A 72,089-nucleotide genomic window follows, 5' to 3' on the forward strand; every position below is an offset into this window, starting at 1 on the left:
ACAAAAATTGGTTCTTGTAGTAGTATTAAGTTGTCAGGGATTATGAATTGTAATTAGGTTGTCATCACTGGACAATAATAATATTGGACTTGTTGTTGGTGGATGTAACCCAGGGATTGGGTGAACCACGTTAAATCTTGGTGTCCTGTGTTCTCTTATATGTGATCTACTATTTTCTGGTATTGGTTATATTTGCAAGTAACTATTATATCTATCTGAGGTTAATCCTAACAGTGTATAGGCTCCTATTGTGCCTTATGCAGAAGTTGCACAAGGGATTATCATCCTAGGAAGTAGACAAAGGTGGAAGCATCTATTACATAGAGAAAGTCTAAGAGATTGGTAAGGTTTAAGCAAGAATTTGCACCATCAGCTAAGAAAAGGGTTAAGCACACCACTATTGGACTAGGAAAAAGGAGAAAGCCAATGAAAGTAAGTAGTTTATAAAGCTCAGAGGATGAAGTTGAAGATCACATCAATAAATAAATTGTGTAATGTTGACTCCAAGGAAAACTCAGATAGAATTTTGAAGGGTATTGAGCCCTTGCTGAGGAAAAAAAGAAGAGAAATTCTTCTGATGGGAGAAAATTATGAGGATGTAAGGAGGCAATTTTAAAATATATGACTGCAGTGCCTAAGGTGAGTGCATAGTCAAATCCTAACATCCCAGTATATGTGAAAGTACACACACCTTCTAGGCAAGATGAAGAAGTAGAGGAGACACATTAGGCATCCTCACCACCTCACATTGTTATGGGTACTGAATCCATACAAGTGGATAGTACACACACAACTATGGATACTAAGGAGAATCCTTTTGTAGCATTTTTCTTATCCATTGTTGGCAATATCACTACCTACACTAGCTCTGATGATGCAGAAGAAGTAAAAAAGAAAAGAAAAGTAGAAGAGGAAAATAAAAAGGGAGAAGAAGAAAGGAGGAAAAGAGAAGAGGAAGAATAGAAAAAGAGAGGAGAAGAAAAAATAAGAAGAAAGAAGAAGAAGATACAATAAAAGAAGATGGAGATAAGGAGGCTGAGGAAAAGAAGAAGAGCATAGAACTAAAAGTAGTTCCACTCTTTCCTATGGCATCTCCAGTGACAATAGTAGTAGCAGTAGTAGCATCTGATGATGATGATCAGACTAGTCTGATGAGCACCTTAAGTAAGCTTTTCAAGAAGAACAAATTTGTGAAGTCTTTGGAGAAGACTCTAGCTAAAGTCTTGGATCATATGCAGAAGATAGTTACCAAAAATATAGTCAATCTAGACTTACAAACCAATGCCAAAGAGTTGGTTAAGACCTCTGATGGGGAATTCACAACTCTAGTAGAAGTAGCTTCAACACAAGCACATGTGAAGCATGATGCATCACTATTTCATAAAGTATGCACAAATGTTAGAAATGATTTAATAACATTAGATGTTTGCATCAAAGATTTGAGGAGAAGCACAGATGAAGGTAATAAGTTGTATGGACAATGGACAACGTCATACAGTTACCTATTAGATTTCAATAACAAGATCAAAGGATAGATGAGTGAACTTCATACACTCACTACCATATTGCAGCAACTAGAGGCTAGAATTAAAGATTTCAAAGTTGAGACAAAAAAGATTCACAATGCTATTAGAAGCATTTAATTTGACAAGGGAAATGTATTAAGAATGTGCTCTATTCTCATAGAACAATTATCATCCAAAGTTGTCATTTTGCAGAGGCAGTTGGAGGAGTGTCTTACAACTAAGACATCCTATGAAAAGTTTTACAATACTGATTTGAGCATAGTTGACATGGCATCTTATAAACTTTTCACACTCATTAGTATATTTGATATAGTCAAAGTGAACTGGAGGAAGGACTTTGACAAGCTAAAACATGATTTTTTAGGTTGCATTTCCAGGATGACTAGATGATCAATAGAAAGCAACAAGTTTTTGTCGATATAGTTTTTGACAACTTTTCCATTGATGTCAAAAGGGGAGTACTGTGTAGAAGCAAAATTTTATAGATGTAAATGTATATCTAACAAGAAGCTTATGTATATATCAATGTAAATGAGTTACAAGGAATGTAATGATCCATCATAACATGAATAAAATTGTTATGTTTTGAAGGTAATTGTGTGTAGTTATTTTATTTGTTTTTGTTATGTATGACATCATTTTGGGACTTAGGCAATTTTCTCAAATATTTTCATCAGTGCCAAAGGGGGAGATTGTTGGAAATATAGTCAGATAGATGTCTTCATGGTTTTCATTTATAGCAACATACATTTAGCATTTCATTTATGCATTTAGAGTTAGGAAATTGTTGAAGTGTGTGACAGTTTATAGTAGCATAGAGAACATATGTTAAGTGTACGAATGACTCATTGAGAGTTAGATCATGCATAGTTGAGGAAATTTTTATCACAAAATCATGATGATGTTTCCAATGCGTAGATGTGTACAAACAATATGATGTGAGTTATGATTAAAATACCACTACATGTATTTATCAGTGCAAAATAGAGCATAGCAAAGAATTGGACTATATGATCTTAGAAATTATTTTGGTTACAAAATAATTACTAAGTTATGATAAGCCAATTATGTGGATATTATTCCATAAGATATTTTATATTATGTCAAGTGTGTGAATAGATTAAGGTCGATTGAGAAGAGTTTTGCAATTATGCAAGGTATAAGTAAAGATGTTATCTTGCACAGATAAGTGTGCTATCTATGATAGACGAGAAAGTGTTATATGATGCAAACTATTGTATAGAGAGCTTGAAAGATATGTGAGGCTTATGTGATGTGAATTCTAATGTATGACTAGAACAAGTGTGAAGTGCATCAGACAAGTATTGTATGTATATCTATTCTTGTGAAGAACTAAATTGTATAATTGCATGTTAGGGCAATGATGCAAGAGCATCTAGTGGTGTAAGAATAATTCTATAACCAAAAAAAAAAAATTAGTTTCTATTTAATGTGTCTTTATTTTTGGATACCCATTTGGCTCAAATAGAGATTCCAACTCTCATCATTCCACTATTAGTTTTCTGGGTTAGAGTTTTTGAGCAACTTGGGTACATGCCAATGTAGAAAATAGGTTACTTTGTAATTGAGCCATAATTATGATAAGTTAGAGGGTGTAATTTGGAGGGATGATTGTTGGTGTAAATATGTATTCACTATTTACACTTACTTAAGTTTACCTAGGTTAATGCATTATTTTATTATATTGCATTATTTTATTATATTGCATTATTTTATTATTTTATTTTGTGAGACACTTAGGAGTTTGTGTACCTTTTTGAGTTGTCATGTTGACAACACAAAAGTACACAACTCTATTTCAGCACATGGTGTCTCCAACAATGGAGTTTGCATCATTCATTGAGTTGTCATATAGACAACATAGTTATCTACACTACCTTTTTAGCACATGTCTACAACACTAAGTTGTGTGTTACACCCTTGTAGGCTTATCCTCTCATCATTGCACTTACTTTCATGTTTAATGGAGGATAACTCATATCTGGTGGACATGTGCCTAGTTGTATGACTTATCATTAGCTGATTTTGAGGCATTCTAGATGTATCTCAGAGGCCTTTATATATAGGTACTCCTAGTGTACTCTTAAGACATATTGAATGAATATATCATCATTTTGATCATACTCTCTCTTTTTGGTCTACAATTGTGCTTCTGTTTGAGTTCTCAGTTCCTAGGTGAATTTTTTCCTAAGAAAAATTCTTACAGTGATTATACATAGGATTTAAAGCACTCTAAAAAAAGAATTAGGTCAAAAGGCTTTATGGTTTGAAAGTTATTATAGTTTTAAGTTGCCTAGAGACCCCCTAAGAGCACTTCAAAGTCAGATTTGAGACACTAAATAGCCTCATATAGGCCCAAAAAATGGGGAACAGGGAAAAATCATCTATAGGGCTATAGATAGCTCGATGAGCTTTTAAAAAATGTAAATGGTTCATCAATCAGAGTTCCATATCAAAAATTATGCCTCTCAAAAGTTGGACCACCATTTCTAGATTCTTCTAATTTTACACCAATTTCTAGTGTGATTTCTAGAACTTTTTGTTTTGGTGGTAGATGCCAAATGGCATATTCTAAACTTTATTCCTAACCCCAAACTTCATTTAGGTTACATAAGGTCATTTATGGCATTGTAAATGTAGTTTTTGTGGAGTTTGGGAGAAGGTACTATGAGGAGGGTTTTCTCTAGAATTAGACAACATTATAAGCCCCTAGGATAAGTCATTGAGTTTTTTTTCATTGTACTAAATGTAACAGCATATAACTTTTGATAATAATATTTCCCTTTTCCTATTGTGTTCATTTTGTCTTGGGTTGTGCACTCACCAAGTGGTATCAAAGCCAAGTTTTTCTGAGTGTGTAGACAAAGCATCGACTATGTGGTTGTGGTTTTGATATAGCAAGAAGATGCCTCCATGAAGGGAGTGTAGTGGAATGGTCAAATTTGTTCCTCTTGACGTTAGAGCCCTCTAGTGACAAGTTCAAGAATTACAAGAAGAGATCCGTAGAGGGATAAACATTGTCATAGGAAATGAAAGTGAGGAAGAAAATGAAGAAGAAGGAAATATTGTGTGGGAAGGGGAAGGAGATGGAGAAGTCCTAAAGCAAGCAGAGGGTAATCTTTTTAGGGCCATTTTCAGAATAGAAAAAAGACCTAAAATTGATGTCAACATGTTTTTGGGAAATCTAAACCTAGATGAGTTAATCAACTAGATCAATGAGCTAGAGGAATATTTTGAGTATGAGGATATTGGAGACCCTGATAGGGTTAACTTTGTGAAGGCCAAAATGAAAGTTCGTGCCAAAATCTAGTGGCAAGAGACTCAATTGGAAAGAAACAGAAGAGGGAAGGAGAAAATCACAAGATGTAAATGTATGGTGGACAAACTAAAAAAGCAATTCATTCCTACTGATTATGAGCTTGATTGGTTAAAGAAGATGCAAGGGTTAAGGCAAGCTAGTAAATTTTTCCTAGAATACATAGAGGAGTTTTATCAAGTCCTTATTAGGGTAGCACATGTAGAAGCAAATCAGGAGAAGGTTTCTCATTACCTTAATGGGTTAAGACCTAGCATTCAGGAGGAGTTAATTCTGGTTAGAATGACTAGTATCAAAGAGGCATACCAACCTACCTTGTGAGTTGAGGAGAAGCTAAACAAAAAGTTTGATGGAAGGTAAAGAGGGCATAGTCAAGGAGGAACAAGTGGTGGTAGGTCATTTGGAGGCTGAAATGAGAACTAGAGGAAAAATAATGATGTGGGTTCTAGTTGAAACTAGAGGAATGAGGGTTTTAACCACTCCCATGATCAAAACTTTGGAGATCAAAGAGGAAGAGGTAGAGGACATGGACAAGGTTCAAGAAGAGGATGCTTCCATGGTACCTATTTTCATTACAATGAAGAAGGTCATCATGCCTACGAATGCCCTCAATGCTAAGGAAGGACAGATAGGAGAGATGATGGTTAAGCAAGGGTTGCTCATGTGGATGATGATGCACAATCATCACATTCAGAGGATGCAAAAAGAGGTGAGGTTCTGGTTAGTGAAAGGGTCTTGTTGAGATTTGAGACTGAACCTGGACAAATAATGAATTTATTTTGTACCAGGTTCAAGTGTGAGGGTAAATTTTGTGATGTGATTGTTGATGGTGGGAGCACTAACAACTTGGTTTCAGAGGAGATGGTCTCAAAGCTAAATCTCAAGAGGGAGAGATGCCCACATCCCTATTAGATTGCTTGGGTGTAGGATGATCATAAGGTCCTAGTTAGTGAGTAATGTTTGGTATAGTTCAAGATTTGGGTTTACCATGATGAGGCTCTCTGTGACATCATCCCAATGGATGTTTACCATTTATTGTTGGGAAGGTAGTGGTAGTTTGATAGGCATGCTATACATTATGGCCATGCAAATACATACTTTTTGAAAAAGGATGGAATTCACCACAAATTGAAGCCCTTAATAAAGAAGGGTGAAAAGGTATGCAGTAGTGCTAGGGTATGTTATTTTGATGAAAGAAAATTTGTGTATGGTATGAAACATTAGTATATGTATTATGCTTGAATTCCTAGAAAGGATATGGAAGAACATAGTAGTGAAGTTCCACTTGAAGTTTTGGGTCTATTAAGTGAGTATGGAGATGTCATCTCTAATAATATTCTAGAAGGGTTGCCACCAATAAGGCAAAGGTTTCTCACAAGATGACTCCTACTAAGACTAGCGAACTAAACAGACAAGTTCAAGAGCTATTGAGGAAAGGTTTAATTCAAGAGAGCCCAAGTCCATGTATAGTACCTATAATTTTTGCACCAAAGAAGGATGGAGAGTGGAGAATGTGTATAGACTCTCATGCTATAAATAAAAAAACCATCAAGTATCGATTTCCATTTCCAAGGATGAATGATCTTATAAACTACTTGAGTGGAGCTTAATACTTCACAAAGATAGATCTCATGAGTAGCTATCACTAGATATGGATACAAGAGGGAGATGAGTCAAAGACTGCATTCAAGACCAAGGAGGTTCTATATGAGTGGTTAGTCATGCCCTTTGGAATGACCAATGTGCCAAGCACCTTCATTAGCTTATGAATGAGCTACTAAAGAATTTTTTGGGAAAATTTGTTATTGTCTATCTAGATGATATTCTCTGTACTTGGACCTTTCTTAATATTTCTATTTCAAATATGTTGTAAAAGATTTTGGATTTTAGGATCCTTGTAAAACCTATTTTACTTAATCAAAAACACTATCACTTGTAGAAGAGTAAACCAATATGCACACATATCCTATGCTACCACTAGAAGATAAGTGCAGGGGATATTTTTTCATTGATCCATCAAGAGGTGATTCACCATAGATGTTACAAGGTAAGGGATCGGTTAGATTGGATGTGACAAAAGAAAAGAGAAAAGTGTCACAAATAAGAAATGATAGAGCTGACACATATTCATACTAAAGGACTCGAAGGGATACTACTTTAGATCCTAGGATTAGGGGTTTCTATAAATGGGTTAGACATGGAATTCAAAATCAAGTGGAATTCTTGTAATGGGTAACTATTCCTTGACATCACATAGTGGATAAAGGAACTTAGACTTATTTTTGAATGAAGTTGGAGAGTAAAGAGAGACCATTGCTAACATGGTTGTTAAGAGTAGTGATTATCATAAGAGTAAGAGAAGAGATTTGTTCAAAGTGAAAGATAGAAATGAAAGAAGTTGTAGAGTGGAATAATATAGTGATAGGTTGTTCCAAAGAACTAAGGTTAGAGTAAGAATAAAGTGCTCACAAAGTTAACATGGAGATCAGAGCATCTTTGACGATATGTAATGGTGATTTATGATGCAAGATAATGTTATCTTGATATCATAAATTACATTTATTTATTACCATTGCATCTAGTTGTAGCTCTTGACAAGGAATCCTCTAACAAGGTATCTCTTAGAAGGAGATTTAATCCTCTAACTAGGTAGCCTTCATAGGCTTGTCTAACTATAACAAGTTATATACATTCTTAACCATATGTATTTTCAAAAAAAAAAATTGTAGCTCTTGAATGGGAAATGCTTTACATGCATTATAAGAACTAGTGGGTATGTTACTCCTACTATGGTTTTTGCCCTCTCATTAAGGTTTTCCACATCTAAATTTGTGTTTCACTTGATGAATGATTTTGTATATAAATTTGCATTCTTTTATTTTATTGAATTTATCATTACTTTAACTATTAAGTGGTTATTGTATAGTCTTTGTTAGAATGATAGTTCAAAAAACCTAAATGGTGTGTTCCTATTGACTCAATCCCCCAGCCCCTCTCAGTACAATGTCTCACTACCAAAATATATCATGTTTGATTACCTAGATACCCCTTGACATGGTACTCTCAATTTTTCTTCACGTGGAGGGTTGGGGGGGAGGGGGAGGGGAGGGGGGTGGTTGTGAATCATATTATCAGATATTTAGAAATCTCCTTCTCTATTTTCCCAAACCTTGGAGAAATATGGAGTTGGGTTAGAAATAAACTTGACAAGAAATTTAGTCAATGGAATAGTAAGTACCTCTCCATAGCATGGAAAGTTAAAATATGCCAAAAGATTCTCTCCTCTTACATAATTTATTATGCATCTGCATGGATGCTTATCCATAACCATATCAATTACTTTTAAAGACTAATAAGGGACTTGTTGATATAATATTTTTTTGAAGTGAAGAACCTGTAATAGAATAATCATTATTTTTTCAATGATGTCAAACCTATTACCTACTAGTGAGACAATTGCTTTTTCGTCTGAAAGCTAGCATTTAGTTGATTGATGAAGAGGATTTGAAAAGAGGAGATAACAATAATGCCTCAAGAAAGGTTGAGTTATTTAGTATGTAAAAGAAGCACTAATACCAAGTAAGACTTTGATACTATAGTGTACTGTTTATGTACTTAAAGTCTAAAATGAAAGATTACTCAAGTTAAGAATGGAAGAAGATCAAGTAAGAAAGTGTCTACCAAACCTTGTCAAGAAATTAGTGCAAGCTAAGTGGAAATTAATAGAAGACAATGAAAATTAAGAGGTGTTGAGAAAAGATGAAAAATAGTGCAAGCCGAGTGACTGTTAGTATATGTTGAGTAAAGTTTAGTTTGTACCGAGCATCAGTAAACTTTAGTATTTGACAAATGAACTAGTGTTGGCTGAGTGACAAAATAGATAGATGTCGACTGACAACAAACAATGTTAAATCGAATATTTGACAAATCTAAGCTAACTTTTTTTTTTTTGAATTATGTGAAGCATGTGGAAGATAACTATGATGAGATCGTTGCACAAAATTCAAGGTAAAACATTTTGTGGTGAATACAAGGAAGATTGTAGAGAAAGTTTCTAGAGGAACCAAATGGAAAAGTAGGTAGATTTAGTGAATCCTACCTAATGCTACCTAACACTAAAATGGATGATTATGGTTAAGTGGAAAAAGATCTAAATTCTCTATTTATAGAGATAGTTGGTTAGAAGCGAAGGTTGTCATGTGCAAGAACCTAAGAAAGATAAGGAGTCTAGGGTATCTCTTCATTTGGTGGCTGAGTAGAGGTAACTACGATTGACATGTAGATCAAGAAGGCTTAAGAGTATGAATGTCAAGAAGAATGGAGGACTAAAACAAAGATTAGTAATCTGCAAATGAGTTGTGATTTGTTATTAGATCAAGCCTTATTATTACTTTCTAATCATTGTATCAGTCTAGGGTAAATTATTTGGATTAAGGTTGACCTAATAGTAATTTGTAAAATTCTTTAACTAGGTAACATTATAATGGAATGGTCTAAAGTCCTTGTCGACACAAAAGTTTGTACCTTTGATTAAGGTATGACCCTTAAGAAACCTTGTATACCATGGAAACAATATCAAAGCTGTGGGACTTGAACTATGAGATTGAGTCTCCAAAGAAGGTTAGCTTCCTTACTATCAGGGTACACCTAACTATTTCTTGAGAGGAAAAGGGAGAAGGAGATGCATGAAAATTAAACTACCTTTTCTAATCTAGAGGAAGGGGGGCTAAAATGGTCAACATTTCTTGCAACTCAGAGGAGATTCTTTCCTGCTAAGCATGGATTAGTGGCCTTAAGCAATTATTGATTTTGAATCATTTCTCCTTAACCTTTCTAGATACTACATGAATTATATTTACATCATACTAGATCAGCCATATCAGCAAGTCAATTGAAGTCAATCATTCCATCTACCATGTGGTGCTATATCCTTGAAACCTTTCACCACTTCTCTAGTAGTCTAATTGTCTTGCTAACCTGTGCCTACCTTGTTTTTAGCTTCAAAACTTTTTATCTTCACTAACTTCTTAGTATAACTAGAAAACTACATACTGTACAACTATCAAAATTTGAAAATTGTTATTTCATAGGAAAATAGCCTATGCCCTTGCACTTCTTGAAAAAACCAGAAAACACATACTCTACTATGTACAAAAATTTACAAACATGGAAGGTCAAAAAAATGCATTAACTAGTTTATTTATGTACCTGCTCTTCTTTACTAGTTGATTTCGTGTTCCATGCATGAGGGCAGCTGAAAATGGCAACAAGAATGACAAACATACTCTTTCATAGAAAATCTTCCTCCAAATGCTGAAAAAATAAAGCTTTCTAGAACTGGGGAATTTCCTTGTGGAGTAAAAAATACTTGCTCCTCCTTATGATCCTCATCCTCATGCTCAAGTGTAAGTAGGACCTGGGCCAACTTGCTGATTTGTTACATAGCTAGATGTCTGATGGGAAATTCTCTTGATAATTTCAAATATAGGAAATCAGCCTTGACCTTGTTGTTGTGCTCTACAATGATGGTATCCTACAAGATTGGAAGTGGCTCCTCCTATTGTGAAGAAATAATCTCCACCTGATCTTCTTCATGCTTCTCATGAACCACCTCCTTGGGAGCTACTAGTATGGTGTGAATCTCCACTTGTTATTGTTGTAACTCATGATTATCTAATGAAGGAGAAGATTGTTTCATGTCCAAGGATGAATAAAACATCTCCATCTCATTCCAAAAAGTTGCATCATCAGAATCATCTTTCTCTACTACAACAATATGCATAGGTTGAGGGATGCCCTTATGCATATCAACATGTTCCTCATCAAGGATAGAGATATCCTTGGGATCCTCTTTTCCATCCTCCACATCATTGAGGACTGAATGCTACAATAAAATATCTTCTTTCTCAGCTAATTTCCTCAGATCCTCATCTACTTTTAAAGCTTCAAAAACCATGATTTGTTCCTCAAGAGAAGGAACAACCTTTTATTCTTCTTTTTTTCTCAACAAAAGAGGGAAGCTCTTTAAATGAGAGGATTGGATCCTCTTCCTTGTTCTCACTAACTACCTTTTTGTTCTCATTAGTAGGATATAATTCCTCTAATGATAGATTTGTAGCCTCTGCTACACTCTCCCAAAATTCCATAGTTGGACCATCAGGAGTCCATACAATCGGTCTACCCTTAAAGAGTGAAATGGTAATAGGTGTGGAAGGCTCATGAGGCCACATTTTTGCATAGGGAGTAGAGAAGTTATAATAGTAGGCTCTTTTAATGAAGGAGGCTTCTTGAAGCTTAGGATGACATATATTGGAGAAGGGGTTGCCTCTGCTTCATTAGTCTTAAAATGAGCTAACTACAGCCTCATTTCCTCCTCTCTTGTTGTAGCAACTTGCCTTACAATATTCTCCTCTAAATTTCTTTGGTTTTGCCTCTCTTCTTCTTCTTGTTGGAGATAGTCTTGGTATGCCATCTCCTCCTGCTATATTTCTATCTCTTGTTGCCTCCTAATCTCTTCAAGTTGCTTATCCTAGGCTAGCAACTACTCATTCCATTCTTGAAGCTTTAAATCCACCCACCTGCTTTGTTCCATTTTTTGCACTTGGAGTTCCAACAACTTATCATGTATCTTAACCACAATAGCTTCAATGGTCTTCATTTCACCATTTGGAGGTGTTGGGTTTAAGGGGACATGGGTAGGAGGGTAGATATATTTTTTAGCATAATAGCTATAACCAGCTTGGAGCTAAGATTGAAATTGATAATATGAAGGCTGAGGAGTAGAATTGTTGTGATATGGAGGGGAATAGTATTTGCTTTTATGAAATGGGTCCATGGTTAGAGTTTCATAAAAACTTGAAAATCATAAAAAGATCAAGAATGATCTTTACATACTAGCATTGTTTTAACTTGAAACTAGTAAATATGCACTAGAGTGTTCATGATGTTTGATGGAATGCCTCTAAATTCTAATGACACTAATAATAACACTCAAATTCTCAATGCATAAGATTAGATTGGCTTCCAATGGACTTGTGTAGGTGAAAATGATTCTCCCACCAGGAATGCCAAAAATTATTGACACAAAAGTCTCCACCTTTGCTTAAGGTATGACCCTTAAGTGACCTTGTGTAACATAGAAACAATCTCCAAGTTGTGCAACTTGAACTATGAGATTGAGTCTCCAAAGAAGGTTGACTTCCTTACTATCGAGTGCACCTAACTATTTCTTGAGAGGAAAAGGGAGAAAGAGATGCATGAAAATTAAACTACCTATCCTAATCTAGAGGGGGTGATACACCAAATAGTATTTCATTTACTTCCTTCTGATAACTGCACTAAGATTCAATAGGCCTCACAAGGCATACCACTATCTATATTCGTATAATCTTATCACTGTAGGAAAGCCAAGAAGATAACATAACCATATAAGGAATATAATAGATTAGTTAATTGAAATTAACATAATCATATGGTATTGAAATTTCCAATATACATCCAGAAAGATGAGGTATAACTAGATGACACAAATCTTGGATGTAAGAACAATGATTTCTATTGAATAAGAGGCAAGAGCATTTACAAAAAATTAGCATAAGACCAGAAAAGAGAGATCCTTTGGAAGAGAACAAAACTTGCCTTTATAGGGTGTAGACATAACCCAAATACAACCTTGAGTTTGAACTCATGCATCCATAGATTGGATTACAAATGAGATCTATAACTATGAATTAGATGAAAATCTAATCATGAAGTGCAATTTCTCCTAGACATGATAGAAAGAATAAGGGGAAGAGTGCACTCAACCACAAGAAATCAAATTGACACAAAATTGATCATGATATGCACTTAAGAAGCATGGAGTGTGATGACATTGAGGACATAAAAAAATGGTTGTAGATGTTGAATCATTTCTCCTTAACCTTTCAAGCTACTACATGAATTGTATTTACATCATGCTAGATCAGGCATATCAGCATGTCAATTGAAGTTAATCATTCCATCTACCATGTGGTGCTATATCCTTGAAACCTTTCACCACTTCTCCAATAGTCTAATTGTCTTGCTAACCTATGCCTACCTTGTTTGTAGCTTCAAAACTTTTTATCTTCACTAACTTCTTAGTCTTGTGAAACTGAGACCTTCTTTTTTAATGTCTTATCATTGCTTCATAGCTCTTTATCACTTTAGCACTTCGAATATTACAACCTTGTGACCAACCTAAAATGGGCTATCTTGAAGCTTTTCACTATTAAATGGTAGTTAGGCCCAAACCATAGTAAGGATGCAAGAAGGATAATTTTAGGTTGTTCATAGGGTCGCAACATTCAAAGGGATAAAGTGATAAAGAGTTGTGAAGCAGCGGTAAGACATTAAATAGGAAGGTCACAATTTCATAAGACTAAATAGTTAGCAAAGATAACAAGTTATGAATCCACAAACAAGGAAGGTGCAGGTCAATGAGATGATTATACTATTGGTGAGGTGGCAAAAGGTTTCAAGGATATAGTGCTATGTGGCAGATGGAATGATTGACTTCATTTGACTTGCTGATATGGCTGATCCCAAATGATGTAAATATAAATCATGTAGCAGTAGGAATGGTTAAGAAGAATGATTTGACATCTATAACCATTTTTTGATGTTCTCAATTTTTTCACACTCCATGCTTCTTAAATTCATATCATGGTCGATTCTATGTCAATTTGATCTCTTTTGGTTGAGTACATTCTTCCCCTTGTTCTTTTTATCATCTCTAGGAGCAATTCCACTTCATGATCAAATTTTCTTTTGCTTCTCAATTATTTCTCTGATCTATAATCCAATCTATGGATGCATGAGTTCAAACTAAAGGTTGTATTTGGGTTATGCCTGCACCCCATAAAGGAATTTTTTTTTGTCTTCCAAAGGATCTCTCTTTTTTCTAGTATTATGCAGATTTTTTCTATAAATGTTCTTGCCTCTTATTCAATAGAAATAATTATTGTTACATTCATTCTCAACCAATTATATTTTTTTCGTCTAGTTATACCTCATCTTTTGGATGTATTCTAGAAATTTCAATACCATATGATTATGTTCATTTTAGTTAACTAATTTGTTAAGTGAATCTATTGTACTCCTTGTATGGTTACATTATCTTCTTGGCTTTCCTATGGTGATAATATTAAAGGAATATATATAGTGTTATGTCTTGTGAGGCCTATTGGATCTTAGTGTAGTTACTAGAAGGAAGTAGATCAAATACTATTTGGTGCATCATCCCCTCTAGATTAGAATTAGTAGTTTGATTTTCATGCATCACCTTCTCCCTTTTTCTCTGAAGAAATAGTTAGGTGCATCCTGATAGTAATAAATTTAGCCTTCTTTGGAGAAACAATCTCATAGTTCAAGTCCCATAACTTTGAGATTGTTTCCATCTTACACAAGGTCACTTAAGGGTCATACCTTAAGAAAGGGTGCAGACCTTTATGTCAACAATCCTCTAACAAGGCTCACTCTTAATAGGGTAATTGAAATCCTTTAATTGGGTCACATTTAATAGTGTGTAGCATAACTTTTAATAGGTTTGGCCTTTCACAGGGCATCACTTTAGAAGAGTGAGAATTAGTAGCATGTTACTAGTGGTTTTTGTCAAATTGGGTTTCCACATAAAATCCTCATGTGAAATTGTGTGAATGTTCTTATGTTGTTTCATATTTACTTTTTTGCAAAGTTGTTTTGACCTAGGACAATAACCTACAAAGTTTAAGTATTGCATGATCTCGTGGATGCATGCATATTGAAGTTTTATGGATATGGGTCTACTGAGCATTGAAAATTTTTATCTATACATCTAGACCTTGGATAACAAATTCACCCTCCTCTCAATTATTCTAAATAATTCCAACAATTGGTATCAAATCCATAGTGCTTGAGAAGATCAAAGATGTCTAAAAGGGAGGTATCCAAGCATAACAAAGAAAACTTTCCTAAATGGCAAAGTCTAATGAAGGTACACCTAGGAGATCTTGGAGACCATGCACAATCTACCATCAACACTGAGAATGTTGATCATGTTGGAGCCCTAACTATTGATGATCTTAAAAATAAGAAAGAACACAATTAGGAAATGTTGGAGATTGCCTCTTCCCTAAGTTACTCTGATTTTGATGACATCAAGAATTGTGGCAATGAAAAGTATATATGGGATACTTTACACATAATTTATGGAGGAGATAAAAAATTTTGAGAGCCAAATCTGAAATTTTAAGAGGTAAGTTTGATGACATGAGAATGAAAGAAGGTGGTAACATACTTCAATATTTCTCTAGAATAAAAAAATGTTGTTAATACTATTAGAGGAGCTAATGGTATCATTGATGATGATATTATATTGAGAAAGGTACTAAGAGAACTTCTTCTGATCTATTCTATTAGAGTTTCTACCATACAAGAACTAAGATGTATACTAAGTACTAATCTATCCCTTGAAGGTTTGGTATGTAGGCTCACTGCCTTTGAACTGTCTAATTTTGATAATTTCAAAGCAGGGAATGTTGAATCTACTTTCAAAGCTAAAATGTCTTTAAAGTAATCTAAAGAGAAAAAGAAAAAGGTAAAATGTGTTTCTAGTGTCAATGATACAAATGAGGAGGATGTACAACAACTTGAAGCATTGTTGGCAAGGAGATTTCATAGAGGTAAAGGGAAATTTAGAGGTATGTTTCCTATCATGTTCTTTAATTTTAATGAGGTTGGTCATATTGTTGCTAGATGTACAGAGAAGAAGAAGAATTAAAGTGGACACAGATATAGAAGAAAGAGATGAGGACAAAAAAGATTACAAAGATAAGGAAAGAAGTCTTGCTACATTGTTGAGGAGGAAACCAAAGATGGATCTGACTAGAGATAAAAGTATATCCATTACCCTTGATTATAATGATGGAAATAGTGTAAGGTTTGGTAATGATGCACCCTGTCTAATAAAAGTAAAAGGATCAATCAAACTTACATAAAAGATTATGTGTGACAATGCTTATTATGTAGAAGGACTTAACTATAACTTGTTGAGTGTATCACAACTAAATAGTTTAGGTTGCAAAGTTGAGTTTGAGAAGAAGATATCAAGGATCTATGACACTGATGGGAAACTACTTCAAAAAGGTGGTCAGACTAGAGGTAATCTATTTTATCTTGATATGAATGATGCTACTTGTCTTATTGTAGAATTTGATGATGTGTGGCTATGGCACAAGAGGTTATTTCATGTTAACTTTGATAACTTAGTCACTATTGGTAACATAAAAAGAGTAAGAGGTTTTCCTAAATTGAAGAAACCTGATAATATGATTTGCAAATAATGTTAGTAGGGCAAGATGAAAAAATATAGTTTTAAAAGACTCACACCTCTAAAGAAATTTTAGAGTTAGTTCATACTTATTTGTGTGTACTAACTGATGTGCAAAGCTACAAAGGTGACAAGTATATTATCCTATTTGTTGATGATTATTCCAGGATGACAATAGTTATATTTCTAAAATAGAAATATGATTCTTTCCAAATGTATAAGTGGCACTTATCTAGAGTTCAAAGGAGACAAGAAAAAGTTTGAAATGTCTGAGATCTTACAGAGGTGGAGAATTTACATCAAATGAGTTTGAGATGTTTTGTAATGATAGAGTAATCAAGAGACAAACTTTTGCACCTAGAACCCCTCCACAAAATGGGATTGCTAAAAGGAGGAATATGGATATAATGAAATGTGTTAGAACACTCATGATGGAGGAGAACTATTCTCTAAAATACTAGAGAGAATTTGTAAGTATAGCTATCTATACCTTAAACTATATACAAGTCAAGAAAGGAATAATGGTATGGATACTCACCCAATGTAAAATATTTTAAGGTATTTGGAAACAAGGTATATTCCTTGGCTATTCCACAAGAAGTAAAGCTTATAAGTATTTGAATACTAACACTAAGAAAAGTTGTGGAAAGTGAAAATGTGACATTTGATGAAATACAGAGGTACATGAAGCCAAACCTATGAAGGAACCTGAAGAGCAAAAATATTTTCTATACTTTTATGAAGTTATGCCTACTAATGAATATGTTGTAAACCAATTTGGAAATAAAAAACAAGTTTTAGTGACTGTGGAGTCACATACAATGAATGTCAAGTTGCATTCAAGAACCAAGTTATAATCAGGAACTGAGTTGCATACAGAAGTTGAGATACATTCTGATTCTGAGATAAGTGTGCATGAAAGGGATGATAATCTACCTGATAGAGAAGTACATAGTGATTTTGAAGTTGATAAACCTATTGAAGAAAGAAGATAAGAACCAAGGTTGTTAAAGTAAGTCAAAAGACGTCACCCTGTTGCACAAGTTATTGGAGATAAAGAAGCTAGACCAATGAAAAGGAATAGACTAAGAAATGATACATATTTTTTGACAATTTGTGAGCCTAAGTTAGTGAAAGATGCCTTAGATAATGAGGACCAGATTAAATCCATAAAATAAGAGATTGATCAGATTGAGAAGAACAAAACATGGACTCTATTTCCTAGACCAGACAATAAGAATGTGATTAGAACTAAGTGGGTGTATAGAAACAAGTTAGATGAAAATGGTGAAGTCACAAGAAATAAGGTAAGAATATTTTTCAAGGGGTATGCACAAGAAGAAGGAATAGACTGATGAGAAACATTTTCCGTAGTTGCAAGATTGGAAGGATTAAGAACTCTACTTGCTTACTTTCTATACAAAGGTTTCAAAGTTTATCAAATGGATGTGAAGTCAACATTTCTAAATGGTATATAAGAGAAAGAAGTTTACATAGAAAAAATTGAAGGATTTGTTGATCCAAAAAACAAAAACATGGTATGTAGACTACACAAGTCTTTATATCATTTAAAGAAATCCCCAAGACCATGGTATGAAAGGCTTCACAATTATCTTGTGAAGATTAGTTTTGAGAAGAGTAGACAATAGCAATCTATACTTGAAGGAAAGAGGAGGTAAAGGTATTTTAGTAGCTGAAATTTTTGTCAATGATATCATATTTGGAGGTCAAGGTGCATTATGCAAGGCATTTGCAAATGAAATAAAGAAAAAATTTGAGATGTCTCTGTTTGGAGAGATAAAGTTATTTGTTGGTTTGCAAGTATATTAGATGAAATACGGTATATACATCACACAATCTAAATATGTGAAGGAAATATTGAAAACTTTTGGATTGGAGGTTTCAAAACTAGTTAGCACACCTATGGTGACAAGACACAAACTATCAAAAATGATGATTCTGCTGATGTGAATCAAATATTGTGTATGCCTATGATTGAGAAGTTACAATATGTAGTACATAGAAAACCTGACATTGTATTAGTTGTTGGGATTGTTGTAATATTTTCTACAAATTCTAAGGAGAATAATTTGATGGTTGTTAAGAGAATTATAAGATATCTAAAAGGAACTTAAGACTATGGTCTATACTATAAGAAAAATGAAAATTTTGAGTTAAGAGCCTATACAAATGTTGATTGGGTTGGAAAAATTGATGACAAAAAGAGCACAAGTAGTGGAGCATCTTTCTTAGGAAATATATTGATCACCTAGACTAGCAAGAAATAGAGTTTCATATCTCAATCTACTACTAAAGTTAAATATGTGGTTGTTGTAGTAAATTGTACAAATGTGCTATGAATCAAACAACTACTCAAAGGTATGAAGGAGGAAATCACTAAACTTATGGTACTTTATAAACATATCAAAGAACTATGTGATGTACACAAAGACTAAGCACATTGCAATTAAGTATCATTACTTGAGAGAGTTGGTTCAAGAAAAATAAGTGAGGATGGAATATGTGAATACAAATGATCAGATAGCTGATGTATTCATAAAAATATTTACCTAAGGATGCACATGAATATCTTAGAGGTAAACAAGGGATGATACACCTATCCAAAGTTATTTAAGAAGCATGAGTAGTGCCCTTCATAAAATGAGCTAAATGTTGTATCGTAAAACTTGGTGTAGTGGATATTACTTAAGGGGCTGCCTAAAGTAATAAGGAGTTGAATTAGAAGACTTGTAGTCACATGCAAGGTGACAGAGGGAGACCTTGTGATTGATTATATATATATATATATATAGAGAGAGAGAGAGAGAGATGACAAGCATTTGGCATTTTTGTCAAAGAGGGAGATATAGGTACAGAGGGATATAAGTACTGATAGAAATAAGTTGAGATAAGTACTTGAATATTAGAAAGAGTGAGAGATACTTCATAGAGGGATATAGAGAAAGAGAAGAATAATCTGATAACGGAGATATAAGGGAGATACATTGAAGGAGATTAAAAGTTTACATTACCCTATATAGAGGAAGGATGTATACTGATAGAGGGAGAAATTTCAAACATATTATTTTCTTTTTGTTATTATTATTGGTATTGGTTTGCCATCAATGCCAAAGAGGAAGATTGTGAATAGAGGTAAATATGATTAGAAAGAAAATAATGGTGTATGTAGAATGGGATAAAATATTATTTGAGGTGGAATATAGGACCTATCCTTAACCCAAATTCCTAAAAGTAATGATCCAAATTGATTAACCACAAAGAAGTGATCAATGCACAATTGAATCAAACAATGGGGAATATAAAGAAAGGAAGAAATCTTGTAATCTACTATAGAAATCATGCACTTGATATCTTGAATGAATAGAAGATAAATACTAACCTCAAAGTAGGGAAAATTTGGAAAATGATGATTTCTGATGTATGTATACAATTTCAAGAGATTCCATAACCTGCTCCTGTACACTCGAAAGTGTCCCACTCTAAACCCTTCTATCCAAACGATTCCATGAGTTGGAATGCTTAGATGCCGGCTTAGAGCTCCCTATCCATGGAGTGCAAAAGAGTATATTTCAAGAATAAAAAGGCTCTCAGATGAGCCTTAGAGATACTCTTCTTGCTAGTAAACCATGCAATGGGAGGTTCCAAAGACAAGATGCAAGAATGCAAATGTCCCAAGGAGTTCCTCAAGGATGCAATGCAAATGAAGATTAAGCTAGAATGAGAATGTCAAATGCAGCTATGCTAGAATATGAATGAGAGTGTTACAACCCAAATATTAAGCTATGTGAGAGATTATTGCAAAATAAAAGCTAAACTAACATGCAACATGAATCTAAGCTAAAATGCCATGGATGAGAGAATGTAGACAAGGAAGAGAAGTTCTCCACAAAGCTCCAAAGAAAACCTGTTAGAAAACCTGCAGCATAACAATGTTCAAAAGATGGATGGATTGAGGGGGAAAGCTCTCTCCCTTTTAAAGATGTATGGACAGTGGAGATCAAGATGAAGATGGTGGATGATCAACGGTGGAATTCGAAAATAGGAGTGATCCATGTGCACACACAAATCAACCAATAGAATATAAGTTGACTTGTCATATAAGACAAAAGTCACAAAGCCTTTTCTTTTAATTGCAAAATAGAAAAAGGACTTTATGTGTGCACTTTAAGTGAGTTAGAAGAATGGGGTCTTTTATTTAATTAAAAGGGGACATGTTCTTTTAATCAAATAATGAACTTAGGATAGCATAGTCAAACTATAGGTTATAATCAAATAAATTGATTATTAGCAATTTGGCTTAGGTAAGTGATTAAATTAATTTAGCCAAAATGTTGAAAAGGGGGCTAATAGTCTAGATGACCATTTTTAGGTGATTACATTTGCCCCTCTTTGACTAATGCGTGATCGATCTGGGAACACATTATGTCAAAGAAAATCGAAGCCAAGTAGGTGATGATAGATATAGATGTCTAATTCTGAAGAGTGAAATGCAGAAATAGATAGCAAGTCCTAAATGCACAGCCTGATAGCAGTTGTACTGAACACTAGGAAGAGATGATGTTAGAATTCAAGAAGAATACTAACACTTAGAAAAGCAGATAGAGTGAGAGCAAGTGAGAAGATTAAAATGCTCCTAAGCAGTGATAGAGTATTTCTGCCCCCTCGGGATCGAAATTGAAATGAGGTAAGGGGATGCAAAAATTGGCTAGAAATGAGAAAATTAGAATATAGCAATGTCCAAGATGACAGATAGATGATTAGAACCCAAGAATGACTATATAAAAAAATTGATAAAATGCCCCAGTTTGACTAGAGTTGACCTTGAAGGATATAGCATAAAAATAAGGTCGAAATGAGTAGAAAGGTGATTTTAGACATGAAATAGTGAATTTAAGTAGATATGAAGTATAGAAATGATGAAGACATGAAGAAATGAAGATGCCCGAGTGATGATTCAGAGATTAGACCTCAAAAGGTGAGCTAACTGCTTAGAAGAAAGTAGAATTTTAAAAGACAATTTTGACCATCAAGATGAACTCGAATTTGGATTTTGATCCCGAAAATGAATCTAGGATGTCAAAATTATTTAAGAGGTCAAAACTTTATCTAATGTGATGATAAGATAGAAAAGAGATGAAGTGAAAGATTAAGAAGGTGAAAAGACATGAACAAGAAGAAAGTAAAGAAATATATGAAAGGAGTTAGCTGATATGTCCACAAAAAGATGAAGAGAGAGCTCTCCCCATATGCAAGAATGCAAGACTAAGCTAGAAAATGAACCTAAAATGCAAGCTAACATGCAAAGTGGTTTACCAGCAAGAAGTGCATAACATTTAGACTCTTAATTTCATCATTGAGCATTTATTAGGGACATCATGAGATCATACAACCATCACTAGTATAACTATGAGGATATGAATATGATCGATATTAGATAGGTATGTGGAAATCCAATCTAAGCATCAGAGACATGTAAGTCAAGATAACTACACGATTAGATTCCCTAAGTTTAATTTAGCAAGATTACACCTGTATCAAGGCATAAGCGCCAGGATAAACCCTGAGTGCAGTCTTGCAAAACAGTCAAGGATGATACATTTGTAAGTCAACGTGTTGAATAGGACCAGCATAAATGCTTACAACACTATAGACAAACAAAGTATACCCACAAGCAGAAATCAAGAAGACATGCCCCATGCCCCCAGTCTTCTAGTCAATGACATCCTCGAAAGACTATTAGGGAGGTAACACATGGCAAAGAAATCATCATAAACAGCACAGAAAGTAGATAAAGATAAGCATAGCTCAGTTTTTTAAGTGTTAAAGTGTGTGTGTGCAAGTCACTTGGCCATTTCTTCCAGACTTGATTCTGATAGTGAGATATCGCGACATCGGAGACCGTAGGTAAACTATTTGTAAAGTGTTAAAAAACACTTGATGTCAAAGTGGGGGAAGTGTTGAGAAACACTATTTTGTGAGTTGTCAAAGAAACCCTAATCCACAAGAATACCTCAATAGGCTAAGTAGCTATGCCCCCAAGATGAGGACAAGAAACAATTCCAAGCTAGGAGATGTGTAGCAAAGTGGATGATTGAGATTGATAGACATAGGTGCAAGGGTTTCAAGTAGCGCATGTTTCTAAGTTTTCACCACTTTGACAGATTTTTTTCAGGACTTTTTCCAATTTTTTTGTATTTTTTTCAGGATCATATATGATTTTTTTTTGGAATTTTTTAGAAGGTTTTAGAGATCACTAGTTCTCAAGCAAGATCACATCATTTTCTCCTAATGTCTAGCAAGGTATAGGACATGATGGAGAAACAAGCCAGTGGATAAGCAGTAATGCATAAGAAAGGAATGTGAAGCAAGTGAAAGTGATCCTCAAGAACTGACTCCTCAAGAGTACCCAAGCTAGGGAAAGAGGTGAAATAGTCATATGAAGCATATTTTGGATAAGCAATGGAAGTAATGAGAAAGATAACATGTAGGATAAGCAATGAAGCCAACAAGTGAGATAGCATGAAGATAAGAAATGGAAGCCAATGGGTAAGATAGCATGTAGGATAAGCAATGAAGCCAACAAGTGAGATAGCATGAAGTGTGTAGTCCAAAAGAGTAGCCATGTCAAGAGACCTATGAGAACCATTTTTCATTTATTATGATCAAGACCAAGGGGTCAACTAGATAGGATAGCAATGGGATAGAGCAATAAAAATAAAGCTCAAGACGGATGCTATGAGTGAATGGGAGAGCACAATAGAAAATCTCATGGATAAGATAGCCAATATGCAAAGATAGCTCAACATTGTCAAGATCAAAGAGAGAAGACGGGATAAATGGATGATGGAAGAATTATGCATGATGCCTGTTTGCCAGGTTTTCATCATGGTACTTATCCAAGGTACCACAAGATGTAGTTTTCACCATAGGATGCATTTATTTCTCTTTACTTTTGCTACCAAGGTGCCACAAAAAGTGGTTTTCACCAAGGCACATTTTCATTTTTTTTTATTTTTTTTGAATTTTTAGAAAGAGCTCAAGCTGTTTGAATTTAGATAGTGCTCCTATAGGAAAGATAAGCCATGATAAGCCAAGACCATAGAAAGGTATGCTCAAAGATGTTGATAGGGTGATGAAAGGGAAATGGTAGTAGGAAGAATATATGGAGGATAAGAGTGCATATATAGAAAGTAAGTGTAAGTTTTAGAGGATTTCATGAGGGTAGCTAAAATATTGGACAAGATCAACATTGACACACACCTTGAAGGGTATTGGAATGATGGAGGAATCATGGATGAAGTAGCTTGAGGTTTAGATGTATGAGGTGGTAGAAGAGATTTGGAAAAAGTTGGAGTGGAAGGCTTTGGAATATTTTTAGGAAGATTTTTGGAAGAAGATGGAATGGAAGCCTTTGGAAGTTTGAATGTCAACTTTGAAGTATTTTCAATATTCAAGTCTTTTAGAAGAGACTTGGGAATCCATATAAATTTAGATTTTCCTTTGGATACTTCAAAACACATTTCTTCAATAATGGGTTTAGGAACCCATATTTTCTTTGATTTAGCTTTTTGAATAGTGGACCTTTGCGATCTCTTTTGTGCATTCTCCTTCTTAGCATTCACATGTCGATTAGATGGAACATAGTGATCTTTCTTTTTCAATGGATTCTTATGTTTATTCTCACTTCCAAAGGACTTGGGATTTGTGGATGAATAAGGCTGATATGACTGGTTTACATGGATAGATGGGTGAAAAGTCATCAAGGATGATTGTCTTTGTTGATCTTGAGGTATGATGGGAGAGCTAGGGAATGAGCTAGGAGTGAATGCAGGAGATGGAGGAACATAAGGCCCCAAAATGGATGGAAGATTTGAATGCTTTAGCTTAGATGGATAAGGACCAAGGATAGATTTAGAAGATGCAAAGGGATAGTGGGAAGGGATATCAACATCTTTAGAATGAGTAACATGGTCAAAGCCATCAATAGAGTCATAAGTACCTTTGATAGGAACAACATTTTTAATAGAAGCACTTGAAGCTTGAGCACAATTTTGAAGTGGATGTGGAGAAGTAGAACATGATGGGATGCTTTGATCTTGACAAGTAGCTTTGGATAGCATATGAAGAGAACTTTTCTCATAATTTTCAGTAAGCTCAAGGGAGATAATGGAAGTGGTATCTTCATCATACTTGGGAGGTGGGCAAGATATATGATATGGAGGGGAAAAATCTTGAAAGAGATGAAAGGGTGCTTGATCTTGATCTTTCTTAACATTTATAGATTTTTCTTTTTGAGAGTCCTCTTGACATGGAGCCACTTCTAAGGACAAGAGAGAATGAAGAGTGAATGGAGTAGTGTTTGGATTAGGCATAGTAATGTATGAAGGTTGAGGATGTTTATGATTAGTAGCATGGAAAAGGTTTGCAGCCAAGTGAAGGTTAGCTTGAGTTTCTTTTAGAGGTAGCCCTTGAGGATACACGTAGTCAATGTGGAAAGCAATAGGTTCTTTATTTGATGGAGGCATGTTGGAAATCTTTGAAGTGTTGGGAGATGCACGAGTGTTGGAAGAAGTGAAAGATGTAATGGAGCCACTACTAGACATAGGTTCATTAATGTAATCTTGCTCAAGAAAAGTATCCTCATCGCATGAATCATTAGAGGTTCCAATAATTCCATTATCAATAAGATCTTGGATTTTATGTTTTAGCTCAATGCAATCTGAAGTACTATGCTCATTATGTTGATGATAAGCACAATAGATATCCAAGAATGGGTTTCCATATGAGCTAGACTTTGGTAACATGATGATCTTATTGCTAAGAAGTTTTTGCAAAGTGTCATCATAAGAATCTTCCAAGGGAGCAAAATTTCTCTCAAAAGTATGTCTACAGTCCTTTGGTTGCTTCTCAAGTAAATGGTATGTATCCATGTATTCATCATTATCTTGGTCAAAGATAGGTCCATCATGAAATTTTAGCATAGGCTCAAAGGAGGTATCACTTGCTTGTTCTCTAAAGAGATCTTTACATCTAGAAGATGAAGACATTTGATGTCTTGAAGTAGAGCATGTAGACCTAGAAGAAGAGGATGACCTCAAAGAAGGTGACTCACATGCATGTAAAGACCTTAAGGAAGATTCATGTAATGATGCAATCTTCTCCTCTAACCTTTTCTCAAGTTTAGACTTCATTTCTATCATGCGCTTAGAGAGATGAAGGTAAGAAAGATCATTTGTCTCTTCTAGTTCTTTGTATTGTGCATATAGATCTTGAAACTCTTTAGTGACATGGAGGATATCACGATCATCTAGATTTGGTTGAATTTTGGTAGCATAAGGTTTAGATCCCATAGTTTTAGACGCAAAGCCAAGCATAAAATAGTCTAGAAGATAACTTGATGTTGAAACTATAGGAGGTAGAGTGTTCACTTGCCAAGATATTAGAGAGAGATTAAAGTGACTTGTCAAACAATATGTCCAAGAAACTTACAACATGAATGACTCAAGTCAATAGCTAGGCAAGATGCCCAAATAGCCAAATAGATAGAGCAAGCGGGGTGACAAGTGAACAACTCTCCAACCCAAGAGTATAGTCAAGAAATCAAGGTAACCATTTTAGCAAAAGGATAACTAGCAAGCAAACATAGACCATGAAGATAGGAAGACCATGAGCACTAAGACCAAAGATTCACTTTAAGCATGTTCAAGCACTATAGACATATAAAAGAAAAGTCAAATGATGAGACTCCTCTTAGCAAGCAACACAAGAAAATGTTTGCATTTGATGTTTTGACTTGGTTGATAAAGTTTGACAATAGTTGATAGCATAGAAAGTTTGATGTTCAAAAGCAATTTCTTTCCAAGCACGATAGTGACACATGGAGTAGTCTTCAAACAATCAAGCAAGGGACAAAGCAACCTTGCATGATACAAGCATATGTGACGTCTCAAAAGAATTTTCTAGAATTATCGTCATGTGTATGTTCAAAAATTTTTCATAGGTCTAGCACATTCGAAAATACATCAAGCAATATCTACCTAGAAGTCATGGTTCATTACTCAACAACTTGGCCCACGCTTGATGCTCCTTTGCCTCACACCAAGTGGTTGCCCACAAGAGATATTGGCTTTGTCATGGAAATGCCATAAGCACAACCAAAGGAACACATATGGTGAGTGTAAAATCTTGGGGTGATCCGGGTAGTCCACTAGGATCGATCCTTGCACCAAGAAGTTGAGCGGCTAAAAAGGGTAGTTACTAACTTAGAGTTTTTAGATCGGGCTTCCGTTCATAGTGTTCCTCTTGCTCCCAATTACGGGACACCTCACCTTGCGATGAGTAACCGATCTCGCGATCACAAGAGTACCTTAAGCATTCTTGCCTAGTGATCTCCCTATGGTCGAAATCCCATAAGCGATCACACTAGACGAAGATAAACACTACGTCTACCAAGGTTTTGTGTCCTTGATAGCCTTGAGTTTATAGTGGGTTGGAAGAGCCAGGTAATCGGCTTGTTCCCACTTGGGTCGTTCCTCTCAGGTTGTCCGAGAGCAGGCCCTCTAAAGGATTCTAACTACACAAAGTGGATCAAATTTTGGAAGTCAAGATTTCTGGTTCACCACAAGGGTGAAGAGCATACTCTCCTATTCCAATCATTTTCTCCCAAACACGCCAAGAAGATTTAGTTACCCCTTGCTTTTGAAACCAAATGGCAAGTCAAGATTTCTGATTCACCACAAGGGTGAAGAGCATACTCTCCTATTACCAAAAGACTCCAATCACAAGTTTTATGTGCCTATGAAAAATGAACAATTATTCAATGCCACACATGAAAATAAAAAAGCAAGAAATTTTGGGTTTTTATGCATTGGGCAGCCCTGCAAACAATCGTTAGTAGCCCTTGTGCATTTGAAGCTTTGACATGCGTTCTTTTTATGCAATGTTTCAATTTTTTTCACAAGGATGGCAACCTGCAATCACAACTTGTTAGCAACAAAAGTTAGTGTGAAATAACATAAAAATCTGCAATAAAAAGTGGTGAGTTGCTTCAAAAATCTAATTTATCCTCCAACCAAATACATGCAAAGAAAGTGCAAGTTAATCACAAATGCTTTCATTTTTACTCTTTGGTTTTGACCTAGTCAACAAGATTGGACTTTTTTGCTATGATTTCGTATCCAAAAATGAAAATGAAAAAAAGAGACCCCTATTAAAAATCAGAGAGCTTTCCAAAAATGCAAGAAATTTTAAAAAATCTCTTCATTTGCTCCCTAGAGATTGATTTTGTCAAAACAGGCCAAATTTATCAAATCGAATTTTTTATCCTTAATACAATCTCAAAATTCAAAACACAAAGAAAGAACCCCCATTAGAATTCAAAAACCTTTCTGAAAATGTAAGTTTTTTTAAAAAAATCGCTGATTTGCGATCAGAAACGACTTTTTATGAAAAACAAAGAAAAACTCATAACTCCTGAAAATCACGTCAAAATGCTCTGTAAATCGGACTGAAACATTTTGAGCATATATCCAACCTGTAAAAAAAATTTCAGAACCAAACTCCAAGCGATTTAAAAGATATGATCAAATCTTTAAACCAACTAAGTTTTTGGCCTTCAAACCAATTTACTTATGGCTTGGCCTTAAAACCAAAGTGATAATTCTACAAAAGCATTTGATTAGACCCAATATGCTGCTGTAAAAAATCAGAGATAAGAAATGAAAGCAAATGGAGCTAAAAATTTGATTCAAGCCCCACGGTGGGCGCCAAAAATGTACACTCGAAAGTGTCACACTCTAAACCATTCTATCCAAACGGTTCCATGAGTTGGAATGTTTGAATGCCGGCTTAGAGCTCCCTATCCACGGAGTGCAAGAGAGTATATTTTAAGAATAAGAAAGCTCTCAGATGAGCCTTAGAGATACTCTTCTTGCTAGTAAACCATGCAATGGGAGGTTCCAAAGACAAGATGCAAGAATGCAAATGTCCCAAGGAGTTCCTCAAGAATGCAATGCAAATGAAGATTAAGCTAGAATGAATATGAAAAATGCAGCTATTCTAAGCATGGATGAGAGTGTTACAATCCAAATATTAAGCTATGTGAGATTAAGCTACATGTAAAAATAAAATCTAAGCTAAGATGCTATGGTATGAGAGAATGTAGACAAGAAATAGAAGTTCTCCACAAAGCTCCAAAGAAACCTGTTAGAAAACCTGCAGCATAACAATGTTCAAAAGATGAGGATTGAGGGGGAAAGCTCTCTCCCTTTTAAAGATGTATGGACGGTAGAGATCAAGATGAAGATGGTGGATGATCAATGGTGGAATTTGAAAAGAGGAGTGATCCATGTGCACACACAAATCAACCAATAGAATATAAGTTGACTTGTCATATAAGACAAAAGTCACAAAGCCTTTTCTTTTAATTGCAAAATAGAAAAAGGACTTTATGTGTGCACTTTAAGTGAGTTAGAAGAATGGGGTCTTTTATTTAATTAAAAGGGGACATGTTCTTTTAATCAAATAATGAACTTAGGATAGCATAGTCAAACTATAGGTTATAATCAAATAAATTGATTATTAGCAATTTGGCTTAGGTAAGTGATTAAATTAATTTAGCCAAAATGTTGAAAAGGGGGCTAATAGTCTAGATGACCATTTTTAGGTGATTACAGCTCCAGACTGGAAATTTCAAGACAAAGAAAACCCAAAATCAATTTGTCCTCCCAAGGGTAGGTCAACCTTGATGTAGATAGCGAGGCACAATCTTACCTTGGGGCACAATCTTACCCCAAAAAGTTGACCTTGACCTGCACTGCTCTAACGAAAATTATCTTCATGGATCTTAGAAGTTTTTCAAAAAGGGTATCCAAATGGTTTTTTTTGGATGGGGGATTTGTCTTGGTCAAACCCTAGTTTGGAATCAAGCTTAAAATGTAATTGAAATTATAATATATATAAATAAATTAACTGGAACTATTCACCTTTCTTATATTGCAATCCTCGTTGAGGATTCAAATCCTTGAATCCATAAGTACGAATTCTCCAAATGTGTGTAGAAATGTAGGGTGTCTCAAATCAATGGCATTAGATCTTCAACAACAATCTTGAATGGATTGTTTCATAGGAAAAGGATGGAATAAATATGGATGGAGAAATATTCAACAAGAGGGCTCCATAGAGTTTGAATCCTTCAATGGCTAACAATGGATCTTCTTGATGAATTGGATCTTGAATACTTTAATTCTTGAATGCTTGATAATGGATAATGTGATAATATATTTTCATGCATTAGATAGTATATCTTCACTTCATAGAATAATGGATGCGCGAGATAATGGTTCATAGAAAGTGTGTATCAAAATGAGGGAAGAAGACTTCCTTATATAGAGATCTAGGGCACAAACTTCTAGAGAAGGCCAACATTCGAGAATTAAATCCCAATTAACCTTAACCCCTATAAATGGACCTAGATTAAATGAAATTTAAGAGTTTACCATTCCAAAATTCAAAATAGCCAACTTGGAAGCGAGAAAATGAAACTTTCCAAAGCTCAATATCCCAAAACCTCTGGAACTTGAAAATTGGACCTAGGGTTAGGGATTAGGTCAAACCTACCCTAGGTTAGGGTCAAGGTCATTCTTCACCTAGGTCGAGTTGAGGTTGACCTTGACCATTCAAGTTATCCTTTGACCTAGAGAGTCAAAGTCCTCAGTTTCATGGAGAAAATTGTTAGGAAAGGCTAGAAATAGAGAGAGAGAGAGAGAGAGAGAGAGAGAGAGAGAGAGAGAGAGAGAGAGAGAGAGAGAGAGAGAGAAAAATAACAGGGAGAAAATAACCACATCCATGAAAATCCTATTCAAGGTGCTTGACATGACTCTAGACCACTTATTTGGAGGGATAAATTCTCTTAACATGGAAGTGCTTCCATTTTAAGATGATACATTAACCCCCCACTTTAGCAAGAGTATTTACTCGATGCAAACTCTTAGTAAAGTAGATCATAATGAAAAGATAATCTTATTAAAATCAAAGTGACAAAGAGATCCTCAAGCCCCCAAAGACTCAAGTCTTCATTAAATTCATGATCACAATAAGAGAAAAAACTCTAAAAAAGGAGAAAGTGTGAAAGAGTGTGATTATCTCACCCAATGAAAACTTATGTCCCATTGTGAACCACACAGGGAAACAATGCAACTAGAAAGATTGAACTAAACTTCCTAGTGAATGTGGCTACTCACTAGTCAACCCATCAAGGACTCACCCTCAAGAATATTCTATTACAAACTTAAGGACATCTTAAACCTTAAGGGATCAAAAATTTTGAAACCAGAAGGATCAAGAGATCCTAAAATATAAATCAATGCTTTAGGGATTAGTCACTAATCCAAAAAGGGAGAAAAGGTATCTTGGAAATAATATATATGTATTGAAAAGTGTTTGTGCAATAGATGAGTAGAGTGCATGCCCCCACGTTAAATTCATTGCTAACACTTTAACAGGACCAATGGCTTTAACAAAAATATAAACAACTCCATTGATTACATTTCCACTATGAGATGCCCCTAGATGAAGACAAATCAAGGGAGAGAACACAGAAGGGGTCTACCTATTGTGGGATTAGTATCATCATAAGATTTTATATATACATATATCATTGCAAATGAATTGACATCATTCCCCAAAGAAATTAGAACTAAAATCACAAAGTAGGAAAGATCACATATGAGATAAGAAGAAGAATCTTTTGAAACCATGACCTGGACACCAAAAAGAATCAGTGCTACCAAGTCACATATCTAAGCATATTACACAAGGAAACATGTATGAACAATAGAACAAGTACAACATAACATGAAACAACATATGGAAGAATAAAGATACATATAGAGGAATAGTACAACAAGTTCAATTCTTTTATCACCAATAGATGAGGTCATTTTATTAGTAGTCAAATGGTTAGCCAAAATGAAAACATGGGAAAAGTTGTGGATAGTCTTATTCAAACACAATATCACTAGGGGGAATTTAGTTAAGGATTTATATTGGAAAGGTTTTAATATCAATGATCTCCTTTTTGGTTAGTTTATTGTTAAATTAGGGGGATCTAATATTTTTAAAGCTATCTTGAAGAGATAGAAAATGGTCAGAATGCATGTCACCATTATTAATAATGATCCAATTGGTATGGACAATTTGATTTGTGGGAGAAACTCATTTCTCTCTAATAGCCCTTATTTTCACTATCCTAAAAAATTTATTCTCATTATGAAAATGATTTGAAATTATTTTGCATTGTTAGGATTTCATGTCTCCTTTATTTTAAGTTCAAAAGAACCCTAGCCAAATCATTTTACCTTAGTTCAAAAAATGAAAATCTTGCCTTAGGCGGTTATTTTGCTATCCTAAGGTTGTCTTTTTATGTTTCCATTTAATTTTATTTTTTTTAAGATTAGGACCTTTTTTTCTTTATCCTAAGTATTTTCAAGCGAGATATTGTATATCTTTCAAATCATAGAGCTCCAATCTTATGACTATGGTTTTTGCATCTAGTCAGGAGCTCACATTTTCTTTCTCCCAATGTTATGACATAAGGGTTAGAAAACATCATAGAGTGGTTTTTTAAGTTCCCCAATAATAAGATATGTATGTTCATAATATCATAAGTGAAGAAACTAAAGGTGTCAATCCTACGATAAAGGTGTAATCGAGGCATCATAATAGTTTATGTAATGTCTTTCGATGTTACACTAAGGCCCTAGTTGTAAGATCAGGGAGGAATAATTTTAAGCTCACAATTCTATAGGGATGATGATCATAAGGTTGTAAGGTAATAGATGATAGAGCAAGCTGGCAATTTAGTATCAAAAAAATGACATGTGTTATATCCTGATTGGTCAGAACTACATCACATAAAAGGTGGATACCACGTCGGGCTCATGGGGCCAAAAATATCTTTGCATAAGTTATGGAAATATAAAAGATCCCATTCTTTGATCTTATAACAAAAAATGTTTCGAAAGATCTTAAGGGTAGTGAAAAGGTGTTATGATGCTACGACAAGTAGTGTATTGGGAGATCATAAAACTGAAAGTAGATGTCGGCAATGCTACAATACTGAATAATTTTTGTTTCTCATAACATCATAAGGGTGAGAAATATGATTTCCAAAGTCATGAAATAGTTAGCTAAACCATGATTGTAGTATTTTAAGCCAAAAGAAAATGAGATAAGATGCTCTGCTAGTGAGTGTAAGTTGCCTATCATAAGATCGTAAGGTATTTAAAGGAAAGCTCCAATGTCATGGTAACTATTGTATCATGAGATCATAGAGACTTTGTTTAGGGTTTATGATAGTGTGATAAGGGATTTGATTTCATGAGATCATACGATCAAAAACCCTAAGTTGACATAAAAATATGTTTTCCATTTTTAGGCTAGAAACGACAAAGGGCTCTTGACTAATGAGATTCAAAAAAATATAGAAAGTGTAACTTTGGATAGTAATGATGAAACTCTCCTAAGGTGACAAAATAAGCTAAGTTTTAATGTTCAAGCATACTAAAAATCAACGCAAATAGACATTATGGTGTAAACTAAGTTATAAAGACATTGTATTAATTAGTTACACTTTACCATTCACAAAGAGAAGAAAATCTAAAATAGTTGCAAAGTTTCTAGTGCATTCAAATTACTACTTTTAGTGCCTAGATATACCTTTTCCCAATGTTTTCAAGCTATTTTAGAGTGTTTGATAATGAAGTGGAAGAGATTCAAGAAGTGAACATGGCAATTGGAGAGACCTCCACTTCTAAGGGAAGGAAAACAAGATAGAAAAAATTTGATAGATTTGTTGAGGAATGGATTAAGCTTTTCCCAGGATCCTCAAATGCTAATGCTATGAATGACCATGCTTTCATGGACCCAGATGCCCTATGCAGAGATGCTACATTCCCTAGAGTCATAGGTTCTGATATTTCCAGTTATTTTTACCATAATAGAGAGAAGAAGATCTTGGTGTGTAATCCATGGAAGAAGAAATTGGCAAAATTAATTTTTCTAGAGGTTTTTGTTGATGTTGATTTGGTAAAAAGAAATAATCAAGTCATACAATTCAGGTACCAAATCATTCCATAGGGGAGATGGAACCATTCTTTGTACATTGGATCATGCTTTATTCAATGAAACCTTGGGATTGGATGATGCCATGGGGCATCTTGTAGACTTGAAGGACATACATAGGAAATTTGAGAGAAATACAAAATTTTATACAGGGAAGTCTATGCTACAACATATTCCCATGGACTTAAAGAGTGTGGGTGATTACACTAAGAAAGTGGATAAAATGATGCCTTTGGAAAAATTTAAGAATTATTTTGTGAAAACAATATAAGGTGTCCACAAGGTGGTTGGAAAGGATGGAACAAATATGGTGTATGGAGTAGAATTTATCATAGCTAGAGATGTGCAAGATTCATACCATGGAGGGGAATATGATTATGTTGAATATATCATGGAGGTGATGAAGGAAAATATTACACTAGCTCAGAGTGGAGAAATGAAAGATTTCAAGTTTCATCACTACACATTGATGATGCACTTGATCTTATACAAGAATGTGGTGTACATAATGTTAGGAACCTGTGTGTTCCTTCTGTTTATTTTGTTAGAGTAGTGTTGTTGGACGCATATGCTTTGTAAGTCATCCCGTGAGTATATTTTATTATCCCACATGCATAGGTAGTATTACTTTTCTAGATCGTACCCAGTATATAAGAATAGGTTGAGGCCCTTGATGGGCACGGACGAATTTATTGTATTGAGCTTGCTCAAAGGAGGTTACCCCCTCGAAGTGGCCTGCGATTAGTAGATTCATTCTGAGTTTTGCTATCACTTTGTATTCTATTATTTCGAGCATTCTCACGATATTGCTATAAGGAGGTTCTTCACATCTGGTATCAGAGCACTCTCTTGGGCTCGCTGGGTGGAAATTACATCAAATTTTTTTCTGTCGTGGCCTTCAGGTTCCTCTCACTTCTAATATCTCTTGTTATTGCAATAACTCTTTTCAGTTGTTCTGTCTGTGAGTGAATTTTTCTAAGTCGACTGTTCAAAAAAAAAAAAAAAAAAAAGTAAAAATTTTTCTGTTTTTTAGTCGTAGCTTCCTTGTTTGCTTTCTGTTTCTGCTCATACTTCCACAGAACGTCTGCAATATCATTTCGCATACTTCCTTCCTTGGCGACCCAACCCCAAATTTTACATATCAAAGCCCTAAATCCCTCATTTATCTAATTTTAGGGTTTGCCCTATCTTTTTCACCTCTCATCCAATCGCCACCAAACTGAGCCACAAGATTCAATTCCTCATTTTGCTCCCTTATCCCTCTTGGACTGTTCGCCTCATTTCGCCTCCCTACCCTTGAAACCCTCATTTTTCTTTTTCCCTTGTCCCCAGATAGTCTCCCATCACCCGTCGAACACCCATTTCCTATATGAGTTTTACCCAAATCCAAGTTTGCCGTAACTAAAAAAGTTTTTGTTTCTCATCTTCTACCCATTCCAAAAAAAAAAAAAAAAAAAAAAAAACCCTTGTTTTATGGTTGTTACGCGTACAGGAGCAAAAATCATGGAAGAGGAAATTGCATCCCTCAAAACCAAACTTCAAGATCTGGATGACAAAATTCTGGGTCTTAACTTTTAGCAATCAGCCATGAGCCGAAACCATTCAGGAGATACTGGGTCCTCTTCTGGCAATTTTCGTGGACCAAAGCTTGATTTTCCACGCTTCGATGGTTCTGATCCGACTGGATGGATCTATAGGGCAGAGCAGTATTTCAGCTTGCATAATACTTTGGATAACCATAAAGTCCCCCTTGCATCTTTTCATTTGGAACATGAAGCTCTTCAATGGTTCCGTTGGTACATCAAGGCTAATGTAGACCCAACGTGGAGAGAATTGTGCACCCTCATTTTGGAGCGCTTTTGGAGCGCTTTGGCCCTAGTTCCTTTGATGATTTCACAGGAGCACTAACTAAACTGCATCAAACAGGCACTGTAAGAGAATACCAGACAGAGTTTGAAAAATTAGCTAATCACACAGAGGGCTTGTCTGATGAATTCTTCCGTAGTTGTTTTGTCAGTGGTCTGAAGGATGCACTTCGCTCAGAAGTCAAAATGTTTCGACCTACTACAATGATGGAAGCCCTTGGGTTGGCTAAGTTAGCGGAAGACAAGATTAGTGCTCTACAACGCTCCAGATCTAATTTTGTTCCATTCAGAAATACAGGTTCTCACAACCCTTCAGTCATTCCAGCTCCCAGAACTACTCTGATCAAGCACTTGTCTGAAACAGAGATGCGAGTCAGGCGAGACAAAGGGCTTTGTTATAATTGTGATGAGAAATGGTCTCGGGGCCATAGATGTGTTCAGCAAAAGCTCTATCTCTTGGATGTGGATTCTCCACCGGAACTGGAAGAATATGTAGATGCTCAGGAAACAGTGGATGATGAGGTTGAGCCTCACCAACCTGAACCTCCTTCACCAGAAGCTCCACCAGAGATATCTGTCCATGCTTTGGCAGGAGTCACTACTCCACAAACCATGCGGGTCCAGGGTTTCTTCAAGAAGATCCCTCTTACTATACTCATTGATTCTGGTAGCACTCATAACTTCATTGATCCATGAATAGCCAAACAGGCTGATTGCTTTATCCATCCCTGCTCTAGCTTTGAAGTCATGATTGCCAATGGGGGCACTTTACCTTGTAAAGGGAAATGTCGCAATGTGCGTCTCTCTATTGGAGATTATAACATGCACTCTGACATGTTTGCCTTACCCTTAGGTGGCTGTGATGTGGTTTTGGGTGCCCAATGGTTACGCACTCTTGGCCCCATTCTCTGGGATTTTGCTGAACTTTGGATGCAGTTTTCAGCCGAGGGGCACCAACACACTTTGAAAGGCTTACAACCAGGGTCTCTCAGCATCATCAGTTCACACCGTATGGAAAAACTTCTTAAGAAGAATTCACATGGTGTCATCACTCAGCTCCATTCCATTCAGATGCAGCCATCAGCAGTCTCTAGCACTCCTGCCGATCTCCAACACATTTTGGACAAGTATTCTGGTATATTTGCTGAACCTGTGGGATTACCTCCTTCTCATCCAGAGGACCACCGTATTCAGCTCCTTCCTGGCAGTGTTCCGCCCAACATCAGGCCCTACCGCTACCCATTTCATCAGAAGACCGAAATCGAGATACTTGTCCGTGACTTACTGAAGCAAGGAATTATTCGCCCTAGTACCAGTTCCTTTTCTTCTCCAGTTCTGCTTGTTCACAAAAAAGATGGGTCATGGCGACTCTGCATTGATTTTCGAGCACTTAATCATCTCACTATAAAGGACAAGTTTCCCATTCCAGTTGTTGATGAACTTCTTGATGAACTTCATGGGGCTCATTTTTTCTCCAAGTTAGATCTTCGTTCTGGGTATCATCAAATTCGGGTTAATGAGGAGGATATACCTAAAACTGCCTTCCGCACACATGATGGTCACTATGAATTTTTAGTCATGCCCTTTGGCCTCACGAATGCTCCTTCAACATTTCAGGCAGTGATGAATAACATATTTCGACCATACCTCCGGAAATTCATTCTGGTCTTCTTTGATGATATCCTCATATATAGCAAAACTTGGGCTGAGCATCTCCATCATCTGGAGCTTGTCTTGCAACTTCTCTTTGATAGTGTGTTTGGCCAGGAGGAAGTGGAGTATCTCGGGCATATTGTTGCACACCATGGAGTGCAGGTGGATCCTACAAAAATAGATGCCATGAAAACTTGGCCGCATCCTAAAACTCTCAAGAGCCTTCGGGGTTTTTTGGGGTTGACTGGCTACTACCGCAAGTTTGTCAAAGATTACGAGAAAATTGCAGCACCATTGACAGCTCTGTTAAAAAAGGATGCCTTCTCCTGGACCCCTGTTGCTGAGACTGCATTTGAACAACTGAAACAGGCTATGTGCAGTACACCTGTTCTCGCGATGCCAGATTTTTCCAAACCCTTCACTATTGAGAGTGATGCTTGTGGCAATGGATTGGGTGTTGTTCTCCTGCAAGATGACCATCCTATTGCGTTCACTAGCAAAGCCCTCTCTGGTAAGAATCTAGCCCTCTCTACTTATGAAAAAGAAATGATGGCTATTTTGCATGCTGTACAGAAGTGGCGACCATACCTCTTAGGGAGTCATTTTTGCATCAGAACCGATCACCAAAGTCTGAAATACTTCCTGGAACAACGGGTATCCTCTCCTACACAACAGAAATGGGTCAGCAAACTCATGGGGTATGATTATGAGATCACCTACAAGAAGGGTAAGGAGAATATTGTGGCAGATGCTCTTTCTCGCACATTTGATAATCAAGCTTCCCTTTCCGCTATTTCTATGCCCATTCCCAATTGGTTAGCGTCTGTTCAGCAGGGCTATGACAGTGACTCTTCTTTATCTCAAATCATTCACCAGCTAGCCCATAATCCTTCTGCTATACCACATTACTCTTGGGATGGTGCTTCTCTTCGATACAAGGGTCGGCTAGTGCTTCCTCAGAACCCAGCTCTACATCAGGCTATTTTTTATGAACTCCATGCATCTCCTTCAGCAGCGCACTCAGGCTTCCTCAAAACTTATGAGCGAGCAAGGAGAAACTTCTTTTGGAAAGGGATGAAACAGACGATTCAACAGATGGTGGCTGAATGTGATACTTGCCAACGCCACAAGGGTGAAACGACCCTCCTTCCTGGCTTGCTCGAACCATTGCCCATCCCTACACGGATTTGGACTGATATTTCTATGGATTTCATTGAAGGGCTTCCTAAATCCGGTGGCAAGACAGTGATCTTGGTTGTGGTTGATCGTCTCTCGAAATATAGTCATTTTTGTGCCCTCAGCCACCCCTATACTGCCTCCTCTGTTGCACAAATCTTCATGGACCAGATATTTCGTCTTCATGGACTCCCTTCTTCCATTGTCTCTGATCGTGATGCAACTTTTACCAGTCATTTTTGGACTGAACTGTTTCAAAAAACTGGCACCAAACTGAAGATGAGTTCGGGCTATCACCCACAAACTGATGGTCAAACTGAAATTGTCAATAAATGCTTGGAAACTTATCTTCGTTGCTTCACTTCCGAACAGCAACATCAGTGGGCCAAGTGGCTCCCTTTAGCTGAATGGTGGTACAATACCTCTTACCAAACTGCCTCTAAAATGACTCCATATGAAGCAGTCTATGGTCAGGCACCTCCAGTGCTCCTTCCCTACACTCCCAACAGCTCACCAGTCCAGGTAGTTGACATAGTTCTCCGCAGCAGGGATCAGATTCTTCGTACCTTACAGGATAATCTTCACATGGCCTGTAATCGGATGAAACAGCAAGCAGATCAACACCGTTCTGAGCGCTCATTTCAAGTTGGGGATATGGTTTTTCTTCGTCTACAGCCATACAAACAATCCTCCTAAAGCTGAAAGGGCGTCATAAGCTGGCCCCAAAATTTTATGGGCCTTATAAGGTTCTGCAGAAGATTGGTTCAGTTGCTTATAAACTGGAACTTCCTCCTTCTTCCCGCATTCATCCAGTCTTTCATGTTTCTTGTCTAAAGAAAGTTCTGGGTACCACTGTCAGAGCACAAACTACTCTCCCTGAAATAGATACGGAAGGATCCATTATCCTGGAGCCGGTGGCAATCATTGACCAGCGCACTCGCCAGCTTCGCTCTTGCTCCATCTCTGAGGTCTTGATTCAGTGGCATGGCATGCAACCAGAGGATGCTACCTGGGAACCCCTTCTTCAGATTCAACAACAATTTCCACACCTTAAGCTTTGAGGACAAAGCTTTTTTCTAAGGGAGAGGGGATGTTAGGAACCTGTGTGTTCCTTCTGTTTATTTTGTTAGAGTAGTGTTGTTGGACGCATATGCTTTGTAAGTCATCCCGTGAGTATATTTTATTATCCCACATGCATAGGTAGTATTACTTTTCTAGATCGTACCCAGTATATAAGAATAGGTTGAGGCCCTTGATGGGCACGGACGAATTTATTGTATTGAGCTTGCTCAAAGGAGGTTACCCCCTCAAAGTGGCCTGCGATCAGTAGATTCATTCTGAGTTCTGCTATCACTTTGTATTCTGTTATTTCGAGCATTCTCACGATATTGCTATAAGGAGGTTCTTCACACATAAGCCCTAATTTCATTGATCATACCACTGGTGCAAATGGAGAGTTCTCAGTTCAGCTATGGATACAAGGTATGGGATAGTTCATATCATTTTTTTATTATGTTTCTTTCTTAAATAATTTTAGTGCTATTATCATTAAAATGTTAGACCCATGTTACTTTAGGGCACCTAAAATCCTGAAAAGTCTTTTGAGACTAGCCATACTCCTACAAAGTAAGAGATTGGACCATAATTGGTGAGATATCTTCCCATTTCCAACCTTTTCTTTGATGAGAGTTTATGGTTGCCCCTAGCCACCCCATATATTGCCAAATTTCATTCCTCCCAGACTAGCTATTATTGAATTTATGTGGCAATTATTTATGGTTAATGGGAAGTACTTGGGTCCTAAGGTTCATAAGGGCATATTTTTATGTAGATTTTTTAGGGTGGGATACTTTTCAATTAGAGAATAGGCCTTAGATCAAATTAATTCTTTCCTCCACCACTTCAACTTATCAATTGGTCCTTACAAGATGTATGATCCTAATAATTGGATGAAGAACACCCTTAAAGAAATAAGGAACTATGTGTTTTCCCAATACCAAGGAGATACCCCATGAGGATGTTATTCTTAATATCGTTGCAATGGGGGAGGTAGCAGATAAGTTGCCCAAGCTTGATGATGTGTTGAAGGTAGAGAGGGAAATGAAGAAAATAGATCCAAATTTTAGGGGATTTTATATGGATATCCCCTATCCTCATAGGATTAGGAAGATGGTCACTGACCATGCTGAAATCATGGCCCAAATGCTAGAGGGAATCTTAGGAGAGGAAGAGAGGGTATGTCATGAAAATCCTGAACCTTATGTAACTCTTGAAGAAGAAATAGGGGAAGATGAGCCTACTAAGGCATCATGGGTCACCAGGGGAAACAAAAGACAAAAGGTTGTCCATATCTCTATAGAGGTTAAATAGAGGACACTACAAACTCTACCAGGAAAGGGTCAATATTTTTCTAACTTGAGGCAAAGTTATATACAAGATAGGATTATTGCAGTTGAGTACACACTCACAAACTTAGAACTAGCTAGAGTAAGGCTAGATGATAGGATCATCCAAGACCAATAGTTTATAGAGGATGATGAATTCATCAAATTGAAAGGGTTCAAAATTTTTTTGTATAAAATAAAATGGAGTGAGTTGGTGCTAAAAATGGAACTAGGAGAATTAGATGAGCATAAGTTAGAACTGGTTGAGAAGTTGCAAGCCTATGATCTTGAGAGTGAAGTCATGACATTGGAGGAGGCAAGGGACCTTGTATAAAGAAGTGGGATATTGTTGGTGCCCGGATGGGATTTGGAGCAAGCATTTATGTTTGACCATATTCAAAGACAAGAAAATGTCATCTCATATGAGGCATATGGTGTTGATGGATTGCAAAGAGGAACATTATTTAAGACTGAAGCCAAATCCCTGGTAGTATGGAGCATGGATCCTTCATCAAAACAACCAAAGTTGATGGATGTGTAGAGCACAAAATAGGGTAACATGGTAGTATGGACTTTGCAAGGTACTTCAGGCATAAAGATCTCAAAGGCCATGAAATATTCTTCATTTATGAATGAGACCAAGGTAGAGGAGATAGAAACAAGACTTTCCAAATCTATGCATGATTACATTGATGTAAAGAAGTTCTATGAGGATGAGCTTAGTAAAATCTATGTCTATAAGGAAACAATTGAAGAGCTTGATGCCAAGGTCCAAGTACAAGAGGTTGAAGTCACATCTCTTAGAGAGAAGCTTGCAAATATAGAGAAAATGGTTATTGCAGAATAGAGAAAAGAACATGATAATCAAGATAAATCAACTAAGATCACAACTGAGGCCCCAACACAAATAGAATTGACTACACAAGGGGGTAAGAAAGATATAGAGGATACAATTGAGCTTGAAAGGTTGAGTATTTTTACTCCACAAACTCAACAAGGAGATGAGATAAGGACATTTTTCCTTAAGATTATGATGATTCATATGGTTGAAACTTTGAAGATTATATCACAACGGACTCATCCTTTTTATGTTTCTTTAAAAAGTGTTGAGCAATTTTGCAATGAAAAAATTTCATGGCTATCACCCACATTCAATTTGTTAGGTCCAATATTCAATTCTTAGAGAGGCTTATTATATTGATGGCTAAAAAGCCATATTTTCTTGATAAGATAATTATAGTGAAGGAGGGATTAGAAGTAGTTAAAGAACTAATTGGATTCTTCACTAGGAAATTGCAAGTCATACAAGAGAAGTTGAAAGTTCTATCTTAGAGAATTCAGCCCTGCATACCACCAATTTTGGACACCACTAATATAGTGAGGGATTGGTAGAAATGGTTTGATTTCTTTGGTGTTATTTTGACTCAAGAGGCCATAGTGGAAATTTTTGAAGATAGCAGTATGCCCCTTTAAAAAATTAGTTGACTCCTTCATAGCAGAGTCTAAAGCTATCATAGATACCAGGTGGACTAAAGCCACTAAGGACCTAGAAGAGGTTAAAACCACAGAGTGGCCCACAAAGCAAGAGATATATGTATGCGAAGCGGTGGGAGAAATAAAGGCTCTTATTTTCTATTAAATGAAAATTGGAATTTAAATAAATTAAATGTCCACAAAACTAAAAATATCAATCAAACATAGCATATTTGTAATTGAAATATTTTATTAATTTATTCATAGTTATTACTTTCCAGGAGACTAAGTACTGCTACAATATAACATTTCATGAATTATAAGTATTAACTAGTGATCAAAATATCTACTTTGAACCAATTAAACTCCCCATAGTTTATATCTTTTATAACTTATTTACTTTCTATAATATATATGCTACTTTTGCGGGAGCACCTAGGGTTATGTCTAATTCCTAACCATTTTTGGCTTATAAGTGGTCTTGGCCTAACCACTGAGGAATAAGGATTGAGATAAATTCCCTAGAGTGTTTTTGGGTTCTTAGCAAGTCATTCTAGGTGTTGGCAAGAAGTGGCCTAGGATTAGGCAAAAGTTGTCAAGTACTAGCAAAAGTTGCCTAGTTGGGTTAAATGTGGTCAAATGTTGACTTTGACTCCAAAATGGGTGGAAGTGTGTCAAAATTCTTTAGTAATGCTATTGGGACCAATTTAGGTTCATTAGTATTCAAAATGAAAAAGTTTCAAAAGATGTTGAAATGAGAACTTTGCAAAGTTGTCATGACAACATTGACAACTTTTCAAGCAACTAAACAAGAAGTGGTTGAAACTAAATTTAGATAGTTGGAAAATAAGCAGTTGATCTATATAAGATCATTTCTTTCCAAAGTGAAGGGTTGGCATTGAACTTGTATGGATTTTACATGTGAAGAGATTAGTTTTGAACTGAAAAAAAAATGTCATAGAAATCTTGCAACACAAACATCTAAATGATAATGGATTGATTTTGGGTTCTTTTTTGCATGAGTAGATAAGGTTTTAAATCTAGTTTCTCACTATGTAATTTATTTTATTAGTCCTAAATTTTTTATATGTGTTTGTTAAATCTTTTAACAATGGCTACTTCATTGTCTTGTACAAGATAGTTGAGTTAATAATGGCTCTCATTTGATTTCCACTAGTTGGAATACCACAACCATTTTGAATCAAGTAGGGTATTGTACATACTTTTTATATATTCAATTTTAAATTCAAATGGAATATTTTCTAATTTTTGCATCAATCCCTAGGTGAGTGTAGTCATACTCGGCTAGGTGACTTAATTTTTCTAGGTAATGAATGAAAAGATTGATTGGTTTGTTCCAATAAAAAGATAGAGATTGAAGAGTGTTGTGAAATAGTCTTGTAACCAATATTTTGATGGAATTTGAGTACAATTTTTGATCCTTTGGAGTCTCACTAGGCCAGACAACAAACACATGTTAGAAACCCTTAAATTTAGTCCTAAAAGTAGGAATATGTTGTAAAGAGGGGATGAGCTCCTAAAACCCTCAAAATCCTTTGACTCTTCGAAAAGCATATCTAGAAACATAATTTTTTGATGGCCTTGTTTGAGATATTTTGGAGTTATAGGTAAAAAGGTCAAGTTGGAAACCTCATTGGGGGCCAAAAGGCTACTAGCTCTAACCAAGGATTTGAGGATATTGGTAAGGAAGAATGTATTCCTATGACGTAGGGGACTGCAAGACTTGTGACTTGAGATTTTTTTGAAGCCTCATAATCTATTACACCATGGTTGAGGTCCTTGGAGGAACAAGTGCAAGGGCTAAATTGAATTAGTGCCTTGGAGTGAGGGAAAATTGGGAGTAGTAAGTGATAGAGAAGACCTTTTTTAGGAGGGGATAGTTGGGTTGAGAACATCTCCCAATGTAGGGTAAGTAAGAATCCCTAGAAGGCCAAAGAGTGAGCCTTGAGAAGTCCTATAGGAAGTTAGGACAAGATTTTAAAGGTCTCTCCCTATCAACTACTATTTTTAAGTTTAAAGTTTTCAAAAAATAATTGTCAAGCATTTTCATTGCTAAAATTAGTTTTAGTCTTATATGTCAAATTATCAAAACATACATTATTTTGTTAATTTTTAATGTTCCATCAAATTCCTCAAATAAAACATTTCATGTTTGATGAAATGGTATTTGTTTTTCAATAACTATAAAGGATCTATCAACTTTGTATTAGTTATACTCGATTTGGCAAAGCTCATACCCTTGATGATCATCAACCCCTTTATCTATTATATCCTAGATCATTGCATCCCCAACAAAAAACATAACCAACATCACATTGAGTGATCCCTACATGGTGGAAACATGTGTAGCAAGATTGAAGCATCTAAGTCTCCAATTTGATATTAAAAGAAAATATAGAAGAAACTTACACAAGAAGGGAATAGTGAACACCATAATTGAAGGTGAAGGAGAAAATAATAAAAGTGAAATATAAATTTATGATTAGTCAAATTTAGGGATTTATGCCCAACAAAAAATACCTTAAACAAATAGTGCCACCATGGTGGTTACAGAAAGCCCTAGATTTTGTGGTCATGGCAAAAAAATCACACCTAGTGTTATAAAATTTGTGACTTTGTCACTCAAGAAAATGAATCAAAATGTGGTAGTGAATTTGATATAGTATCCATTGAAGGTGTACATAAAAATTCACATTAAAATTGAGGTCAATCTAGACATTGAATAGATATATAGCAATTGATATATCACCAAGGCAGTTCAAACTCAATCAAAGGGCCAAATTTGGATAACAATAAGTCATGAAAATTTGTTGTCCCTATATGAAAATCAACCAATGTTCATTCCAATCTAAACTTAGTAAATAATAAATATCAATAAAATTAAATAAGCTTCTTTATATTGTAATGAAATTAGATTTTTCAAGCCAATAGTGGCATGTTGTTATGGTTAAGTTGTTGTTTTTTTATCCTTGCCATCAAGGTTCAAATATAATGGGGATGAGGTCCTTCATTTGTGGCCTCACTGGTTCATAGCTCCAAGTCAAAGCGTTTACCCCTCTTTAAAAATAGATTTTTCTAGTGAATTTTATCTACTGGTTTGAGTTATTCCAACCCAAATATTATTACCAACGATAAAATCAAAATATTCTAAGTGTCATAACAAATCCTAATGCCACAATTGAATTAAAAAAAGTAGAGCAGGAATGGGGTGTATTGGATGTGTGTGTAAGGAAACCTGCAATAAAGAATACAACCATTTCCACATAAACCATAATAGATTTGAAATAAACATGTAATTGAAATCCACATGCAAGAGAATAGACAACATAACCACAAAAATGTGACACAAGATATACCCTGGGAAACCCTCACTGAGGGAAAAAACCAGCCTCCAAAAGCATCCATCACTATGTATTATTTAGCAAAAATGCCATTGCAATGCAACCATGGAAGCCTTCAAAGCCATAGCCACAACAAAGCAATCCACGTGAACAAGCATGAATGCTCCCTTGGCTAATCTATCAAGCCTTGTCCTACTTGACTATTTCCTTTTTGCCTTTTGTCTTATCACACCAACAACTAACCTTGTGGCCACTTATATAGTAGCAACTCCCACAAAACCACCAAGTGATATTATATAAACTATGTGCTACCTAACCCATTGAACCCACATTTAATATTAGAAATTTAATTATTTTTTCTCTAATATTAAATAATTACATAAAATATTATCACAATGTTACAATACAACACATCAAGTATATCCCATGGAATCTTTACATGTTGCATGTCCATCTAGATGCTCCTAGATATGACATTACATAATAAAATAAAATAAAATAATATAATAATATTATGCAATGTGTACAACACCCATCATCTCAACAGTGTGATCCTCTACTACCCTCCTTCGCAAAGGTGAACTAATTAGTAGAGGTTTGTTTTCTTGAGAAAAAAATATGCAGTAAAGACTTATGGTGATAGGTCTCCCCCTCTTCTCATTGGTCAAACGATGGATGGACACTAGCAATGTATGAAAAAATACTTGTTTCAAAAGAAATGCTTTCAAATCGACCAAGGAAAACTTGAATCTCTCTAATAGATTCAATCCTCTTCTATCCAAGGAGGACACTTCTTCAAAACTACCTAGATGAAGCCTCAACAAGGAGCATATTTTTGTATATTTTTAGTGCTTAACAAACTTACTAATCAGATACAAGATAAAGGCCCTACAATTATGGGAATAGATCTCGTTGATAGCTTGGTAGATCAGGATCGAATCTATGGCATACAATATAAGGTTTATGCTACATGAAGCATGTTTGGAAAGCCAATAAAAAATATTGTTGAATGGCTTCAATTGGAGTTCCCAAAGGTAGGTATCACCATTCTCACAAAAAAAATTTATTTAACATGTTCCTCTTCTCTAAAAATCAGGGTTTTAAATAGTGAATCATTAGTTTATGAAGATCATCCTTCAATTTTAAGGACTGCAAAAATAAGTTCAACCCTCACAATGTAAAAAATATTAAAGTAATTAAATTATTTATGTTTCCCAATCTTCTAGTAGATTTATTGAACAATGGTATTATTAGAGAAATTGGGAAAATTGTAGGATGGATAGATTAGGAAGATTGCAAGTCAAAATTGACAATGCATATAGAAATGGATATTAGTGTTAAATCCTTGAACCCAATTATTCTTAGAAGAGGTTTAAAAGTGTTCAATGTGTTCCCAAGATTTTATGAGGGATATATTATGGAGGATAAAGGCCTCCCTAACAAGTCAAGGTAGATATTTGATAATTCAACTAGGGTGGAGAATAACTTCATAAAAAAGGATGGAGATTTTGTATGGAAAGAGAATACCATTCCTACCCCCTTGGAATTAGAAGAAGGAGATATATATGATAGGAAAGGGGATGAAATTTATAGAGAAGGAGGGAGAAGGATCATATGTGAAATTCATAGATTAGAGAGTCTATAGAAGTACCCCAATTGAAACCAAGGAAATGGTGCCACAACCTCAATCAATTCACTTAGAAAGTGATAAGTCAAAGAAAACATGTAGGAAGACAATTAAAGGATATTAGAATTACAAAATATAAGGCTTCTATCATGGAAATGTGGAGCCAAGTAGAGATAGTAAGGGAAATAGTTGATAAAAAAAAATTCACATATTGAGAACAATATTCCTTTGTCTGAATGGAATTATCTCAACATAATTCCTTTACAGAATGAAGGTAACAATAAAGGCAAGGAGTAGTTGAAATTGGAAGAATTTGAGGAACTCGTATATTTAGATTTTCTCTCCCCAAACCTTAGCCTTATAGAAGTAAGGTTTGTACTAGTAGAGGTGACAAATTTGGATACAAGATTATGATGTAGATCTGAGATTGGATCAGTGGGTCTAGACTCAGGAAATGATATGGCTAATTCCTCAAATTTGGGGATGGAAGCTCTTGACTAGGGAAAAATTTAGATGGTTTGGGCCAAAAAAGAAAAAAAAAGAGAGTGAATGCCTTTATTAGAATTTATGTAGAGATGTAGAAGCCTCAGGTCAAGTCAAGATTGTATTGTTATATGTTGGGAAGGGGAAGCACCTTCCTAAGGGGCCATGAAACTCTTATCATGGAATATTAGGGAAAAGAATCTCCCTAACAAAGCATGCTTAATTAAGAATACCCTCAAAATAATGTGGCTCATGTTCTTTTCATTATGGAGACTAAGTTAGATCTAGATAGTTTAGAAGAATGGAAGACAAAATTAGGAGGGTGGGACATAGTGGGAAAACAGGCTATGGGGGCCATTGTTGGATTAGGAACTATATGGAATCCATGAAAGGTAAGTTTGGAAGTCCTTGATAAAGGTAGATTTTGGATTGAAGGTAGTCTTTATAACTTTAATACTAGTCTCACCATTATTATTATAAATGTATATGGTTCATCTAATTTACATGACAAGTTGGAAGTGTGGGCTAAGATTGATAGTTATTTGGTATTCCAGCCAACACAAAACTTTATAATTAGGGACAATTTCAATGCTATCCTCAGATTCAAGGAGAAGGAGGGGGACTTGGATAGAACTTCCCAAATAATGACAGCTTTTAAAGAATGGGTCTATAGAAATAACTTTCTAGAAAAATCTACTTCAAATAGAATCTTTCCTTGGACAAATAGGAGGCTAGGCTTTACCAATATTAAGGAAATTAGGTAGATTCTTATTTAAAGGCAACTTCCATGAATTTAAATTTGAATTAAGGTCCCAAATCCTTCCAATTTCTGGATTGGGTCATTATCTGATCCTGCTAGAATGTCTAGGTTCCTCTAGTCCTACGAGAACCACTTTGTATTTTGAAAAAAATATGGTTCAAAGATCCAAATCTGGTGGATCTGATTAAAAATTGGTGGGATGAAGTTTCATTTGAAGGATCAAAAGCCGTTATCTTTATGACAAAACTAAAAGCAATTAAATAGAAAGTGAAAGACTAGAATATTGTTCCTTTGGCAACATTTTTTTATGAAACAATTGATATTGAAGAAAGTTTGATAAGATTAAATTCAAAAATTATCAAAAATGGTATGAACAAAAAAAATGAAAGAAAAATAGTTCCTAGGAAAGTATGCAATGGTCCTTGAAAAAAGGTAATCTTTTGGAGAAAAAAATCAAGAGAATTATAGCTATTGGAATTAAGAAATTGGGAGAAAAGAATAAGGCCTTAGGTACAAAGTTAGTTTGGAATATGATTATGAAACCTAGTCTAAAATGGGTAAGGACTCTTAGATACAAGTACCTAGAGCGTAGAAATCCTAATAGTATCTTTAAGCATGTTAAACCTACAAATGACTCCTCCCTTTGGAATTTCATAACAAAGTGTAGACTACTGATTTTTAATAATTTTTCATGGAGCATAGGGAGGGATGAACATGCTTTCTTCTAGAATGACTCATGTGAAGGATACCCAATCCTTTCCAACTTTTTTCAAGGTGAAAGGCCTATTCAGATCTTAAAAGGTAAGATAGATATGTATCTAGTAGATTACTTTATTATCTTAGAGACTAACCCACTCAACTTTAGGTGGAAATTAGATTGGAATTATGACATTCATAACAATTTCAAGAATAGGCTTAGGGAGATTCTAGAATTTAGAAGAGTAGATCTTAAGCATGGATAAGATAACATAATCTGGAATTATTCCCCTTCTAGAATGTACTCCTCGAAGTTGGGGTATGAGATTCTATTTAACTCCAATGAATTCCCTAGATCCAAGATCCTTTTTGATTTGTGTTGGGCGGAAATTTGTCTCCCTAAAGAAGGAATATTTTGTTGGCTAGCCTTTAATCACAAAATTTTAACTACAAAAAAAATTTGAAGGATGGGCTATCAAGGGCCATCAAGATGTGCCCTATGCAAAAAGGATTATGAGACTCTTAACATATTCTTCTTAATTATGAATTCCCCAACCATTGTTGGACTTGGCTATTAAATAAGTTAAGATGGTAGTCAACTCTCCCCAGTAATCTGGTTAACCTCTTCCTAAGTTAACCCAAACTCCATCTTAAGGACTCTTATGGATTTCTTTGGACTGCAACTCCCTCATTCCTCATATGGGAGATCTTGAAAGAAAGAAAACATTAAATTTTTCTTGGTCAAATTGGAAGCAGGCATTGTTGAAATATGAAAAATAGATTCCTAAGGCTTCAAAATAGGTCATTTCAATTAACACTCTAGGATGATAGAATGCATAATAAGTGGGAAGGGTTAATATACTTGATTTAAAGGATAATTTCAAAGTTGCTATGATAGAGGAAAGAAAGAAGTGTGAGTGGAAGCCCTCGGAAGTAGGTTGGTTAAACTCAACTTTGATGGTGCCTCTAGAGGTAACCTGAGGCCGAAAGGCATAGGATGTTGCATTCATAATTGGGAAGATACTAGAATTTCTTCTATGGAAAAACTGATTGCGATCAAAACCAATAATACTATAGAATCCCAAGCTCTTTCAAAAGGTGTGAAAAAATGTAATAGGTTTAAAATTGAGAACTTAGAAATCAAAGGAGACTCCCTTATAGTTATTAATGTCATTAGGAAAGGATTCACTCTCATTTGGAAAGAAGAAAATCAATTGGAACAATCAATTTTCTTCCTCCACAACTTTAGACATTATGTGACTAATCACATTTTTAGGGAGGGCAATAGTGAGGTTGATCACTTAGCTAATCAAGGGTTAGAAGCAAACATGATTGGTATCGATTGATGTTCAAGGATAAGGTGTCAAGGGTAGGACCCTTTCATGTTTAGGCTTTTTATCTTCTCGTAAACATAATAATCATTGTTATATGTTAACCCTTGTCTAGGAATATGTAAAGTCTTATATCTCTTCTTTGATTAGCATATCAATCAGTGGCAATTGAACTCCCCTGTGGAACCTTAATCGACTTAGCCTCTCGAATTCTAATCTATTATAGATTTTTAGAAATGATCAAGTCATTCACTTTTTCCTTCTTGACACTTTTATATCATTCCTCATATTGCTTTGTACTTCTCAGGCAAATAACACATATTGTAACGCTTATATTATAGTAGCAAATTGGTTCAGGAGAAGTATGTATAAGTATTCCAATAAAGATTTAATGATTTGTATCATTTAATCAAGCTAACCTTGATCTTGATCAAGATATGTTGGGTAGGCTACATTAGGAATCTTTATTTACAAAGGATATTGGGAAGGTTATATACATGGAAGCTTTCATATGTATGTAATGCACCCTAAAAAAGGGTAGTTTTCCTTTTTTGTATCATTATTGGAACATGCCCCAAGAACTTATGATCATAAACTAGGGTATGACACTTTTAATCTTGTATTCATGCGAATGGCTTATGTCTTGGGCTAGACTGGAGGTTTTCTTCTCTGTTATTTATGACCAGTGCTTGTTTGAATAGAGATGATCTAACTTTTTTAAATTAATAAATTAATATGATTTATGCCTTTTACCGATAAATACAAAAAAAAATTTATATTAGTTATAATTTTTAAGTATTTTTCTTTACAAAATATTATAATAAAAATAAAATATATTATATATACTATAATAGTATTATATATTTATTCCTATTCATATATCTTAGTTATTTATTTTTTATTTTAATATATTTTAATTATATATTAAAAATATATATGTTAAAAGGATATTATGTTTCTTGTAAATATTATTGTATTTATTAAAATTAAAATACATTAAATACATGCTTGATTTCATCACAATAATGAAAAATAATAATTATTATTAATATATATATATATATTCAATACTTATGTACTTAGCAATTAAGTAGGACTCATTTGAGTGAAATCATACATTTTACTACACCAAATATATAATTATAAGCATAGATTGCCAAGATTCTTAACCTATATCAAATTCATTGCTTTCTAGTTATTTCACATTGAAACTATATTAATGTAATATATTATTTTTTTTTATTTTAAAATAATTATGTCATTTTATATGATACTTTTTTGTGTGGTGTAAGTAGTTTATACTTGCCTCCTTCCAATTGGAAAAAAAGGTCAAAAATCATGAACTTTCTTATAGTTGGTGTATGGTTGTCAAGCATGATGTTTAGGAGACTTAGCAATTTGGATAGCACACAAGAAGCGTTTAATTGGAAGAAAAGCATGGAGGCGGATTTTATTAAATCATTTCATATTACATGACAAGGAAAAAGACACCCAAGTTGAACTATTTTACATGGTTTTGCACGCAGTTTTCCTCATAGAACTCTCGAATGCTTGACAAAGTTAAGCTTACCTTCATGTCATCATATTTCATAAATTTATTATTTCTTTTTTAATTGACTAATATTGTATTGACATACTACCATCTTAATCAAAGCATACAAAATATCTTGATAAAAATAAAGATATTAATTTTATTGAAGAAAAGTTTTGATTTTTTTTTTATATTAGTTGTATGGAAAGCAACCCTTCTTTTGAAAATGACGTTTCAATTTTTAAATTTTTTTAATAAAACATGAATAGAATAAGTATTGAAATATAAAACATATTCATAAATATGAAGATCTTAATTTTATTGAAGAAAGTTTATATATTTTTTAAATTAGTTTTATTGAGTTATAGAGAAGGCAACACATGATATTTTATATAATGATAATTGAAGAAATATTATTTAAATTTAAAGACTTGTTCATTTTTTTCGAATTTATATTGGATGTAGTTGTTTTCTATTATATATCATTTTTCTTTTAAATAATACATAAATAATTTAATTATATATGTACATTTGTGTATATCTATACATACATACAAATATACACATATGTGTGTATATGTATACATCATATACACACGCATATATATACATATGTATATACATATATCTATGTATATATGTGTGTGTATATATACACGTACACACATATGTCATTTTTATTTTATTTATGTTTTCTCTTAATTATGCAGTATTATTTGTTAGCAATCTTAAATTTTCAATCTAAACTTTTATTTCTGTGTAACATATAAAATGTTGAGCAATGCTTGGATAGATCACTCACCAAATTATTAGTTACTCGTTTAGCACAAGTAAGGTGCCAATTTGTGATCTTCATAATGTAGAGTTATGGAATGTGGTCTCTTCCTTTCTTTAAGAGGAGTCGTAAATGATATGCAATTTATGAAATTAAATGCTATGGAATGACTAAGAGGGAAATGTACTCACGTGTAGGGTTGTAAAGGATGCAAGTTTAGATTTGAAAAAGGTTGTTAGACTATATCAAAAATCGAAATGGGGTTGGACAGAAACTTGGAAGATGGAAACTATCAAACGTGAAAATCAGTGGTCCTAGGAATAGGTCAACTTTGTTGGTATAGGTCAAGGTTTAGCTATACCTGAGATGCTCAAAACTGAGATTTATGGTATGAAATGAAACCTGCAACTCCAAATCTACCAAATTCAATCTCAAAAATCCAAAAGTTCACAAATCTTTCCTATACACAAGAAAACAAGAATTTATTGGTGGGGAGAGATTTGCCTTTGACAAGCCTCATTAAGGAATTAATCTTGAATTGAAATAAAGGAAATGCTTGTTGACCTAATGGTCCAATAACTTGTCTATTAGTGACTTAACACTTAGTTGGTTACATTGCTACCTAGCTCTATAGATGCTACCGAGCTTATCATATTGCTAGCAGTGTAAGCCAAGTGTTTCAGTTGCTACCGAGCCAGTCAGACAGATTGCAATTCATGTCGAGCTTCATAGTATCTATCGAGCATCTAAGACAGAGTATAGTGTTAACCAAGCTATGTAGTGCCTATTGAGCTTGCAATGTTAACAAAGTGTACAAAGGTAGTGCTGACCGATCTATGCAGTGTCAACTGAGTTCTTTAGTATTTGTCAAGTCATCTAGTGCTAATTGAGTTCTTGTTATCCCAAGTGATTAGTATGGACTGAGCATCTACATCAATCTAGTGCTAGAGTTTGTCGAGTGTTGCCGAGTGTCTATACATCACCACAGTGGTCTTCAGAACTTGAGTTACAGTAGTGAGTTGACTTTGTGAAGGTTATTTGAATTTGGTATTGTAGCTAACTCCATAAGGTAATTTATTGGATTGGTATATATATTAAATATATCTTTTCATATCCAATGTAATCAATGAGAACAAGTAGAAGAATCAGATGAGTGAGAATTAAAGAAGGTTGCAAGTAGTGTAAGGAAAAGTAGAGACTTATCTATCATAGCTAGGTGATCATTGTTATTCAAAGGCATCTCATTTAGCAAACTAAGTTATAGATCAAAGATCAGCCACTGATACATCCTAACTAGTGCATCAGTCAAATCCTTTAACAAGGTGGACTTAATAGTCTCATTCCAAATCTCCTAACAAAGTGCATACTTCATTGTATGTTGTAAATCCTTTCACAAGGTGGACCTAATAGTCCTCATTGCTCCTAATAGGGTAGGTCATCATAAGTGATCAATTAAAATCTTTAATAGGCTAACTTTATACTATAGTAATAAAGCTTTTGGGTATTATCCCCACCCCAGTTTTACTTTCTATTTGGAAGTTTTCTAGGTTACCAAATATTGTGTCAAGTGTAATGAATGTTTTATTGCTTTCAGTCTTTCATGTATGCAATTAGATTAGATTACATGGTGAATGTTTAATTGGTAAATTAAACTATAAGTTTTATTGGTTCCTAATTCACCCCTCCCCCCTGACCACCCCCCACTCAACCACCCAGTCTATACTACATTTCCAACAATTGGTATTAGACCATTGGTTCTCATGTCAGAAGCATAGTAGCTTGAGAAAAGATTAGAGACAATGGAAGTCTATACACTAGAGAAAACTATTGAAAATGAAAAGTTGGATCTACAATTAGCCATGGATCAACTCAAGAAAGTAAAGGAGTGGCTCTCTCATTCCCTAAAAAGAAGAAAATATCTTTGTTGATCTCATATTGGTTTTGACAAGTGAATTTCTATACAATTAAGTCATTATAATTCATTTTCTTAGTTCATGTCAAACAAGTAATATATGTCAAGCACAACATATAAGATATAGCATGCCAACTAAATACTGAGCGTCAAGCCACTCAAGTGCTGAGTCACTCAGATGTTGAGCAAATAGTAAGTGTCGAGTGATTCAAGTTGCAAGCAAGCAATGCATGTCAAGTCATTCACATGCTGAGTGACAGCATTGAAGTTACAATTAGTGTCAAGCACTAGGGACTTTAGATGTCGAGTAATACAGTTTCACATAGTTGTTTGTATTGGCACAAACTACTATGTAAACTATTTTTGATTTGACTTAAGGATTGTTTTACGATCTTTGATGATAAGGAGGAATCTTAATTATGAATCCCTATGCATTACATGCATCCAATTAGAAAAAGGGAAGGTTTAAGAGAAAATATGGGTGAATCACTACCATTGATTCATACCTAACCCTAAGTCACCTAGGTCTTCTTAAGAAAGAAAAATCTTAAATTTTCTAAGAATGTTTAAGGAGAATTGAAGAGAGTTTGCATGTTCAAACAGAGAATTCATAGTGATTAAGGTGTTATGAATTGAGTTACATTGTAGAATTAGTCAAAGGAGAACAAAAGAAAGGAATCAGAGGACAACAAAGATACATATGATAAAAAAAGATCAAGTACACATTAGTATAGAGGAGATCTAACATCTAGCAGCAAAATGCTAACGACAGGATCATTGTTGAGACATTCTAATAGGTGAATTAGTTAAATCTCTTAACAAATTAGTCCTAATAGGCTATGTTGAAATCCTCTAACAAGGTGACTACTTAATTGTGACTTGAAGTCCTCTAATCAAGCACACTTCTAATAGGGTGTTAAAATCCTTTAATAGAGTGAGACCTAACAGTCTTTGTAAGTCATTAACAGGGTAGATCATATTATATAGTCAAACAATTGTAACCTTAATTGGATACACTTTATAACTGTAGTAGTGAAGATTTGTAGGTGTTATCCCCACCCCAGTTTTACCTTCTCCTTGGAGGGTTTCTAGGCAATTATATCTCATGTCATATATGTATGAATGTTTACTTATTTACATGCTTTAGATGTACATGTATAATATGGTATTCTAGTTTACTTGTTAAATTGTGAGATGGATGTGAGGTGAATGATTTTTATGGGAAAAAGTTTGAAGCACTGTCACTCCCCCTCTTTGAGTTTACTTTTCCCATTGTAATTCCAACAATTGGTATCATAGCTTTGTTCTCTAAAAGGGAAAGCTTTACAACTTTGAGGAAAGATCTTGGAGATGGAACTCTACAAGTTGGGAAAGATTATTGAAAACTAGAATATTGAAATACAACTTATTCTATATCAGTTAAATGAAGTAAGAGATGAGTTAAAGAGATTATTAAAGAGAAGAAAAGGAATTGTTATTGAAGATAATGACACACAATACCAAGAGATTGACACTATTGAATAATTTGCAAATGGAAACTCCAATGAATTTGATGTAGCAGTTGTAGATTTGATGGAAAAGAATGGAATCCTAACTTAAGAAGTCAAAAATCTAAAGAGAGAATAAGAAGTCCAATCAGTATTACTTTGTGAGATCACTAAATAGAAAAAGAAAGCCATAGAAGAGAAAGTCATGATTGAACATGACAAGAGGAAATTGGTCAACAGATTGGAGGAGAAAACATTAGAAGTAAAGAGAATTGATAGCATGCAATTGGAGAATGAATCAAGTCATGATTGCTAATCATGAGCTAAATTGCAAAGACCTCGAGATCACAACATTGAAATTGCAAAATAAACAATTGAGCAATGATCTTAAAAGGGAAAATGAGTTTTTTTAAAGTTTCAACAAACCTAGAAAGACCATCAAGTACTTTGAGAAACTAATGAGATCTCCCAAATCTAATGATGATACTACTAGATTAGGCTAGACTAGCATTGAAGAAGGAGAATCATCCAAAAGTATTGAGAAAGTAACAAAGGTAAGAACTCCAAACCCACCTATCATAATTGTGGAAAGTTGGGACATACTACTAATGTTTGCAAGAGCAAGACTGTAAATCAGAATGTTAAGCAGAAGAACATGGGTCACTACCATAAGTGCAATAAGCAAGATCATCAGACATAGGAATGTAGAACCAAGACCATGAACACTCAAATATTGGAAGGATATTGCTACATCTATCAAAAATATGGATATAGAGCTTTTGAGTGTAGATCCAAACCCAAGTGGTCATCAAACAAGTAGACAAAGGTAAAACACAATGGTAACTCTTATAACTGGGATTATATTACTAGGTATAGTTTTCATTACTATCAAGAGTATGGACATGTTCCTGAGAATTGTATTAGAACATATTTTAGAAGTAAAATTATAGTAGATGGTTGAATCAAACCACATGTTTTAGCTACTTGAAGATTGGTCACATAAGTAGGAATTTTCCAACAAGGTCAAAGGCATCAAGTAGTGAGTTCAACAAAGGAAAAGGAAAGGCAGATGTTGAGAATGTCAGAGATGAAATGAACATGACATGGAAGAGAAAGGAAGATTATATCACATCAAGTGTATATGGGATTACTTCACCCAATGGGTCAGGTGATCACACCTCCTCAAATTAAGCAATCAAGAAGTATGTGGGATTGATATTTAAAAGGATATACTATACCTTAGTTCCAAGGATTTAGTTTTGAAAAGATTATGTATGCATGAATAAAGATGCAAAGTATTGATTATAACCTGGAAGAAATCTTTAAGATTTGTTAGTTTTCATCTTACTATCAAGCATGAAAAGTTTCACCATGGTTGTTGGGCTAAATGTTAGTTGATGTCAAGCTATCAAAGTTGTTAGCGTTGACTAAGCCTGTAGTGGTTTTGGAGCAAATGGAAAATTACATGGATGTTGAGTGAGCCAAAAATTTTGTTGAAGCCAATCTTATAGTTGCGTAAGCACTTAGCATTAAATGTAGTGTTTTAAGGGCTATTTGATAAATTTTTGTTCATATTGACATCATTCAAATTCAGAGAAGAGCATTAAGAGCTAAAGGAGAACTAGAGAAATTGTTCTGAACATTTGTAAATGGATTTAAACAGTTGTTCGACACCATCTTAGTAGGATTGAAAAGGTATTTATCATGTGTCAAACCTAGTTTTATGAAATGGAGTGTAATGCCCTGCTTGGAGATCCTTGGAACAAGGATGAAATATAAGCAAGATAAAAAAAAATTTAAACAAGTGTAAGTGCACATGACAACAACATACATGGATCACAAAGATCGCAATGGAAGATCGACAATCATCCAAACACCAATAGATCTCCAAACGCCACTACTAACCAAAACATAAATAAGAAATTATAAGAGATAAACCAAGCTGACAGACAAATTGATGAAGGGCCACACCACCCTTACCAACTCATAACCAAGAGTGCAACAATATGGAGGCAAGAGAGATAAAATTCTTCACAAGAAATTTTATTATGCTTGAAGATCCTTACAACACCCACACGATGATATCATAGATATGACTTCTTCAAAAAAAGAAGTTTACAAATTCTTCAACATAAGAGAAATCCCAAATAATAGTCTTTACACCAAGAGCTTCACCAAGAACTTCTACTTGAAGAGTTACACCTTTAGAGCTTTCACACCTTGAAGTCTTCACACCTTCCAACTTTCATCTTGAAGCTTGACCTTCCAAAGCTTTCACACCTCGAATCTTTTCCTTCCAAAGCTTGATTAGAAATGCTCATATGCCTTACTTAAATAGGCACTTACCACCCAATGCATGACTTATCCACAACCTTATAGAATTCCACCTACACAATATCCACAACCTTCTACAATATCCACAACTTTCTAGAATTCCACCTAAATACAACTAAGCACCACCATGTTGCCCAATTAAAAAATTACATTTCTTTTGTGGATAACAATAAATATTAAATGCATGATTTAAGGAACTTTTCACAAACTTCTAAGATGCCACCTACACACCTCAATTAATGGAATGACAACTATTTTTCTTATTTTTCTATTTATGCCACTTATGCACCTCGAAAATAGAAATTCCTCCTTTTTTCTTTTTCTCCTTTTTCCCTTTTTATTTATTTATTTTTTCCCTCTAATTTTTGTCACTTTCTCTCTCCTCCAATTTTTTTTAAATTTTAAGATGCTCCTGCATCGGAAATGTTGACTCCTAAAAATGGCTAAGTCTAAAATCTTGAAGCCCTGAAATTTGGCTAAGTCTAAATTTTTGAAGCCCTAAAATTTCCTAGAATCTTTATCTTAGCTCGTAGAGGTCTGGACCATTTCTCAAAATGAATCATCACACATATTAAAATATATCTTAAGTATAAGGAATTAAATATACATCAACTTATACTTAAATGGTATATTTTAAACCCCTTAGAAAATATATTTTGAACTAGGAAGGTGTAAAACCAAAAAGGATATCCAAAACCAATTTTCAAACTTTTCTCTGACAAGCCTAGATAGCCCTTGTTTTTCGTGCGAGGCCAAAGAATACCAAATTCTCACATGAAGAAGTTCCACACACCATGCGAAGAAGTGTATTTATGTGCATGGAAGTGCATTTCCAACAACATAAACTGATGTTGGGTTTCACGTAAAGAAGTGCAAAGCTGCGTGAAGAAACCCAACAAGTTGTGTGAGGACTTGCATTCTCGCATGAGAAAGTACAATCTCGTGCGAGATCTCAAATCAGAACACAAGAACAAAAAGGTAAAAAAAGCTAAGGAAATTATGAAACAAAGTTCCTCCACACCAGGGAGTAACGGATCCACATTTCAAGGCAAGAACACTCAAATCATAACTAAAAGATGAAAAATTGGAAGCAAAGTCTAACCATCTAATCAACAAGGAAGGAAAGAATAGAAAGGAAACATCACAATGTATTGAAAGCAACATCACAGTGAGCAGTACAAAAAAAGTAAGTACGCAATTCCTCCCAATCATCAAAGTCATCATAAGACCATCGTGGGCCCTAGCCATCCCTCACACATAACATCCCAAGCCACCAATTAGATCATTGGTACTGTCATAATAGGGACATCACTACTAAAACATGCTACAATCATAAGCATAAGATAATCCTACAAAGTAGATAACATCACCTACCACATGCTAATCATCATAATAAGGAATGCATTAAAAATAACATCATCTAAACATGATATACAAACATCCCAATGAAAACATAAATCACAAGAAAGCATACTCCAAAACCCAAAGTACTAAGTGAAAACATCTAGCAACGATCACGCTAGAACAATAGACCATCTATTTACACTGGTCCCTAGTAGTGGTGAAGGTAGCTATGCCTCCCAACCATGTGGCACCCATAAGTCCACACCCACCATGATAATGGAGATAATGATCCAACCACAAACACACACAAAGCAACAACCATGGCTAACACACACGCCAGGTAGTATGATGATTGAATCCAAGACAAAGACAATGCATCAACTACAAGTCCTTGTCAGACATCTCAAAGGGCTACTAAGTAGGGGTTGACATCATGGAGAGTCACTTGGCATCGACAAGCCCAAGCTAGTATTGGTAGCATCAACTTCCCAATGGAAGGCGCACAATCCTATTTTTAATTATCTTATGTTTTATTACCACCCAACATTTAAATTTAGTTATCACTTATATAAAACTTCCTTTGCCAACCAAGAAATGGGCACTAGACTACAAGATAGAAGCCCCTTCATATGCTACCCTACCCTACCCATGCTCATCCAATGATGAGTGCCCATAGGCATGCAAATTCCCAACCCATCCAAAATTATCACAAATTTTGAAAGTACTACAAAAGATCGAGCCCCACAGGTCACCTAACAGATGTACTCATGTGTGGTGCACCACCATCACGAAGATTATAACAAAAGGACTCGATGAGAACATAGCAAAAAGTCAATCAACCGAAAACATAATCAGGATGAAGGATTCTATGTGCATCCCCATGCAAAACTGAAATGCAATAAAGGTCTGAATGACATCCAAATGAATCATCCAAGCCCACGACCAAACTCATGCCAAGAAAGCTCGAGAAAACTAGGTAGCACACAGAACAAGGTAAAAACCCCAAAAATTGGAAATTTTCAAATTAAAACCCATTTGACCTTTGGGCACAAAAACCCTATAAATCCACTAACAAATGATTTCGGATACCGTATGAAAAAATGACCCGCATAATGGCTCAAAACTCCAAACCCCCATCTTGAAAATAGGGAAAGCACTCACACCCAACCAACCGAGTAGAACTAGCAAACAAAAATAGAGGGGAACACTAGTTCTCAACCTCCTAACATACTGCTACAAGAAATAGAAGCTAAAATGGAGAAAAAGCAATAAAATGGAAAGGCCTTACCTGATAGCAAAAGGGGCAGAATCCATAAATAGCCTAATAAAATAAATAACCCACTAAAACTACTGAAAGTGGCAGCAAAGCAAGGTCTCCCCGAGCTAGATCCAATGAGACTGACCTCGCGAAAATCCCATGCTCATAGCTCCCAGAACGAACTGAAAATAAATCCTTCAGAAGATGATTTCCAAAATAGCTCTCAAATTTCTATTTTTGAAAAGTGAGAAGTGAATAATTAATTCACTTTTCCAATACTCATTCACATTTCGAGTGAATAGTCAATTATGGAAAATAGCCAGTTGGAGTAGCTAAACTCTGAATCAACCCAAACAAAAATAGATTATCACCCGTAATGAAAATTCACCTAAGGAAAAGTTGCCAGAAATTAAATTCAAAAAGATTTCAAGCCTAAAAACCTAAAAACACAGAAAATCACTTAACACTCTCGTGATAGAGTGAACCTCTAAATGCATAGACATGCTCATAGGTCTAATCACATAATGCAGATGAGTTCGGACTTACTAATCACTAAAAGGTTTTAATTTAAAACAACTAAATAAGGATATGTCGACCATATAGGGATGACATTGGTAAAATATGAATGGTTGAATCACTAACTCCATGTGCCACTACCAGGGATATAATTCCTACACACTAAAACACATAATCAAGTGCAATTACATATAATATAATAATTGAAGTAATTAATGCATTAATTAACTAATTAATCCATTTACACCACTCATGTTTGCATAAAGCTCAAAGAACAAAAATGAAGTAAATAACCATGGCATAGAATCCATCTCATAACATAATCAACCAATATGTCCTATAAACCATATAACTAAATATCATCATAGATCTATTGTCATATCAAACTAGCATCAATATGCAAATATGATAAACTAAAAAACATAGTAGTATAGCATCTATGGTACTAATCAAAGTATATCATTCGACCCTCAGGTCATCTCAAAGTACATAAAACAATAAGAGTATCATGTATCTCTCAAATCAAAATAGACAAGGTATAGACTGTAAAGATGAGAGGGACTACATGGAGTCTAGTTCTTTAGCAGCCAAGGTTGTAGAGGGAAAGGAAGTTTTGAATGTGTAATTGATGAGCAATGAGATTAAACAATTGAATTTTAGAGCTATTCCAGACATAGCTTATAAACAAGATCCATCCAATGCATTGTCAATGATATCATCATGAATTTTAATGATTCAAGATGTTAGATGCTGCTATACATGTAAGGTTGGAAGCATAGGAGGCATGTGATGAGAACTAGTTATAACCTATTTAATGCCCTATTTTAATTTATCTTACACACTTTCCTACTTACTTCTCTATTCCATTTCTATCCCAATTCATTCCATTTTACCATTATAATGTTGCATATAGTTTAATATAAATAAGTAGTATTTAATATTATTTTGGGATTAAAATATTGAAAATTCATTGTTGATTTAGTAATCTTTAATATTGTAGCACGTTTATTTGTAGTACATATCTTCTTGTTGCCTATAGATCTTCCTGTAGCTATTTCACCAATACAAAGCCCCGTCAACTTTGAGATGTATTGCACTTACTTCCAAAGAAATATTAATTGGTGGGGATTATATTATTAAAGAGGAAGCCAACAATATATACTCATTGTTTCTTGTTGGTATAGAGACACATTTTCAAGCATATACCATTCTCAACGCATGAATACATGAAGAGGACATCAGCAAGATTTATGTGGCAGCAAGCTTGGCTCATAATTGACCACTATCATTGCTATGTAAGGAGGTAAAGACAATATATTATGGTTGAGATTCATCCCAAAGAATTATGTGGACACAAAACCTATCTCCCTATATTTTTAATTTTCTACAATAAAACCATCTCAAAACCGTGGTTCAACAAATGTGGATGAAGGAAATAGTATTATGTTTGAACAATGATAGAAAATTGGCTATTCTTTACAAGCCATAGATTTGTGTTACAACTTTGTTATGTAATAGCCACTCTTTTTATAGAGTGCATAAGAAATTAGTTATTAAATTTCTAAAGTGGCATCTATATAAGTAGTAATAGATACATAAAATTCTAAAAAATGCATAGCATTGTACAAAAATTGTTGTTGTTATTCTGCAATATAACTCGCATATTCATGTGCATGATTTCAAAGGTGTAAAACTATTAATTTTCTTCATCACTAGGCAGCTGAGACAAGGCCCACTCTGAAGTTACTCGGTGATTAGTTTTCATTTGTGTGTGGAGTGTATTTAAGTTGGTTTTTATTTGTATTTTAATTAGCTTAACATTAAACATTATATATTTAATCATAGTATATTAGCTTATATATTCAATATCCATATTTGATTAGATAATAATATTTCATATTAATTAGATTATGAGATGATAATTTATTAAGAGTTGTAATTATTTTTATCACAGATTAGTTTTATTGAGTTATTTATGTTTATGATGTTTCTGTCTCTAGGAAGTGACAGTTCCTGTCGCTGGGTTTATTTCATTTCTCATAGAGTCAATTTCACATGTTGTAGTTTCATTCATAACCCCTCATATCAAAACTATCATCCCTTGATGGCATTTTTCTCAAACACCTTTCATAAGCTTACACTCTCAGATTAACACGTATAGACCAGCCAAACTTCATCATAAATTTTTTGATTATTCTCTTATTATTTGCCCTAGCTTTGGCCTATCATTTTGGTGTCATTTTCGGGGAAAGGTGTCAAAGGCATGTTATTTTACTGATTTGAGTTAGGAACAATGCATTAGGATGAACGCTTTTGCAATTGCTAGCCTTGCTTAAGTAATTAATCTTAATTTGTGTTGTTTAAATCATATAGATGCATTGCCTTAGAGTTTGCAAGTAGGCTTAGAAATCAGATTCATTATTTGCTTTAGAAACTAGATTTAATTTTATATTATCATTAGTTGTTGTGAACTATTGGTAAATTAAAGACACTGTTGAAGAAAATGTTTAAAATAATGCATTCTCAAGGTTGTTCAAGTACATCAATTTTGGGTAAAAATTGCTTTAAAAATGCAAAATTTGAAGGGATCACAAGAGGAAAAATGTTCCCCTTGACCCCATTGGTGGTTGCCACCCCTAAACCCCTACTTTCAAATTTAAAAACAAATGAAGAAATTGGTGGGGAAATTACGCTAACCAAAGGTGAGATTTTAATAGGTACCCTATCTACCTAATGAATACATCTTAAAAGATATTGATCTTCCATCATCATAGGTATGTACAAATGGTATATTTATGTCTAACCAAGAAAACATCATTGAAGAATTCTTAGAACAATGTGATTTTGATGATGAAAATCTAACCACTTATTGTTTTAATTGCTATAGGGAAGATGACCAATATATATGCCCGAACAACAGCAAGCACATGGTGAATGAGGTGCAAGATATTTCTAATCCTTACCATGATAAGGGTGGAAGTGACCAAGTATTCCTTATAATGGATGAAGAATCTCAAGCACCAACCCAAGAAGATCAAGGTATGCATTATGTTGCTAACATGTATTGTCATTCTAATTTTACAAAGCCAACATATTTCTTCAAAATGTACTTCTCCACCTAGTATGCATAATGAATGTAATCATGCATGCTCACAACAACCCATATATCCCTCTTATATTCCACCATATCCATCCTTACCATCTCTATTATGGCCATCCTCCTTAATCCCATCCACTTTATATCCTCAACAATTCTTGTCATTATCCCTTTCACATTACATTCCACAATGTCCATCAAAGGAAACTATATTGCCTCATCCAACACATCATAATAAGGTGGTTAATAAACTTTCACAGATCCCTTTACCATATAATGATGTGCTTGAAATTGATAAATCAAATTGGAGCATATTGATGCACTTAAGGAATGGGAGTTTGGTCTAATTAAATTAGAAGACTATTATTATTTATTATATTATAATCCACTTTGTTCTTCTTTTCTACTTAGTGAATTCCAAATGCCTACAAATGAGCCCATACTTCAAATTGCATCAATTTTAATTATTGGACTCATAAGTATGTATGTTAATATTAATCATGCACTAAATAATTTTAAGCCATGTGCATTCCACACTCCACAAACATGCTATCAAATCCTCCAATATCTACATTTTATCACTCTTGTACTTATACATATTGATATTTGGAGGGCTATGGTTAAAATGTGCATCCCTCATAAACTTGTCAATTTGGGACCAATAATTGATTAAGCACAATCATATGGGATTCTATGCATTAATGGCCAAAATGTTAAAACTAGATGATCATTATTCCTCATTTTTGTATTCTTTCCATGATCAAATAACAAGTATCACAGTATTAAAATCCATATATTCTTCATTCTTGGTTCTTGTATCTTATGATGATCATTCATTCATAACAAGTATTCAATTCATTTCTTAATTGCTTATTTAATTCAAATTCCCTATGCTTTTATAAAAATAGTTCATTTGGGAATACATCCATTGAATTATTGGAATATTTGATTTATCTATCATTCAAAAAGGCACACAAAATTCTAATGACATGTTAATCTCTTTGGGTTACCTAATTTCTTTGGTTGTCATAATGTTCTCATGACATTTTAGCATGAATTTAGGTTGGGGGAGGGGGGGAATCCCTTCAATTGTTTGGTTCTTAGATGATTTTCAATAAAGCTTCATTGGTTATTTCATTGGTCCTTTTAACAAACTTCCAGATGTGACATCTGCACAAATCAAGGTATGTGTTCTAGTGTTAATTAGCATTGCTATTATATGAACACAAGAGTTTATTTTTATTTATCCATTATATCAAGTATCCATTCATAGTAATAAATCTATCTATCATTTGTAACACTAAATAAACTACTTAACGATAGAGTTATTGAATGGATGATATTTATTTACTATGCTTGATATGCTTGGTTTTGAGAATACGGTTATAGGTCCCTTGTTGTGGTGTGATAATCTTAGAATCAACACTAGTTGATGATGCTTCTCTACACAAGCATTTCATAACACACTATGTTGGCTTTTTTCACACTATGTGGGCTTGCTAGCTATATGGTGCATGTCCATTTCATTGGTGCTTCACTATTCAATATCACATGCAAATTTCGGTAGAGGGTGTTCAACACCTTGAGATGAGATTTATTTTCTTTGGTGATTTATCACTTGGAGGAAAATATGCAGCATGGTCTGTGAGATTCATGATTATTCAACAACACATTTGAAGATAGTTTGAATATAGTGCTAGCTACTACACTCCTTCCTTGAGTTGTGTTTCTCTGGAGTTCTATGGACACATTGGTGACTACTACTGGTTTTCACTCCATACTCACATATTTGGTAATGAAGGTGTGTTACTTGCAACTTTCCATTTTCCTATAATGGATATTTCACAAGCTTCACAAGAATAGGGTTCCATATCTTTAGGAGATGTCATCTTATTCTATCAGCATAGAGAAATATGAGAATCATCATCCTTGTGAGTAATACTCTTACTCGAGTGTCCCAGTATGTTCTAAGGCTCTCCAATTATTTTTTAGATTCAGTGATCTAAGATACATATATCAAAAATGTTTCTAGTGCGACGGTTTGTGGTTTTAGTTCTGATGAGGTTATTCTTGGCGATCATTTCAAGTTCCTTATGCAATCAAGTCTCAATAGTTCCTTCTACGTGGTCATGGTCAAAATCAAGCTTTGGATGGTATCATTCTTCATCATCCATGTCAGGATTTCATTTCTTTGGTCATTCTATGCAGTTATTAAAAAATTGGAAAAAAAAAAAAAAAATGAAAAAAAGAGAGAGAAGAAAAAGCAATAAAAGATCCAACAATGAAAACCTTCGGGCTTTGTTGGCCAGTTAATATCTGAAAATTGATTTCCAACAAATGTTAACTACAAAATAAATCCTTAGTGGTGAAAAAAAATTTTACAACACCATTAAGTGGTGAGTGATTGAAAATTGGCTTGCCAATGGTCACTTATCATTATGAAAATGTGAAAAAAAGAAAAAAAATTGAAAAAAATTAAGAAAATTTTGAAAAATGCAATAATTGGTGTTCCTGGTTTTTCTGCTAATCATTCTTTTCAAGAACACTCATTGGTTTTAGTGGTTCTTTCCTTTTTGACACTTCATGTCGCTCACTCTTGTAGCTCTACTCCTCTTCAGTGTGATCCTCAAATCTTTGATCACCCCTAGTACGTGTTGCATGATTTGTTGAGGTGTTTTAGTAGATTTTGGTACCTACTATATGATCTCTAGTGATTCATTTGATGATGGTGGCCCCATAGATTGCCCCCTTTGTCCCATGTTTTATGGTTGCTTCCAGTGGTCTTCTCTTTATTGCTTTCAGTCATATGGTGGTCTTTTGTGGTGTTGCAGTGCAGTTCTGGATGCCTTTCTTCTTTCATTGTTGATTAATTCATCACTTTTGGTGGCAATAGTTGTTGAGTTACTCTATGTTCTTGCCTTGGTCTCTCTACCCATACATGTTGGTAAAACAATTGGTTTTGTTTTTCCTCATTTTATCTCTTAACTTTATTTGTATTGCTTATTATTGATCATTGTGCAACACCCCTTCCTAGCCTCTCCTTGTTTCCCATGGATGGTCAACCTTTAAGTTGGGGGGAGTCATGTCATCCTATTATCTTCCATACATCACACTTAATAATTCCCTGACATTATCCATTATATTCATTATATCCATCATACAAAAGCCTTTGTTTTGTCTCTCATCTCTCCTGCCTTGCCCATTTAAACTCCCCTTATGAAAATTGAGATAAATTTCTACTATATGAAACCTTTTGAACCATGATGCTATAAAAATTTAAAATGAAAGGAAAAGAAAAGAAAAGAAAAAATGAGAAAAGAGAGGTTGAAAGCGATATCCCTATTGAAAAAATAATAATAATAATAATAAAGCTTGTCATGTGAAGCAAAGAAAGGGATTTGTGTTTATATATGAGTTATCATGGTTCGAGGTGGAGACAAAGCCAAAATCCATAAACCTAAAGTGCTTTCAATTAAAACTAAAGGCCTCATGATGATGATTGCACGAGGACACGCAATAAGCTAAGTTGGGGGGAATGATGAGAGCCAATTATAACCTATTTAATTCCCTATTTTAATCTATCTTATGCACTTTCCTACTTGCTTCTCTACTCCATTTCTATCCCATTTCATTCCATTTTACCATCATAACATTGCATATAGTTTAATATAAATAAGTAGTATTTAATATTGTTTTGGGATTAAAATATGGAAAATTCATTGTTGATTTAGTAATTTTTAATATTGTAGCATGTTGATTTGTAGCACAGATCTTCCTATAGCTATTTCACCAATACAAAGCCCCATCAACTTTGAGATGTGTTGCACTTAATTCCAAAGCAATATTAGTTGGTAGAGATTATATTATTAAAGAGGAAGCCCACAATATATACTCATTGTTTCTTGTTGGTATAGAGGCACATTTTCAGGCATATACCATTCACAACACATGAACACATGAAGAGGACATTAGCAAGATTTACATGGCAGAAAACTTGGCTCATAATTGACCACTATCATTGCTACGTAAGGAGGTAAAGACAATATATTATAGTTGAGATTCATCCCAAAGAATTATATGGACACAAAACTTGTCTCCCTATATTTTTAATTTTCTACAATAAAACCATCTCAAAACTATGGTTTAGCATATGTGGATGAAGGAAATAGTATTATGTTTGAACGATGACAGAAAATTGGCTATTCTTTGCAAGCCATAGATTTTTGTTATAACTTTGTTATGTAATAGCCACTCTTTTTATAGAGTGCATAACAAAGTAGTTATTAAATTTCTAAATCTGCATCTATATAAGTAGCAAGAGACATAAGTAGTAATAGATATGTACAATTCTGAAAAACACATAGCATTGTACAAAAACCATTGTTATTCTGCAATATAACTCTCATATTCACGTGCATGATTTCAAATGTGTAAAACTATTACTTTTCTTCATCACCAAGGAGTTGAGGAGGCAAGGCCCACTCTGAAGTTATGCAGTGATTAGTTTTCATTTGTGTGTGGAGTGTATTTAAGTTGGTTTTTATTTGTATTTTAATTAGCTTATCATTACATAGTATATATTTAATCATAGTATATTAGTTTATATATTCAATATCCATATTTGTTTAGATAATAATATTTCATATTAAGTAGATTATGAGATAATAATTTATTAAGAGTTGTAATTATTTTTATTATAGATTAGTTTATTGAGTTATTTATGTTTTTGATGTTTCTATCATCGGGAACTGACAGTTCCTATCGTTGGGTTTATTTCATTTCTCATAGACTCAATTTAATCTGTTATAGTTGCATTCATAACCCCTCATCTCACAACTATCAACCCTTGATGGCATATAGCTCAAACAACTTTTTTAAGATTACGCTTTCGGATTGACATGTATAGACTAGTTAAACTTCATCATAAAATTGTTAATTATTCTCTTATTATTTTCCTCAGTGTTGGCATATCAACATGGAGATTATTATACACCTTGAATGAGAATATTTTCAATCTAGGGAACTATCTAACTACAACTAGCCTTGATAGGGATGTGAAGCAGAACACAGAGCAAGGATTCAATCAGGATGAATTTCAGAAAGAGGCCAGTGACCAGGTGAATCAGGGGAACCAAATGAACACTCCTACCAGGATTTAGGAGGGCGTGGCCAGTCAAAAGGACAATGATGTTGCAGAAACCCTATAGGCCATGGATACGAATGGCCACTAGCTTCTTCGCTTGGCTTTTCTTTTCTGTCTCTGGCCTTTGTTCTTTCGCTTCAGGCCTTCTTTTGTCTCTGGCCTTTTCTGGCAGTTTTTTGTTTGTTTAGTCTGTTTCATCTCGCTCTTTTTGCTATAAAACTTTGGGTTTCAGGATCCTTGTAAATACCTAATCAAAAACATGGAGATTAGGGAGACATATGGGAAATTGTGTAAAAATGTAGCATTGAAGGAGGAATACAAAATTGTTGAGAAGAAAGGGTTAACCCATGCCCTAGATTTCCCCAACATCTTTAAGACAGAAAGGATAAAGATAGTTTTGAGCAGAATACATGACAATTCTATATGGTTAGAAAATGGACTGATGAAAACCACAAAGAAGATTGTGCATAGAGTTATACGGTATCCAAACCTAGATCGTCCCAAGACAATGAGAAGTGAAGAAAAAGTGGTAATTGAAAAGAATACATGGGTTTTATAGAATAAACGAGGGATGAAAATAGATATAATCACATATCCCTTAATTTCTTTTGCAGTAAGGGTTATAGCACACAAGTTCTATGAATCTAACAGATTCAATAGTGTACCATGTATTGCAGTTGACATGGGATACAAGATAGTGAAGAAAGATCATACTTATGATCTTGTTGACTTGTAGTTGCAACAATTTACTAAGAATTTGGGAGCCATAAGGAAGACCAAAAGTGCACAATGAAAATTTGGATCTATTCTTGTATATACAAAATACATTTCCTACTTTTGGTAAAGTTGCATGGAAGGTAAATAGACTTATTGCAGTACAAATAAGTGAATTCATTAAGCAACTAGGTGATAGTTTTGAGTCAGTTATGATAAGCTACTTTGAAGACTTCAAGTAGTCAATGAAGAAAAGACTAAGGATACCAATTTTAGTAGTGGAGAAGTATTTTGATGATGTTTGCTTCCTAGTTGACACTGACTTTACATATGTCCATGTAGTAGTTCCGAGATTTAGATGGTTAAGACTATTGGGATATGAAATCAATGTTTATGAAGCCTCTACAACAATTACAACATCACTTGTAAAAGAAGTGGACAAGGAGAATATAGCTTTTGGGAACTATAACATGGCCAAATCTAAGATAACCATGGACTTGAAGACTGTTGCAGTCATTATAAAGAAGAATAAGATGGCAAAGAAACTGGAAAGGAAATTTTATGAAGAGGCAAAAGAAGAGAATGCACCTATCCAAGCACCACTTTCTATTACCCAAGGTCAAGGATAAGACCAACAAGAAGAGGAAGTAGAAATATAAAAGGTATTAATGAAGAAGAAGTCAGTGAATTACTTATAGCTACTAAAAAGAAGAAAAGAAAAGATAAAGTGCCAACAATGAGAAAACCAAAGAAGGTTGCAAAATATACTCAACCTACAATACCTACAATAAGGGCTAGCACAAGAGCCACTAAACAAAAGGCTAAGGAATTAGCCAAGCCAAAGGAGAAGACAGCTAGTCAAGATAGCAAGGATGAAGATCCTCATAAGAGACCAAAGAGAAAATATGTTGCCCCGGTTGAATCTAATGAAGAGAAGACTGAATCTAATGACAATAGCTAGTTTCAAGTGGTAAGTCACATCTCTTCTTCAAATTTAGATAATCTATGTGAGAATATTAGAAATAATGTTGATTTATCTAGATTCTCTCACATTGAGTTTGAAAATCTTGAGAAGATTGAAAAGAATCAAGTTGAAGAGGTGGTATATGCCATGATGGTAATATTTAAAAAGGCTCCTCTTGAAATTGCCAACTCCATACCCAAAATTTTGTATGATAGAGTTGAGCAAAAGTGGCATTATTATTTGGATACTAAAAGACAAATAAGAGAGACAACACTTGCATAGGTAATGCTAGAACTGAGTAAGGTCACAATAGCAAAAGCCATTAAGAGAAGATGCTAAACAAGATACAATTGAGGGAGGAACAAACATGAACATAGACACCCAAGCACCAGTTGTAGATGTGCAAAAAATAGAACAAGGTGTAACAGATACACAAGCGTTGAGTTCCAATCCTCAATAGGAGACAAGTGAAATTATTGACACTGTTAAGATTAAGGATTTTTTTGATACTATCACTCAGAACATCAATCCCCTCATAGAGGATAACTTGAAAAAGATACTAGTTGAATTCACTACCCAAGCCAAACTTTGTGAGAATCCTATCCTGGTAAGTGTTGATGAGATTGAGAAGGCAGATAAGGCATCTATAAAGGAGGAAACAAAAACACTAGAAATATCTACACCCGTTCCTTGATCTACCATGGTACAACCACCATTACCTATTATGGTGTATCATAGAAAGGAGCAATCAATTTTTCCTAATAGTACATTATTACAAAGTGCTCCAATCATCAGAGATGAACCTGCAAAGACAAATGACAAAGTTGAAACATCCAGTGAATAGAAGGATGAGATTATAATAGTAGAGCA

The sequence above is a fragment of the Cupressus sempervirens genome, chromosome 7 (genome assembly GCF_028749045.1).
Source record: "Cupressus sempervirens isolate cs-2001-9-10 chromosome 7, ASM2874904v1, whole genome shotgun sequence".
NCBI classification, from domain to species: domain Eukaryota; kingdom Viridiplantae; phylum Streptophyta; class Pinopsida; order Cupressales; family Cupressaceae; genus Cupressus; species Cupressus sempervirens.